Below are 70,245 nucleotides of genomic sequence, written 5' to 3'. Positions count from 1 at the left end.
TCTTTCTACTCCGCCATCTTGAACCAGTCTCCTAGTAATCTTGTTTCGCCATTTCTAGACATTTCAGTTTTAAACACTATCTCTTGACTTTCTACTATGGAAGATAAAGTTTTGTCTTTCCCCATCACCTGCGCCACCATACACATAATCCCCACATCCTCAAATTGCCAACATAATTTTGGTTCGTTCAGTAGTCTTTGTTTACATTATATGTAAGCTATGATTACTTTTCCTTTCCTGTACAACTTTTTGTTTTTCCCAGAGTCAACAATTGTCCTGTTGTGTCACTTGCTTAGTTTCTGTGTATTCCACCCTCCACCAGTTATCTAAATCTCTTCTCAAGAGGTTCCTACATATCAGGTGTCTCAGATTGGTGTCTCTGGAAGCGGAGGTGGAGATAAGACAGGTTTACTAGGGATCAACACCTGTGAGAGGAAGTGGGCGGAAGCAGGATTGGGCGGAGGCAGAGGAACTGCACTGAGGCCTGGAAAGCCTCCGCCCACCTGGCAGGAAGCCTTGGAGCAAGTATGGCCCATCCTATGAGTGTCCTGAGCCCTGCTGAAATGGCCAGGGCTTTATACCCTGCCTGGCTCAGTCCTGCCTATGGGCTGCCCCAGGAAGGATCTGATCTTCGGTGAGGTAGCTCTCTGCATCGGAGAGCGAACCTGAAGGAGCTGACAGCTGGAGGTGGTCTGCTGCTCGAACTCCCCACAGCTGGGCCACAAGCCCTTCCTTGAAGGGGACTCTGGGAGGCAGACTCCATGACTACCACATCATGTGTTCTGTCAATTCCATCTTTTTTTTTTTTTTTAGTGTGGACCTTTTTTTTTTTTTTTTAATTTATTTATTTATGGCTGTGTTGGGCCTTCCCTGCTGCATGCGGGCTTTCTCTAGCTGTGGCGAGCAGAAGCTACTGTTCGTTGCCAGGGCATGTGGGATCTTCCCAGGCCAGGGCTTAGAACCTGTGTCCCCTGCATTGGCAGGAAGATTCTTAACCACCATGCCACCAGGGAAGTCCCTAGTGTGGACCATTTTTAAAGTTTTTATTGAATTTACAATATTGCTTCTGTTTTATGTTTTGGTTTTTTGGCCGTGAGGCATGTGGGATCTTAGCTCCCTCTGCACTGGAAGGCGAAGTCCCAACCACTGGACCACCAGGGAAATCCCTGTCAATTCCATCTTCTTGAAGAAACTTTTCTTCTGCTCCAGTCTGGAGCGTTTGACCTTTATATCTGGTGAACGGCTATTATTCTGGGCAGGGAAACATCCAGACTTTGTAGGGTTTAAAGTTTATACAATCTGGGGGCCCTTTAAAAAAAGGAATACAAAGTTAGCTGTAATTTATTTGGATTGATAAATCAATAAATTCCTGGAGCTTGAGATCCCTTAGAGACTCAGGACCTTTTCTTCTGAGCTCTCGTTGAGCAATCTAGCAACAGTGCTCTCTGATTGGTTTCTCCCATCTGCCTAGAGAACCCTCTACAACTCCCAGCACTCGCAGCGGCCCACGGAATGTGCAGGAAGCAGAAGCTTAGGCTTCTAGGTGAGCCCGCCTCTGATCCTGCGGTCTTCATGAGCATGTCACCTCGCTTCTGTGTTGGATTTCCCTGGGACTGCTGCTTTCTTTACTCTCTCCTTTTGGTGGAGCACCTATTCCAACATTTTCTTGGGAAAGAGGGTGTGTGAGGTGACATTTTTGAAACCTTGCAAGTCTGCAAATACCTTCATTCTACCTTCCCCTTAATAATGTGCTTCGGTACAGGATATATGAAGACTCTTAGAACGGTGCCTGGCACATAAGAAGTTCTATAGGTGTTTTGCCATCATTATTATAAAAAACTCTCATTGGAGGGACTTCCCTGGTGGTCCAGTGGGTAAGACTCCGTGCTCCCAATGCAGGTGGCCTGGGTTTGATCCCTGGTCAGGGAACTAGATCCTGCACGCATGTCACAATGAAGGATCCCACGTGCCGCAACTAAGAGCCGGCACAGCCTAAATTAAAAAAAAGAAAAAAAACAACTATCTTTGGGGATTATTTTCTTTTAGTGTTACTATTGAGAAGTCCAAAGCATCCTGATTCCTGGTGCTTTGTGTGTAGTTCCTTTTCTACTTTGGAAGCTACAGGGTCTTCTCTTTGTGTCCCACTCCACACCTCCCTGACCACCATGGTTCTGATGTCTCACGATGGTACCTCTGGGACAGGTCTGTTGCTACCCATGGCACTGAGCACTTGGAGGTGCCTTTCAACATGGAACCGTATGTCCTTCAGTTCTGGGAATTTTCTTCCATTTTTAATTGATGACTCCTCTCTGTTCTGCTTTCTCTTTCTGTAATATCTATTATTCAGATGTTGAGTATCCCAGACCAGTACTCTAATTTTCTTTTTTTCTCTCTGCTTTTCTCTCTCTTTTTCTCTTTGTTTTACTTTCTGGAAGATTTCCTCAAATTTATCTTCAATCCCTTCCATTGAATTTTTAATTGCAAGGTCTTTTTGTTGTTGATGTTTGTTTTTTTTTTCTTCTTTCTTTTTTTATTTTTTTAGCTGTGCTGGGTCTTAGTTGCGGCACGCGGGATCTTCCTTGCGGCGTGTGGGATTTTTAGCTGTGGCATGCAGCCTCTTAGTTGTGGCATGCAGGATCCAGTTCCCTGACCAGGGATTGAACCCAGGCCCCCTGCATTTGGAGCGTGGAGTCTTAACCTCTGGACCACCAGGGAAGTCCCTTGTTAGTTTCTTTTTAAAATAACATCCTGTTCTTGCATCCTGGATGCACTATGTTTTCTTATCTCTCTGAAGATGTGACCTTATGTCCTTCCTCTCAGCCTGGTCAGATTAGCTTTGAGAGAAATTTTTCTGATCCTCTTGCCCAGAGAGCAAAGCCATGGGTGCCAGCTTTCTGGGAGGAAACAGGTTGGGGGGTGTCTCAGCCATCACAGTGTATATGGTCACTTCATTGCCTGATTTGGGAGATACCTCCGACCTCCACTGTGCCTGCAGTTTCCCATCCCAGTGATTCTGTTTAATTCTCTTTAGAGAATAAACCTCCAGTTTCCTGCCAGGATTGGGGAAGGGACGTAGGGACCTAACAATTCTGATCCCGGAACATCTTCCAACCTCTTCTATTTAATACTCCCACCCCCATTTAAACAGGTACCTGAGCCTTTTGGGGGAGTCTGTCATCTAAATTGGGTTGGCTCTCCTTCCCCACGTCCAGGTTAGGCAGTAGTTTCCTTGGGTTTGCTGTGTAGTTACCACCCAACCATCTGTTTTCCAGCTTCCCTCATTCTCCTCGTCTCAGTGGGTTTGTGCTTTTTTAAAATTTTTTATTTTTATTTATTTACTTTTGGCTGCGTTGGGTCTTCATTGCTGCCTGCAGGCTTTCTCTAATTGCGGCGAGTGGGGGCTACTCTTCATTGTGGTGCACAGGCTTCTCATTGTGCTGGCTTCTCTTGTTGCGGAGCACAAGCTCTAGGCACGTGGGCTTCAGTAGTTGTGGCACATGGGCTCAGTAGTTGTGGCTCGCGGGCTCTAGAGCGCCAGCTCAGTAGTTGTGGCGCACGGGCTTAGTTGCTCCGCGACATGAGCGTCTTCCCGGACCGGGGCTCGAACACGTGTCCCCTGCATTGGGAGGCGGATTCTTAACCACTGTGCCACAAGGAAAGCCCTCTTTCTGTAGTTTTAGTGGAGTTTGGGGAGGGACTGAAATTAGACACATATGTTCAATTTGCCGTAATTTTCAGAGCTTCCATTTTTACCTAAACCAGTAAACAGATTAATAATTACAGACTGTGAGAGCTACAGAGGAAACAAACATGAGGCCAAGACAAGAACAATGGCAAGATGACTCAGACTTAAGAAATGCAGAGTTGTATCTTTAAAATATGCACCTTGCCTCAGTGTAGAGGGACTTCCCTGGCAGTCCAGTGGGTAAGACTCCGTGCTCCCACTGCAGGGGGCCCAGGTTCAAACACTGGTCAGGGGACTAGATCCCACATGCATGCCGCAACTAAGACCCATCGCAGCCAAAATAAATAATAAAATAAATAAATAAATATTAAAAAGAAAACTAAGACATATCTTGCATCTACTTTAAAAAAAATAATAAAATATGCACGTTGCTTCAGTGTAGAGAAGACACGTGAGGAACATTCGTGGAGTCGGAGACAGTGAGGAAGCCACTGGAGATCAAGGTGAATGCTGGCTGGATTGGAAAGGTGATGGCTGTAGAGCTGGAAGCAACCATGTAGAACGTAGACAGACTGTAACCTGCAAAGGGTAGGCACCATGTCCATTTTGTTGCCTGCTGTATATAAACCCAGATATGCGTATTGTGTATATATGCCCAGCTGTCTGGTTACCAGAGACATTTGATAAATGTTTGTGAGTGGACATGGGTGGGTGAAGAGGGGAGAGGAAACGAGAATGACCTTTCTCCCTCTAGTGTAGACCTCGGAGGCCAACTAAGGGCCGTGGAGTGTGCGGCCAAAGGGAGCCACAGAAGGTCTGGGAGTAAGGGAATGACCAGCAGGTGAGAGCGGGTCTTCACCTGCACACAGGACCTGTATCACGTGACCCCTCACCCTCCAGCCTGTCTTCCATCCATCACACTCCACTCTGGCCCCTCCAGCAGTTTCCTGTGCCTGACATGTCTTCTCCCCAGCCTCAGCCCCTCACCTGGCCCCTCCACACTCCCATACTGGCCTCAGGAGGCCGCAGTCTGATTCTTTTTTTTTTTTTGTATTAATCATGTTTTTTAATTCTATTTTTTAAATAATTTTTATTGGAGTATAGTTAATTTACAATGTTGTGTTAATTTCAGGTGTACAGCAAAGTGAGTCAGTTATACATATCTTCACTCTTTTTTAGATTCTTTTCCCATATAGGTCATTACAGAGTACTGAGTAGAGTTCCCTGTGCCATCCAGTAGGTCCTTATTAGTTATCTATCTTATATAGAGTAGTGTGTATATGTCCAACCCAATCTTTCAGTTTATCCCTCCCCCACCCACAGTCTGAGTCTTAAACCATAGTCTTTTTCTGCAGGCCTCTTACCACAGTTTGCAGTTGTGTGGCCATTGAGGGGCTTCTGGATTTAACGTCAGAATCCCCCATAGAATATGAGCGTTGTGAGGGATGGAACCTGGCTGTTTTATTTGCCATTGTATCCCTAGCACCTGGGACCAAGCCTAGCCTGCAGAAGGGGGCTTGATAAATTTTAAAAAATGATTTATTTTTATTGAGATATAATCAACATATAACCTTGTATTAGTTTTATTTGATTCAATATTTGTATATATTGGCAAATCATTACCACAATAAGTTTAGTTAACATCCATCAGCACAGTTACAACGATTTTTTTTTCCCTGTGATGGACTTTTACCATCTACCCTCTTGGCAACTTTCAAATATATAATACAGTATTGTTACCTATAGTCATTTACTGTACCAATAATTGTTGAAGGAACCAAATGAAAGTAGGTGTCATCTCGCCGAGATGGTGGGATGGAGAAGAGTTTGAAGGGGAGACCACGGAGGAGGTATGGCAGTGACTTGGGAGGGAGAGGGCACAGCCAGAGCACAGGCAAGGGGCAGAAGTCCTGAGAGAGGAAGTGACAGGTCTCAGTACCTGCTGGGCTCCAGTTGAGTGAAACCAGCCCTGAGCCTTTGTTTGGTGCTGGGCCTGGGCCTGCCCCTGGGCTCTGCAGACTCAGGTGCATGTGAATGTCTGTAACTCCAGGTTTGGTGAGATAGGCTATGAACTATGCTGGTGAGGGCATCAGGGAAGGCTTCCTGGAGGAGGATGCCCTGGAGATGGACTTTGAAAGCTGAGGGAGACATGGCCAGGAGGAGGGAAGTGATTCAAAGGTCTCTAAGGTTCTGAGCCTGGCTGAATGTCTGCAGAGTGGGGCCACAGCCAGAGGCAGGGGACTTGGGCTTTAGATACACTGATCAGTGACCAGGATCTTGCAGGATGGCTAGGGACCTGTGAGGGGGCCCAGGGTGAGGGGCGGAGTATGGCATGCATCTCAGGCTCACTCCTGCCTCTGCAGAGCCCTCACCCAGCCCTGCCATCCCACCACTGCACACCCTAGCCTGGGTTCCAGGCCACTGAGACCAGGCTGTGCTGGCCCCATGCCTCATCTCATCTCACTCCTTGCCTTCATGCAGCCTCTCCCCAGCCGAGCCTGCCCTCCTTTTCCACTCAGGAACCTCTTTTCCTCCCTTCAGCTCCCCCAGGAAGTCCTCTAGGATTTTTTGTGCTGGGTACTTTTACAGACCTCTCCTTTACCACCTTATGTTTGGTCGTGTACCCCATATTTTAAAGATGGGAAACTGAGGCTCACAGAGGCAAAGTGCCCACAGTCATGATCAGGGAATTAAATCTGGGTCTGCCGACTCAAGCCCACTTTCCTCACTGCACCCCAAAGGCCGAGCAGGCAGGCAGAGAGCCTGGGGGATCAAGGCTGCTTCTCTTAGCCAAAGCTCTCTTCTGGGTGCCCTGGGGTTGATCATATTGTACTAACAGGAGAGGTGCAATAGAGCACAGTGGTTAGAAGCATAGATCTAAAAGTGCTTGGGTTCAAGTCAGCTCTGCTGCCTCCTCCTATACCTCAATTTTCACTTCTGCAAAATGGGATGATAATAGTACTTACCTTATAGGGTTATTGTGCGATTAAATGATGCACATAGAAAACATTGCTACTGTTATTATATATATCTCTCACATCTTTATCCATTCATCTGTTGATGGACACTTAGGTTGTTTCCATGGTTTCCATGGTTGAAACCAGCCATGGTTTCTTGGCTGTTGTGAATAGTGCTGCTATGAACATAGGGGTGCATGTATCTTTTTGAATTATAGTTTTGTCTGGATATATGTCCAGGAGTGGGATTGCTGGATCAATCCAGCAACTCTGGCAACTCTATTTTCATTTTTTTGAGGAACCTCCATACTGTTTTCCAAAGTGGCAGCACCAACTTACATTCCCACCAACAGTGTACGAGGGTTCCCTTTTCTTCGCACCCTCTCCAGGATTTGTTATTTGTAGATTTTTAATGATGGCCATTCTGACCAGTGGGAGGTGATAGCTCATTGTAGTTTTGATTTGCATTTCTCTGATAATTAGTGATGTTGAGCATTTTTCTGAACATGTCCCTCATCTCATCTCTGGCCTTGCTTATAATCTCAGACCTGAAGCTTGTCTCTTTTCAACATCTTATATTTGCCCTCACCCACAGTTTACTTGTTCGCATAACATTTATTGTTTCGGTCCTTTATACAGGACAGTAGAGGCCTGGTTGGATAAATTATAATACATTAATACTGTATAATACTGGATATCCATGATTGCACAGCAGTTTCAAAATTAACCTCAATGGACTCAGAATGCTTGGATTCAAATCCCAGCTCAACCATTCATTAGCTTTGTGACTTTGGGGAAATTATTTAACTTTTCTGTGCCTCAGTTTCCTCATCTATAAAATGGGCTAACAATAGTATCTACCTGGTATAGTTATTGTAAATAATTTGCAATCTAGAATGGAAGCTCTGTAAGGGCAGGATTTTGGTCTGTTTTATTCATTGCTGTATCCTCAGTGCCTAGCCTAGTGCTGGCACAAAGAAGCTATTCAATAAGTATCATTGAACAAATCTGTGGAATAATGAGGTACTGTATATAAAGGAGCACTGTCCAACTGAAATATAATACAACCCACATATATAATTTTAAGCTTTCTAGTAGCCATGTTAAAAAAGTAAAAAGAAACAGGTAGAATTAATTTTAATAATATATATTTGAACATAATACTGTATATCCAAAGTATCATTGTAACATGAAATCAATATAAAAATTATTAATGAGATATCTTCCATTCTTTTTCTCCTACTAAGTCTTCGAAATCTGGTATTTTACACCTATAGCACATTTGAGCTATACAAGAATATCTCAAGCAATGTAATAAAGTAAAACATAGTTCTACCAAAAAATAAAGTGGTATTTAGCAAACAAATATTTTTAAATTTAATTAAAATTAAATAAAAATTTAAACTTAGTTCCTCAGTAACACCAGCCACATTTCAAGAGCTGAGTAGCCACATGTGGCTAGTGGCTATCAGGTTGGGACAGCAAAGATATAAGGTGCCCAGCACAAGCTAAGTTCTTAAGAAGTTCAGCCATTATTACTGGTGATCTGGAAGATGTCTGTGCTTTAGGTTGAGTGAAACCAGCCAGTCACCGACCACTGGGTACAACATGATTTCACTCGTGCAAACAAAAAAAAAACCCCACCTCCCAACTATATATGTTAAATATGTAACCCAGATGTATGCAGAAGCCTCCTTATGAGAGCTCCAATCCCAGTCCATGAGAGCAGCAGGAAAAAATGAAACGTACCACCACAGATGCCTGCTGAGGAGGGTGGGCCCAGGACAATGGAAGGCCTTTGTGTTGGCTCCACGAGGAGCTGGGGAGCTGAACTGCTTGGGTAAGGGAAGGAGGAGAATTTGAATTTCCCGAGTCAGGGAAGAATGGGCGAGGGGCAAGATGGTGGGATGTATGGGGCAAAGGACCAGGCAGGGGGTATTTCTTATCGGCAGGGGTGGCTGAAAGGACTTTGAACCCGAGATGATGCTTAAAATTGGTTGCTGCATGGGGTACAATGTGAACCCTTCAAGGAACCCCCGAACCCTTTGTGAATTCTAGTTGGCTGACCGACCAATGTCCTGGGTGCATGAGTTTCAGGGTAGAATCCAGAAAGGGGTTGAGCTTCTCACCTGGGTCAGAGAAAAGAGACGGCAAGGGTAGAACCAAGGCTGGAGACGGAGGAGACAGGAGACTGGACACATTCGGGCCCACCTCTTTCCTCCATGCCTTTCTTGGGGCTCAAGGGGTCCGCACCAACATGGTCGTGGCTGCCTCTGGGAGGACAGTGGGTTTGGGGAGGTGACGGGGATTTTCACGGTTCCTCTATGTTTCTAATCTTTGAATTGTTTCAAAGAATATTTTTATAGTGAGCAGGCAATACATTTATGTTTAGAAGGCAAAGAAAACACTCCCCTCACACCTCCCTCCCAGCCCATTCAAGGAATACACGGGCTGTGTGGAAAATTTAGAACATATGGGCAAGCAGGTAAGAATAAGAAACAAAAGTCATTGTTGACTCCGCTGCCCAGCAGTGACCACTGTGTCCTCAACTGCTAAAACTCTCTGGGGAAGCATCCAGCCTCTGGCTGGTCCCCTGCCACGCAGGCCCTGTCAGGGCCCCACCATTTCCCCCAGCTCCAGAGCAGCCAAAGGTCAGAGTAGCCAAGAAGGTTCCTTTTGGGCCCAGGGACTGAGAGGGATCTGGGCCCCTGTGCTGGGAGTGGAAATGGGGTCCTTGCTTGGGCATGGTGCCTGCTGGGCTCAACTGGGGCTATGCCAGGAGCATGGGAGCAGTGCCCACCTGTGGCACCACGGACACTGCCTTCTCCCAGCACAGAGGTCAGGAGTTTGGACAACTTACTAACTGCTCTGGGCTTCAGTGTTCTTTTTTGTAAAATACTGTTGTGTGGGTTTGAGATAATGTACGTCGTACATTTAGCACAAAGTGATCTTAGTAAGAATAAAAACATCCCAGAAACTAGTCTTTGCTCAGCTAAACCTCCAGCCCTGGTAAAGGAAGTGAGAGGGGGTAAAGTTTTTTTCTGTTAAACATAGTGGGTAAGAGATGGGGTCCCAAGGGCCAGTTTTGTCTGATAGCAGCAGCAGGAGACAGAGTTACTGGCGACCCCGTGTGGGGTGGTAGCACCAGCAGGGAAGCTGGATACATTCAGAGGTTCAGTGGTAGAAAAATGGTGGGTGGTGGGGTGGGAGTTGGCAGCTTTAAGGGCTGGGGCATATCATGCAGACTAGACCAGTGAAGGCAGGTGTACATTCTGGTCTTCACTCTGCCATCAGTGTGGCCCAGGGAGAGCTCCCGGGGACTCAGAATAGTGTGGAGATTTCTAATGCAGCCTTCTGGCTCAGACCACCCAAGTTCAAGTCAGATTTAGTCACTTGCCAATTATGCAATTTTGGGCAAGTTACTTTAACTCTCCTGTGCCTCAATTCTCCCATCCATAAAATGGGAACAATGATGTTACTAGGTTGTAAGAATTAAATAATTCAGATAAAGAGTTTAGGAGAGTATCAGGCTTATAGAGACCTCAGTAAGGATGCAGAGTTGTTGCTATTTCCTTTATGCATCATTAAGAGTGGAAGGTGATCCTTGGGGTTCTTTCTGATTCTTTCAAGTGTTTGACCCAGACTTCTTAGAAGGTGATTTAAGATCCGTCTCTCCTGTTCAGTTCTACCTGTGGCCCTGAAGAAGATAAAGTTTTTGAATAACTGAGAAAAACGTTCTCTACTCCCTGCATTTTTGTGGGAAAACGAAGAGCACGTTTCTGCTGTGGTCAGTCAATAATGCTTCAGCCTTCCCGTCTAGAGCTCAGTCCAGGCTGACAGTTTACATTCACATTTCCAAGCTCAACTCGTTCATTCACACTGCAGATTAAATGTTGTCTGAGCCAGTTTGCAGGACAGAGCCATGGTTTGGGATACAGGGGCTCTGGAGCCAGATGGGCCTTGCTGGGCTCCTGGCTGTGCCACTATAGCACGTGTGACCTCGTAAGGCCACAACTTCTCTGAGACCCAGTTTCTTCACCTATAAAGTCGAGAAATTAATTCCCACCTCTCATTAATGTGAGGATAAAATGAAACAATATATGGAATCAGGGCTGTTTTCAGCTACAAGTAACAGATTACCTGACAAATCTGACAAATTACCGTCTCATTATCTCACAGAAGTATCTGGAGTTGAGTAGCTCTAAAATGAGCTCACCAGCTCAGTGCTGTCCCAGGCTGTCTGCTCTGTCATCCCCTGTGTATTGGCAACATTTGGCTTTATGGTCACAAACTAGTTGCTGCAACTCCAAGATTCACATTGCCATAGGCCACCACCCAAGCAGGGAGTAAGCAGGGGGTAGACAGCAACAAGTTTTTCTCCTTTAGAAACCTTCTTCCTCAAACTTTAGTGGACACGAGAATCACCTGAAGAGATTTTAAAATCACAGAGTCCTGAGCCCCTTCTCCAGCAATCTGAGTCTGTGGGTCTGGGGTAGGACTCCAGACCTGCACTGCTCACAAGTTCACAGGTATTCTGAGGCACTGCCCCAGAGAGTGTTAATAGTGGCTTGGACTGGGGTTGTGTCTTACCCTGGCATTAACCTTCTTCCTTGAGAAAGAAAAGGCTGAGGAAAGGATTAAAGTGCTGATCCTTTACTTGGGAGATGCAAGCCCAGGGTGACGAGGGTGAGGAAAAGGAAAGATGCAGAGCCATGAAATGGGATGCATTACACACTGGCTACTGCTTCCCAACAAGCTGCAGAGACACAGCAGGACATTCAGAGGGTGTATCTGCTTGGCACAAGAGCCTTTCCTGGAAGAGCTTAAAGGAGGAAACTTGGAGGCAGACAGAGGTGTTTACCAGCCCAGTTCCCTCCCCTTTCATCGCCTGTTTGCTATCTTTCAACTTCTGCCTCTGGGGAGCTAATGACTCCACAGTTCTGGACCAAATCAACCAGCCACTTGGCTGCCTTTTAGGAAGCCAGATCTCATGGCCCAGGAGTGGTCTTTCATCCAAGTCTGCAAGTGGAGGGCTGGCTTGGTGCAGGTGGGATCCAAATGAGAGCTGAAGAGGCAGCTGAGGAACCTCATAGAGTCTGCGTCCACTGTAGGTAGGATGATGTACACTGGTTGGGTCCAAAACAGATTTTAAAAATTGAGCCAATAGAATTTTATCAATGGATTGATCATGAATGGACTGATGGACTGGGAGAGAGAAATTAAGGTTTTGGTGGACGATGGTGCCACTTACTTAGATGGGGAAAGCCTGAGGGAAAGATTCTTTGTTAGGAAAATTAATAAATTTTTGTTAGATTGGTGAAGTCTATTAAGTGGTCTAAGTCTGGATCTGAGGGGAGAGGTTCTGTCTGGAGATAAGAATTTGAGTCACTGTCACGTAGATGGTACTTAAAATCAGAACACTGGTTGTGGACACCTAAGAGGTTCGTTGAGAGGAAAAAGGAGATAGGGGAGAATTTTTGACTCTGGCAATATGTACACCACTGTGGCCTGTTTAACAGGTGGGGGAGAGGCAAAATCCTCCTTACTGGAGTGGGTTGAGGAGAGACTGCGGGGAGAGAAAGTGGTGATGGAGAAAACAGACAACTTCCTTGAGTAGTTTTGCTGTGAAGCGGAGCAGAAAAATGGGGTGGTGGCTCAAGAGGGCCAAGGGAAGATGCTTTTGAGGTTTGGTGTGTTTGCCCACAGGAATGATCCAGTAGAGGAGAAATGGATAAGGCAAGAGAAAAAGGGGACACCTGCAAGGGTTTAGTCTTAGAGGAGCTGAGAGGGATGGATCTGGATGACAAGTTGAAGTCTTGGACTTAGAGAAGAGAGGTCTACCCCCATAAGAGGAGGGGATGCAGGTGGTAGGGGAGGAGGTGGGAAGATGAGGGGGCTCCTCTCGACTGCATCTTCCATGACTATGAAACTTGAGGGGAAGTCACCGATGAGGATGGAGATGGGGTGTTGCAGAGGGGAGATGAGGTAAAGGTGTGGAACAGGTTATCTGAGAGAGGAAAGGTGAATCTTTCAGGGAAATGTAACAGGGGGGTTGGCAGTGTTTGGGGCCCATTTGAAATGTGGTCTTAACTGTGAAGTGAGTCCAGCTGCACAGCAGTGGGTGTTTTCTGCAGCGTTCAGCTGTCTGCATGCACATACTGGCTAAGTGCTGGGTGAGATGACGGAGGTGGGAGAAGGGAGCTGAGTGTGGCTTCAATGCTGGGCAATGCAACCTAACTTGGGTGAGAAATGAAGACATTAAGAGAGGAGGTGACTGGCGGAGAAAAAGTGAAAAAAGTCAGTGAATTGGGAGGCTGGGCTGGAAGAGACTAAGGTTATTATATAAAGGCACCAATATAAAGTTAACCACTGAGCAAAAACACACACCTTTCTCAACAACAAAACCAAACAGCTAAAAAAAAAAAAACTAAAAGAGAAAAAATATATACTACATAAGAAGAACTATATACAAAAAACTTGAAATACATGTAAATATAACACAAAACAATATGATGAATGCTGCTGTAAAAGGAGTGAGGGATCTGTCACACATCTCCAGATTATACTGTTAAGTGAATAAGCAAGGTGGGGAAATGTATGCTATCTTTATATAAGAAAGGGGGAATATAACATTATTTATCTATTAGAGGGCATAAGGCAGAGAATGATAAAGGAACAGAAGCTAGACTTCTCTGACTACATCTTGTTTTGTAGATTAGACCTGGAACTATATAATTACTTCACATAAGCAAAATTAAACTAGGTAATTCCCTGGCAGTCCAGTGGTTAGGACTCCGTGCTTCCACTGCAGGGGGCATGGGTTCAATCCCTGGTCAAGAAACTAAGATCCTGTAAGCCTCATGGTGCAGGAAAAAAAAAAAATTAAACTAAAAAATTCTTAAAGAATGTAAAAATAAAACAGGTTAATAATATAAATGTGTATCCAGTTAGGGGCAAGCCACACAGGGAGGAAGTATACTAAGTAAGTTTAAAACCAATTGCAATATGAGACCCTGTTTGGATTCTCAAACAAAAAAATTACTTAAAAAAAAAAAAAGGGCTTCCCTGGTGGCGCAGTGGTTGAGAATCCGCCTGCCAATGCAGGGGACACAGGTTCGATCCCTGGTCCGGGAAGATCCCACATGCCGCGGAGCAACTAAGCCCGTGCGCCACAACTACTGAGGAGCCTGTGCTCTAGAGCCCGTGAGCCACAACTACTGAGCCCACATGCCACAACTACTGAAGCCCACGCACCTAGAGTCCATGCTCCACAATGAGAGAAGCGACTGCAATGAGAAGTCTGCCCACTGCAACAAAGAGTAGCCCCTACTTGACGCAACAAAGACCCAACACAGCCAAAAATAAATAAGTAAATTTATTTAAATAAAAAGACACTTAGAAATTTGAGAACTTGAGTATTTCATATTAAGGAATTAATGTTTTTGATATGCTACTGGTATAGTGAGTATTTTAAAAAGTCCATACCTTTAAAGATATATACTGAAGTATTTATGGATGAAATATGATGTCAGGTTATAGTAAGAGAAGTAAGCAGACAGTGGTACTAAATAAAACAAGACTGGCCACGAGTTGATAATTACAGAAGCTATGTGACAGGTACATGGGGGTTTGTTACATTATTCTAGTTTTGCACATATTTAAAATTTTCCATGACAAAAAAAATGAAAAAAATTTTTCCCAAAGTTCACCATGATTTAGGCACTCACTGGAAATGAGTGATAATGGGGAGGGAGGTGGGCATCTGGGCTAACTTTCAGGATGATTGCTTGAGGGATGGAATGCTTTTACCAGATGTGGGACCAGCAGGGGACATCAGTTTGTGAAGAACAAGATGAGTTCCATTTTGGTCACGCTGAATTTGGGGTCCTGTGGTATGTCTAGGTGGGATTGCACAGGAAGTTGGTGGAAACACTAAACTCAAGAGAGATGTGGGGGCTTCCCTGGTGGCACAGTGGCTAAGAATCCGCCTGCCAATGCAGGGGACACAGGTTCAAGCCCTAGTCGGGGAAGATCCCACATGCTGCAGAGCAACTAAGCCCATGTGCCCCAACTACTGAGCCTGCGCTCTAGAGCTTGTGTGTCACAACTACCGAGCCCATGTGCCACAACTACTGAAGCCCGCGCGCCTAGAGAGCCCATGCTCTGCAACGAGAAGCCACCGCAATGAGAAGCCCGCACAAGACCCAACGCAACCAAAAATAAAAATTAAAAAAATATATATATATAAATTTGGGCTTCCCTGGTGGCGCAGTGGTTGAGAGTCCACCTGCTGATGCAGGGGACACGGGTTTGTGCCCCGGTCTGGGAATATCCCGCATGCCGCGGAGCGGCTGGGCCCGTTACCCATGGCCGCTGAGCCTGCGCGTCCGGAGCCTGTGCTCCGCGAAGGGAGAGTGAGAGGCCCGCGTACCGCAAAAGAAAATTTAAAAAAAAAAAAAAAAAAAGAGGGAATGCTTGGACCTCACACCATATACAAAAATTAACTCAAAATGGTTCAAAAACCTAAATTTAAGAGCTAAAATTACTTAAAACTCTTAGAAGACATAAGTGTAAATCTTTATGACCTTGGACTAGGCAATGGTGGATTTAGATATGACACCAAAGGACAAGCAACCAAAAATAAAATAGGCTAAGACTCCATGCTCCCAATGCAGGGGGCCCAGGTTCAATCCCTGGTCAGGGAACTAGATCCAACATGCTGCAACTAAAGATCCTGCATGTTGCAACTAAGACCCGCTGCAACCAAATAAATAAATATTTTTAAATGGGCAAAGGATTTCAATAAACATTTCTCAAAAAAAAAAAAGGAATTCCCTGGTGGTCTGGTGGTTAGGACTCCATGCTTCCACTGCAGGTTCAATCCTTGGTCAGGGAACTAGGATCCCACATGCCATGCAGCAAAAAAACCCCCACAAATAGCCAATAAGCACCTGAAAAGATGCTCAACATCCTAGTCATTAGGGAAATGCAAATCAATACCACAATGAAATATCACTGCATACCCACCAGGATGCCTATAATAAAACAGAAAAGTATGTGTTGACAAGGATGTGGGGAAACTGGAACCCTCATACATCACTGGTAGGAATGTAAAATGGCACGGCTGCTTTGGAAAACTGTTGGTTCCTCAAAAAGTTAAGAGATGGCATATGGCCCAGCAATTCCACTCCTATGTATATACCCCAAAGAACTGGAAACATGTTCACACAGAAATTTGTACACAATACTCATAGCAGTATTCGTAATAGCCAAAAGGTGGAAACAACCTGAACGTCCAACTCATCAATGGATAAAATATGGTATATCATCCATACAATGGACATTTAGCAATAAAATGAAGTACATACTTCCCTCGTGGCGCAGTGGTTAAGAATCCGCCTGCCAAGGCAAGGGACACGGGTTCAAGCCCTGGTCTGGGAAGATCCCACATGCCGCAACTAAGTCCGTGTGCCACAACTGCTGAGCCTGCACTCTAGAGTCTGTGCTCCGCAACGAGAAGCCACCGAAATGAGAAGCCCGCGCACCGCAGTGAAGAGTAGCCCCCGCTCACCGCAACTAGAGAAAGCCCGTGCGCAGCAACGAAGACCCAACATAGCCAAAAAAAAAAAAAAAGTAAAAAGTAAAGACAATGTGGATTAGTGGTTGCCTAGGGCTGGGGGGAGAGGGAATGGGGAACAACTGCTAATAGGTATGAGGTTTCTTTCTGGAGTGCTAAGAATATTCTGGAATTACTGGTAATTGTTGCACAACTTGTGAGTATTCTAAAAACCACTGAACTACAGGCTTTAACATGGTGAATTTCATGGTGTCTGAATTATTTCTCAACTTAAAATAAAGGTGGGAGGCTTGTGCTCAGCAGTGTCAAATACTGCACTCAAGCCACGCAAGGTGAGGCTTGGAGACATCACAGGAACCGAGTGCAGCAGTGATTGTCCACTCAACCCTTCTTCTGTCATCATCTATCCCTTCCCGATTCAATTTCAATAATTCTGGCTGAATCCGAAACAGATTCTGTGGTTTCATCCCTCTTGCCACGATTGGTTTAAGACTGGGCAGGTGACCTACTTCTGCCCAATTAGACACAAGCTACTAAGGCACTTCTGGGAAATAACTCATTGTTCTTTTTTTTACCACACCAAGCAGCATGCGGGATCTCAGTTCCCCGGCCAGGAATCACCAGGGAAGTCCTGCATAATTCACTCTTCTTAAGGAGAAAAAAAGAAACAATCTTCTGCCTCTGGACACTGGTGTCAAGTTGAGGTCTGGAGCAGCTGACTGCTGAGGTGGGTGGACAACATTCTGAGAGCGGCAGAGCAGCAAAGTTGGAAATAACCACCCAGGTCCTTAGAACCACTCTACCTCAGTACTTCTCTTAGGGAATAAATCCTGTTTTAGCCGTTTGATTTTTTTTTTAATTTAAAGAGCCAAAGCAGAGTCGCCAGTAACTCTTCCCAAATGCGCTTGGAGACAGGACTAAGGGGAAGGGAATCCATTTTTATATTCTCTGATTATTTTTAGTTCAGGTCAGGACTGCCACTGATCAAACTATTATGGCTGTTGTAAATGTCCTCACCAGGTTTTCACATTTGGTTTCTTGATTTTTAAGCCCAGGCACTCTCATGGTCCACAGCCAGTCAAATCGGCAAATATTTTCTGGGAAGGAAAAAAAAGTTCAAGTTCACTCTTCTCATCCTAATTTCTAGGTAACACAAAAAAATGGTTACTACTGAGTATAACCCAAGCCAGTCACTTCATATCTGAATGTGTTTCTTAGCTATCAAATGGGGGTAATACCTACACAGGATTGACCCTAAGATTAAAGGAGAGCATCTGGCCGAACTTCTAGCATGGTCCATGGCTCAACACGTCTCGACAACCTGAACTCTTAACAAATACTAATGAGATAACCCCAACTGTGGCTTTCCTCAAATCCTGCAACTTCTGTGCAAGTAACAAGTTGCCATACCCCCACTCCTAACAGCTGTATCAGGCTCCACTCCGGAAGATGACACCATCCCCGAATAAAAATTAACAACCTACATCCTAGAACTATTTCAGCAATAATGGAAGCAAATGCCTGGAAATTGCCCAAGTGGGCAAACGTTACTTTATCCAAAAGGTGCCCCTTAAAAGTCGAACTCAGAAACTATTTTTGACTAAAGTTGGCGGTTTGAACCAGGACTCTGCTACTCATTAGATGTACTCATAACCGCTTCTCTTTAGATGTACACGTAACCTTGAACAAGTCTCTTCATGTGAGCCGTTTCCTCATCGGTAAAAAGGGTGTTAAACACTTGCAGTACACAACTATCTCAAAACTGAAGATTGAAGATAATACACAGAAAACTTATCAATGAAGAGCTTAACTGATATGAAAGCTCTACCATTTTGACTAAAGGGATAAAGCAATGTAAGATTTTTTTTTAAAATAGCCTCCAATTTACTTTATTCCTCTCAAACAACAGGTGACCCATGAAAGCAAATTCAAATTGCAAGCATCAATTTATTACAAGTTCTATTTCCTAACATAACTTCTTGCTATTTCCCTAGAGGAAAGGGGTTCTCTGAAGGGTCTCCAGAATAAGGCAATCAGCAAAGTCCCCATTAATGTCTTTGCTTTTGGAGCTAGAGCAGTTTACCAACAAGGACAAGAATTTAACCAATTCACAGAAGATTTGCAGGTCTGCTCAACAGCAGGGCGCCATCTGCCTTACACATCTTATGGTCAACCGTGTAGACACACAGGCATTTTCTTCTCGCACAAGGACTATACAGCCGTTATCTATTAACTTGCTAATTTTACAGAGATCTTAAATGTGAATGAAGTGGAAAGGCTCTTGTACCATCAGCTGCCAGGCCCAAACCTCAGATCTACCAAATACCTGCATTTAAAAATACACTTCAGGTAGTTCTACATAACCAAGTACAGAAACCACTTCTCTGCTCCCAGCCTCTCACCACCTGTCTACTCCTGGGATCTTTCCCAAGTCCACGTAGCACTGTGTTCTACAGATGGACCATAAAGACTGACTGTACATGGAACCTCTACACCTCACACCAGAATGCATCCTGTCCCAAGAGACTTGGAGAAACCAGGCTCCCCCACTCCTGGGAAAAGATTAGAGGCAGCATTCCAAGTCAAACTGTATCCAGCTTTATTAAAGATACTTTTCATAAACAATCATGGTATTTCAGGCAGGACATGGGCAGACAATCGTTAACAGTATACAACTTTCAAACTCCCTTTTGCAATGGACTACCAAAATCAGAAAGCCACTATAAAACCCCATGAAGTCTTCATGTGATGCTCTGAACAGGGAAAGTTTAGAGTGAGGGTTGACATTTCACATTTAGTATGTTGTTTAACAACTTTTCACAAGCCGACCCTGACTTTCAGGAAATGAAAATGGCAAAAGTATCAATCTGAAGATCCACAATCTAAAAAAGGAACCGCTGCTCTTTTGAGGGACGCCATCTCAATGGTGACAATGCAAAGTCCAGATTGCCTGACATACTGGTAACCAATTTTTGGGGGTCAGGTTCCAACAGGTCTCTGGGTTTAAGGGAGTCAAGTCTATGCTGAAGGTGGAGAGGGAGAAGAGAACATAAAAACTAACTTTAGTTTCCACACCACAAGGCATTTGTGCCAAGGTGGCTACTGTGTGTCAGTATCAAGGAACCCCCTCCTTCCTGGGAACCAAGAGGAAGTCTCTCAAAACCAGACGGGAAAGGTGTTTTTCTCCCATGTCAATCCAGCTTCAGAGACAATCTATTAGTGACATGTGCTCTTCCCCCAAAAAACAACAATGAAGTGTTCTGTATGCTAACAACATAGCTTAAAAAAAAAAAAGTAAAACAAAATTCTGCATTTTTATAAAACTTGATAAAAAATAGTATTTCAAACTGTACAGTCACCAGAAGTACACAGTTATCAAAAATGCACACTTCACTTGGCATCTCCAGCACCTTCAGCTTTCTGTGCCTAAAAGAAAAACAGACAGATGAATACAATATATAGATGTGGAAACTATCTTCATTTATATTTCATTTATAGCATTACTTTGCTCCCAGGCCAAAGTTCAGGTTTTAGGTACTTTGACACTGAGACTCAGTACTTCTTTTGAAAATGACTTGGCAGGTAACTTTGCTAAGTCACTTCCCCTCTGGACCTTACTGTAAAATTGGGGAAGGGGGCACACCAGTATTACAAGATCTGAGGTTATTCCCAACTTGAAAACCATGGTGTAGCATGAGCACGACACCTAACGACAGGACAAGGCTCATACCACAGCTCTCTTTATTGGACGGCAGAGCCTTCAAGAATCCAGATTAAACTCACAGAAAAAAACCACAAGCAAATTCCAGACTAAAAGGTGCACTTGGAGTGACACAGATGTAATAAAAAGGCCATAAAAGCTTTTGGGATCATTAACTGATTGAATGGGCAGACTTAACGTAAAGTGAAAATAGTTGTACCTGGTCTGTTTTGGCATCTCCATTTTCTGCAGGATTATTCCCATCCTTGCCAGCATCAGCTTTCCCCTTTTTCCCTTTGGGTACCTTCTCTCCCTTCTAAAATGGGGGGATGGGGGGAAAAAAGCTGTTTCTCCTCATTTCATATCACCGGGATACAAGTCTACAAAGCTCTGCACAAAGTAGGGTTGTTGATCAAATATAAGATACACAAATAAACTACATACCCTCCCCCATTCATAAAAACAAGGCCAAACTGTGGTCTTCAATACACGGAATTCTTTATCTGAATGTAAATAATAGACTAAGACAGCTTAAACACTTGCACTTGTTTAATACCCAAGTGTACAGTTTCCTGTAAATTGAAGACAGAGTTCTTGGTTAAGGACCAGTCCTATTAACTCTGTCAAATCTCAACTCTGTGTCAACAGATGAAGTTGTTATATAGCAGGTCTCCCTGTCAGCAACATGGGAAACTGTTCAGGCTTTTATGTAAATCCTAGATGCATGTTTGTCTCACCGTCCTACTCACCTTTGCAGGGGCCTTTTTAGGCTTGGGCTCTGGCTTTGGAGGAATAGGTTTCTTTTATTTGGGGGAGAAAAGGAAAGCAGAGAACATTAGTACAATGGACCAAAGAAAACAACCCACAACCAAACCACAGCACCACTGGCATAGAAGTTTCTCCTACTTTGTAAAGTTTGTGGCGGGCTTTCCATTAGAACTTCATATCTTCAGAAACCCACTCAAGTAACACTCGGAAGTGTCCCACTTTGGCTACAGCCATCACAATTTCAGAACGAGCAAATTCCAAATGGGCAAGAGTCCATAGCAGAGTAAGTCATTCAATACCAGCCACTGACCGTAATTCATGGGAAGCAAAGGGAACCGTTTTTCAATGCTTTTTAGTTTCAGGGAATAATATGAAAATTTAAAAGCAGACACACTTACAGCAGATAACCTTGCAGATCTTCTCTGTGGCTATTTAAAAAAAATAAAGAAAATTACAAATAGGACAGTTGAACCACTTAAATACAAAAAAGTTTTGCACCTGAATTGTTCTAGACTATAGGAAGTAAAGAGAGCTTACTGAGGCAAATTCAGGACTATGAATATGGTTAATTACCACTAAAGGAGCCCAAGGCTTTGTGAGACTCCAAAAGCAGTGAGAGTAAGACTTACTTCATCCTTCACCTTGGTTTTATCTCCTTTAGCATCCCCTTCAGCCTATAAAAAACAAGCAAAAGCTAAGAAAGCTGCAGTTTCTGAAGCAGTTCTTAATGATTCAGTAAACTTAACGAACTCCTAAAGGGGGGAGAAAAAAAATCGAAGGGAATCTCGCACACAACTTTCCTAAGACATACAAATCCTCAGTTTGTAGCATCCCCAGCTCCTATGCAAATCCCCGAAGTGCTCAGAAAGCGCTAGGAACGCTGTTATGTGTCAGCCTCACACCCGGTCTGGCTCATAACGCGCAGGGACGGCGGGGCCCCGCGAAGCGCGCGCAAAGCTGGAGCGAGGCGCGCGAAGCGCAGCCCGCGCCGCCGCGCCAGGCAGAAGCAACAGCTGTACTAAGAGCAAACAAACCCCTCCGGAGGCGGGGCCCGAGCGCCGTTGCCATGGCAGCCGTCGAGGGCGGGAGACGGGAGGAGCACGCAGCCGGGGGAACTCGTGGGCGGCAGCGGCGCGCACCGGGGCGAGTCTCGTGCGCGGGGGCCGTGGGCGGCGCGCGGTGGAGGTGGGGCCACACTGCGAAGTCCCGCCCCCAGGGAAGAAGGCCCCGCCCCCTCACGGCGGCGGTTTTTTGGCGGCAGCGCGTTCCCCCGCCCGCCAACCCCGAATGCCGCCTTCCCGCCCTTTCGGGTTTGAATTGCCCGCCCGCGGGGAAGGGGGGGGGGGGGCTAGCGATGGGGGGAGGGGGCGCGGGGCGGGCACGTCGAGCCCAAGGGGAGCGGGATAAACAGCCGCCAACATGGCTCCTCCCGCCGCGGCCGCCGCTCCTCCAATATGGCCTCTGGCGCCCGCGGGCAGCCAAGCCGCGCAGGGTTAGCCCGGGGCCGCCTGACACCGCCTCGAGCTACCGCGCCGGGGGGCTGAGTCTGCTCCAGCTCGCCGCTGATTCGCGCTTCCCAAAGCCGGGGAAGCGGCGGCGGCTGCTGCATTGGTGGTGGTGGTGGCGGTGGTGGCGGCGGCGGCGGCCCAGCGCCTGGGGCCCTCGCGCCACGTACCTTTCTCTTGGGCATGGTGGCGACGGCGGCGGGACGTATGCGCTGGACACGGGGATGCAGTGGCGCGTGGCTTTGGCCAGTCCAAGGGTCGCTCTCGCCTCTTCTTCACACTGCTCGGGCTCCGGGGGGTTTATAAAGTTTTTATAGCGCTGGGAGCCCCGGACCGGTTAGAACCGGATTTCACCTCCCGCCGCCGTTCATTGGCCCAGCTGGGGTCACGTGGGCGGGGTTTAAACTCACCTCCTCTGGAGGGAGTGAGGAGGGGGGTATGGGGGGGAGGGCGCGCGAGACGGCGGCGCGCCTAGGGGGTGGGGGCGCAGTGGGGGAGGCGCGCGTCGAGGGCAATAAATGAGGGAGGGTGGTGCGACTCGGCGGGCTCTGGGTTTCGGCTCCCGCCAAGAGCTGGCTTTTCCAAACTACCAAGTTCCTTCCACCTTATGCAACCGAGCTACCCACTTCTCCAAGCCATGCGACACTTAGGGCGCATCTCAGCCGCTTTCCTTCCTGTTCCCGCTGGGGGCCCCAGAAGAAGGGTTTGCTAGGCCTGGCCGCACTGCCCTTCTCCGCCGGAGGCGGGAGGAAGCGCGCGGCTTGGAGGCACAAGCTGCAGTTCCCAGGGCCAAGGCTGACGCTGAAGTGGGGAAAGAGCGGGGAAGCCAGCTCGGCGCAGCCGGACGTGCATCCTTCCAGGCTGCCACTCGGAGGACGCCTCTCGGGCACCTCACCTGGAAGGCGGTCCACTCGAGGTGGGGTGGGGGTTCCAGGGGGAGACTTTACACGCAGAGGTGCCTTTCGGGTGCAGTGGGGCAGGTAGGAGCTGTCCTTTCAGCACCCGTTGCTCAGCCGCCTCCCCAAACACCAACGAAGCCCCCCCAAAGCCTGTCGGGTGGATGGCTCTCCTAGGTCCTTGTATTCCTGGACCTCAGAACCCCGCCACTGAATGACGGAGAGTGGCCGCCAAGAAGGCCTACTAGCACTCCCCTCCCTCTAATCTTTACCCGCTACGGAGACATGAAGCTCAGCTGCCCCCACCCGATGCAGCCACTAACCCTGGGCGCTGCAGACGCAGCTGGCGAAATCCCTCCTTCCACACTGGCAGGCTGGCTGGCTTCCTTTCACTTGCACGAGGGAAAAGGAGGGTGGAGGAAAGCGTCCGGGCATTAGGAAACAAGTAGAGGTACAGGGGTTGCGATGGAAAAAGGGCTCTTCCAGTGGCTCCCCCACCCCGTCCCCAAAGCTAGGGATCCTGGAGGTAGCCAAGTGCACCTGAGGAAGGTAGACAATTGCTGCAGCAAAACATGATCTTCTGTTGCACTGTTCGCAAACAAGTTTTACATCTAAGAATTTTAAAAATTCTATTTGACACCCGAGAGAACGCAACACGATAAATATCCTCAATGGGGGGGGGGGTTGGCTCACAGGTGGGAAGACATTTAAATAGGTCTCACCTAATTTCTTGAGGCAAGGGTTGAGCTGGTTTGTACAAATCACACCGGTAGAAAGCAATCACTGTGAGTTCATATCAACTATTTGCAGCCCCTGTTCCTGAGCAGCAGCGATCCCTCCACCTCTTCTCCTTTCCACCCCTTAGAGGCAGCCACTCCTCACCCCTCCCCACTGTGTACCTTTCCCAGAATACAGGATCTCAGGCCAAAGATACCAGCCCCATTAATCACCTCTGCTGTACCCCAATCATAGTAGGGAAAGTCAGACCCAGAAAGGAGACAGGGCTCAACAACCATGCTCACAGGGCAGATTCCATTTGCTGCCTCCAGCCCCTCATTCCCGCCTTAATTGTAGGGCTCTGCATTATAGCCGCATAATTCATGCCTCCCTAATTAAGGCTGTCAACAGTCCCCTTGTAAAGCTGGAAAATGTACAGCACCTGCTCTCTGGGAACCCCATGCCAGGGATTGGTAGTGGGGAGTGCCAGGTGTGTGAGGGGGACTTGCCAAAGGGTGCATTGATTGGCTTCTCAATCGCAGTGCCGGGCATTTATGTTTGATTCTGGGCGCAGGGAAGATGCCCAAAGGGTCTCTTGTGCCAGGTATCCAGGCACAGAAAGGGGAGGAGACTGGAGTATAGGGAAGTTACAGGTTTTAAAGAATATGCTCTTAGCACTGCTTGCAAGATCCTACCTCTCCCCTAGAGGGAGGTGCTGGGAAACAGTTTGCAGAAAGTAAAACGGAAAGACTAAACAGAGTAGCCTTTGGTTGGTATTACCCGCTGGTGCTTGCTGCTCTGGGGCACCTGAAGCACAGAGCTGCTCAGACAGCTCTTCAAAGGCACTAATCCTCTCAGCAGCTCTGCAGCGAGGCCTGGCAGGGAGAGGTAAGGAAAAGGACACGGCCCTTGACTCGGCCCTCTTCTCCCTGCTGGGCAACCTTGGCCCTCACAAGCTGAGACTCTGCCATGCTGGGAATAAATCATCTCACGGTCTACTTAGGGGGACAGGTCAAAAGCTGAGAAAAGCCTCAAAGGCTGTTGAGGTGGGAAGCAGAGTCCAAGATGCTGAGGGCAGGAGGCAGTCAGTTGGGAGAAGTGCTTGTTTCTGTGCTCTTGGTCCTGATGTGATCCAGGGAAGGTGGCCTGTGCTGGATTAGATTCACCAGGGCCTATAGGTCTTCTGTTACTCTGTAGCCATGGAGGGGACCGGTCTCACTGGGGAGTGGAGCCTGGCCCCATGCCCTGCAAGAGGAGAAAAGCTTGTGTGGGCTGAGTCGACAATAGGTAATTGGATTGTAATCACCCGCCTGGCTTCCGCGCACCATTGGGGGCGCTGCTTTCAGTGAGCAGTCAGCACTGTGTGGTGGGAGCGGGTAGAGATTCAATAGCAAATCCCAGGTGGACAGCCAAGGGGGAGGAGCAGCAGATGGGCAACTTTTCTTTCTGTCTCTCCCTCCCCTTCCTTGCCTAAATAACGCTGGCTGCCTATTAGCTATTTACCAGCAGATCCAAGGTGGCTCCACATCTTTTGTGAAGACTAAGATGGATGGGTAAAGGGCTAAGGTTTTGGGGAGAACTCTTCCCCGAAATTCTTTGTGTTGAAGGATGTGCTGGTGGAAAAAGAAAGTGCACCTAGGAGTACAGGTAGAGGTGGCAAAGATGGAAGAGCTGGGGCCCTCTGCTCTCTGAACATATTTGTGATCAGAGTTTGACCTGGATCAGAGTTTGGGTTTAGTGTACTTGTGAGAGACTCTCACCCTCAACCCTCTCCAGGGGCACTGTCCCAGGCAGCCCAAAGATGTCTATGGCCAGCAAACCTGGCCTCTGGGGCTCCCTTGCCAAGCAAAGGAAACACAATTCATCATCAGGAGGGAGGTACCTTTCACCAAGAAAAGAAAGGGGAGTGGGGCCCTGGAGGCAGAGGGCAGGGCAAAGTGGCAGGAGGCCAGCCTCACTCAGGCTGATGCAGTGCCCAGACGTGCCAGCCAGTCAGCCCGCTTGAGTTCTAAGGCCTGCAGGAAGCCTTGGACCCGCTCTTCTCGTCTGGCTGAGAGTTTGTGCAAGCGTGTCCGTCGGAGCTGGGCATCCCCACTGGCCTGGAGCCCCTCTTGCAGCAGCTGTTCTGTCACTGCAGCCTGGTCCCTCTCCAGCTGCTGCCTCTTCCGATCCTCTGCATACATGTCTCGGGCCTTCTGCTAGAGAAAAGTGGGGATTGGGGTGGGGAGATCATTTTTAGGCGTGGGTGGAATTGGGATGGAGGAGGTAAGGGTGGGGCACAGGACGGGCCAAGTTAAGTGGAACAGTGGGAAGTCTGTAGCAGATCTGGAAAGGTTTGGTAGTAGGTGTGCAATGGGTGGTGCCCATGTTGTATAGGCAGGGCAGTGGCAGTTCTGGATCCATCTTGGTTTGTTTTGGGTGGGAGTTTCTATATTTCTTGAAATTCTTCTCAGGTTTGCACTTGGAAGGGAACAAGGCAAATGTGGGTGTGACTTCTGGTTCCCCCACCACCTAGCTTTGTGGCTTTGGGCAAATCCTCTCCTAACCTCACTTCTTCATCTGTGAAGCGGGGTTGTGCCTACCTTGAAGAGTGGTTTTAAGGATTAGAGATAATGTATGCAAAATCCCTCCAGCATATTAGCAGGCTCTCAAACAGAAACAGCAATTTTACAAGTTATCACTCTGATGCAAGGAAGGTTCTATTCCTGCCTGGGGCATATGCAGTGGGTCATTTCTTTGGTTTCCCAGGTCACTCTAAGGGTGCCATCCTCCCAAGTGCCTAAAGTTATCTTTCAGAGTCTGGATCCAGAACTGCCTCTCATATGGAGACCAGGCTGACTTGTGCAGCAAATGGCCCTCCTGTGAACATTATGAGAAGCAGGTTCAGCTTTCTTAAGCCACTTACTTCATCCTGCCTCTAGAATAGGCATTAGTGTCCACAGTCCACATTTTCTGTTAGAAAAATGAACCCTTGAAGGCTCAGTGGAGCCCTCAGGCTCCTGGAACCAGTTCTGACACCAGGTAAGTGATTATACTCCTTGGCAGCACTTCTCATACCCTGTGTGTGTCTTCAGACAGACCATAAACTCCTAGAGGACAGAGACTGTGGCTTTTCCTTTCTGGCACTTGGGGCACCCTGTACATGTGAAATGCTCAGTACACTGACTGTATGATCCCAGGAGGACAAGGAGGATGCTCCTGGCACAGAAGGGGAAAACCCTTTTGGAGCAGAACCAAGGCCTTGCTGTGCCTCACTGATGCTCTCTGCTCCTGCCACTCTAACACGCTGCAGAACCTTAGCACCAGAGTCCCTCCTGCCAAACCTATTCCATGTGTGAGAAACTCCCATTTTGCTGCCGATTTGGTATCCTATACCCTTTGTGACCCTTACCACATTCTACCTGGTACTGTGGTATCTGGGTACCTGTCTGTGTCCTACTCAGCCTGTGAACACCTGGATTGCTTTGTTTTAATCCTTTAAGGAATATCTTACATGTACACAAGCACTTCATCTGTTGTCTCACTTGACCCTCCCAAAAGAGCTACGGAGGTGCTGGAGACAGACATGGAGTTTCAGAGTAGGGAAGTGATTTGCTAGGGTCTCTCAGCAATAAAGACTTACTGCATGAATAAAGATGACAAATGAAAAATCTGGAAAATCCCCCCTCCAGGCTGTTGAATGATCCAAGGCATTCCAGGATACTCTTCTGCTATGATAACGAACTCCCATGTGGAGCTATGAAGACTAAAACAAGCTTAAAAAGTTGCTGTAAGGGTCTTCATCTTGTTAGAAGGGCTTCTTCCTGGCCTTAGTCAGGAGGAACCCTGGGTCCTACATACAAGATTTTATTGGGGGTACGGAAATGCACAGGACGTAGTCACCGCGATCCATGTGCCTACAGGCTGAGTAGGACACAGAGATGTACCCAAATACCATAATACAAGGTGGAATGTGGTAAGGATCATCTTGGAGGTAAGAGAAAGGGCCATGCAGTTCAGAGGAAAGAAACTGTGGTTGATGAAGGTGAAGGGGGCAGTGAAATCTCATGGTCAGGCAGAATCTGAGCTGAGCTTTAACCAATGGGGAAGATTCAGATAAAGGTAAAGTGTATGGGGGGAGGAGAATATCAGCGGGGGAATAATGGGCTACTATAGATCACTCAGGAAATCAAAGAGCGTGATCAGGCCAGTGTGAGTCTGCCTGGAATACTGGGGTTTGAGAAGTTTCTGTCCAGAGGACTCCCTCACCTCTCCAAGCCTCTTTCTTCATCTGCAAAATGGAGACGATAGTGTCCACATCACTGGGTGGTTTGAGGAAAAATGAGATAATGAATGCCCAATCTGGTGCCTGGCTATTAACAGTTAGCCCTTCTTCTGTCACCACTGCTTGTGGCTAGGGCTAAGTAGGCTAAGTCCTGGCTGAACAGGAAGGAGGAGGGCACCGAGCCACAGAAGGAGGAAATGCGGAGCTGGTTAAAATTGCTCCATGAGGCTCAGGCTTTTTCCAAATGGCAGCCCTAGACTGAGTGCTGAGCAGGGAGGCTGCAGCCAAGCAGACCCTGGCCCCTAATTTGCCAGGAATCAGCGATTCACTGTTAGGATGACAGAGTCAGGGGAGCTCGTAAAGACCATGAGCTCTAGCCTTCTCATTGTACAGACAAGGACACCAGGGCTGAGGTGGGGAGGGGCCTGGCCTAGGTCACACAGTGGTTTAAAGTTCCCTTGGTTTCTCCACTAAGATAACTTTTTTTTTTTTTTTGCGGTACGCAGGCCTCTCACTGCTGTGGCCTCTCCCGTTGCGGAGCACAGGCTCCGGACGCACAGGCTCAGCGGCCATGGCTCACGCGCCCAGCCACTCCGCGGCATGTGGGATCTTCCCGGACCGGGGCACGAACCCGCGTCCCCTGCATCGGCAGGAGGACTCTCAACCACTGTGCCACCAGGGAAGCCCTAAGATAACTTCTTGAAAGATCTTTGGGAAATGTGTTCCGTGCCTCTGGATAAGCTGTACTTTCTAGGGGTGGAGTGGGGAACCAGTGGCCTGCATCTGGGCACCTCTGTGCAACCTCCACATGGTCTAGATCTACCTCCCTATCTCAAAGGTGTTGTAAGTTCTTCTCAGGTACTCAGCCTCTGAAAATCTAGGCTAATGGAAGTCCTAATAGTCAATTTCTCTCTCCCTGACCATACTGTCTACTCTCCCTGTATAATGACCTATCAGGGGAGAGGGCGTTAATAATTACCTTAGACACTTCTTATGCAGACCTTATATGGTCTTGGTGTAAGGGCTCCAAGGAGCTCCTTTTGAGAAATGGGGCCCTAACCTATTAATATAAATCTCTCCTGGGCATTAAGCCTCTCTGCTCTTGTTCTCTCCTCAGCAGAATTAGAGAACAAGATGTAATAGCCCCTCCAGTATATAAACCCTCAAGTCCTCTGACCTCACTGGGGCATGGAGAGGATGCAGGTCTTGGGTTTCAAAACATTCATTAGCTAATGACAAGTCTTCCCCAAAGTCCCCATTTGCCACAATCAATATGCCCAGGTCAGCAGCATGGGGGGGTGCATTTCTGACGGTTGTTAGAGACAGTACCTCTTGCTGGAAACATGATGTTTTGACGAGCACCCAGAGTCTCCCTGCTAAGGGAACTGTACTGGTGATGGGATGAGCGGGATGCTAAGTGTCTGTGGTTTTTCTGGAGACAGATGAAGTCTGAAGAGCCCAGAGACATACATTGTGAACGACATTGGCCACCAGTCTCTGAAAATGAACTCTGTTCCAGCGCTTTTAGTGTATTAGCTTACTGAAGACTTATCACAAACCTGTGAGGCAGGTATTATTATTATCATTACTCCCCTCATTTTACAGAGGAGAAAAGTGACTCTCTGAAGGGTTAAGTAATTGCCCAGTCAGTCACACAGCTAGAAGGCTGTGCCATGACTCAAAGTCAGGAATGTCTGAGACAATAGCTGAAGTTTTTAACTTCTCTTGAGAAGAAGATAGTGACTACCTGAAGAGCACTAGAAATAAAATGGTTGATTGTTCCACCCTGGCGTTTAACCTCTGACAAATGCATCAAAGGAAGTTTAGTGGGAATATGTATATTCTCCCTCTATATCATTACAGATTAAGTGGACCGAACACTTATTCCTCATCTCTGTCAAAGATCTCCCCCATGGACCTACCATCCATGCAGCCTGTAACTGAGGATCAGTGGCTCTGTACTGCTGCCCACCCCTTCCTTGCCCTAATTTTCTATCTGTCCTACTGTGTCATAGTCGAGATTTCTTCCATTTGCCAGCCCCCATTCTCTAAGACTGATGGGTGACCACCTGGAAACTGCCATGGTCCCTTCAGATACCAAGGTCTAGCCTCCAACAATTTGTAGCTGAGTCCCTGGTTCCATTAGCATCCATCAGCTGCCCTCATCCCAGTGAGCTACTATAGATCAAGAACCCAACTCCCTGCCCTGGCTTCCTGCAGGGAATGGGGACATACTGGGCTGGGCTTAGAGACAGAGCAGCTCAGAATTTAACAATGGGAATTTGGGAGATGGGTCAAGAACACAGATGTGGAGGCAGAATACCAAAGGGTTTGGGAACAAGGAACTGTGAAGAGTCCAGTTTGGTGATGATACAGGATACATACAAGGGAGATATTAGAAAGATCAGCTCTCTGGTCTGAGGCCAAACTGGCCAGGATGTTGTCAGTCTGGATTGTACGCTTAGTGCTTCTGCTGAGGTGCTAAGATTTCTAGAAACAGAGTTTGAGGGCTCCTGGGTAGAGGAAATCTGGCCAAAACCTCTATGAGGTCTGCTGAAAAAAGGTTCAGGGCAGTCAGCATCTCTGTTATTACTTTGGTTTCCTCACTCTAAAAATGGGGGCAATTAATAATAGTATCTACCTTACAGAACTACATAGAATATAAGTAAAAGGATGCCTGATACGTAAGAACTCAATAAATGTTTGAAATTATGATTCTTAGGTACCAAATGAAACTCTTAATGGCTGTCCTCAAACACGTTCCACCCCATCCTAGGAAACGGCAGAGCCATCTACCCAGCTGCCCAGGCCAAAACCTAAATGTTTTGGTTCCTAATAACATTAACATTTTACTCATTTGTTTTATCCTACAAGATGAATAAAAGAGTTTCAGAGTTACATCATCAACATTACCATTAATAAACCTAAGTAATGTTTAAGTTAGCTTTCCAGTTTGTATTATCCTTAGAATATATCCCACTAAAAATGTATAGTCAGAGAACTATGTTCAGGTAACTGGAATTAATCCCTTTCACTGGGGGTTATATTATCAACTTAGTTTCATTTGTTCCTGTTTTAACTTTTGTTTTTCCTCCATCTCAGTCCACTCAGCCCTCCCCTTCTCTACAGCTGCAACCCCACCTTGAGGTACATTCTCCCACCTGGACTACTGTAGGAGTTTGGTCTCTGACTCCTGCCCTCTGAAAATCCTGAGTGATTTTTACAAAATATAAATCAGATCCTGTCACTCCCCTGATCAAAAGTCTTCAGATGTGTCATCATGGCCTACAAGGCCCTCAGTGATCAGAGGCCTGACTCCTACCCAGCCTCATCCCACATCCTTCTCCCTCATGTGTGCTGACCTCTTTCTTTGTTCTTCCAAGACCTAAACTTTATAACTTTAGTATCCTTGCCCTTGCTGCTCCCTCTGCAGAGAATAATTCTTTCCCCCCGGATTTTTACCCATCTGGCTATCTCTCATCTCTAATATAATGGCTTAAAAAGACCTCCTTAGAGAGGCCTTCCTTGACTGCTTTATTCAGCACCTCCTGCTCTCTTCATTACTTTCTAGCATATCACCCTATTTTCTTCATTGCCTTATTACAATCTGAAATTATTGTATATACTTGTTTACTTATTATCTGTCTCCTCAAGTAAAAATACAAGCTCCATGAAGGTAGGGATCTTGTCTGGCCAACTAACTGCTTGACTCTCTTGTGCCTAATACTAACCTAGTGCCTGACGTAGACCAGGTACTCAGTAATAGACATTTATGAAATGAGTGAAACTTGAGCTAATTCCTCCAATAGCCATGTGGGAAAGTATCTGAGAAACCTGAAATTACTAAAAGACTTCTCAGCAGCCGACTCAGAGACAAGAACATCCATACACAAAAGCTCGTGCACCAAGATCCTCTGGGCTTCATGCAAGGCCAGTTTACTCTCACTTTACAGACATAACTCTAACAAGCTTGGTTGCCTGGTTTCCTTGCCTGTAGCTGATTTAAAACTGGAAATAGGAAAGAAGGGATGCTGTCAAAATTAGCCATTGACCATATACAAGAAATCCCAAAGCCAAGTATTTTGGGACAATCTAGCTTAGAGAAAGAGTCCCACCCTTCAAGGCCATCCTGCACAGTGAAGTACTTTAAGAGGGCAGTTACTAACAATATTATCGTTATCAGCATCATTAGAATGTGATTATTCTAATCATCATCATTATTAGCAAGTGCCTGGTATACAGAAGGTGTTAATGAATTATGCACAAGACCTGTTTCAGAACAGGTTTTCTATCAAAATAGGATTAAAAAAAGTTTTAGTTCTTAAAGGGAGACTTGGTCATGTGGAAAAATCTGATATTCATTCCTCTTTGACAGTGGATAAGTGAGACTTTGCTGTTTTTCCTTTTACTTGAACTTAACTTCCTTTTTCAAATTCTGAGACTAAGTGATCAAGCACATGACCAAACCTTCATGATTTGATTGACTTATTCCAGGAGTTCTGGACTTGGGATTCATGGAAAGATTTCAGGAGTTATGTGAACCCCCAGAAGTAGTTTATGTGTTAAAGGGATTAATGTAATTCTATGCAAAATGCCATGTGTTAGAGTGATCTTTGCAATTTTTCTAGGGAGATGGTCTACGGCTTTCGTTAGCTTCTCCAAGGAGTCTGCGATGCCAAGGGGACCGAAAAGCCCTGGCTTAGATCATTATTTCCTCCTGGCCATTATCTCTCCAGACTCAAGAAGCATCACCAGGTTTGGGTTTAAAATTCTGTGACCTTGGGACAGTTTCCCTGCCCCTCTGTTGCCATATCTGAAAAACAAGGACACCAAACCTGCTGGATTGCTGGAAGGGTTAAATAAGAAAACTTACATGAAAACACCAAAGTGCCTTAATAGACCCTCAATACGTTAGCTGCCACCACCACACACACTGCCATTATTATTAAGAGTCCTAATCAGACGTAGGTGACTCTGCCTCCTAATGAAACCTGTTTCAAGATCTGGTGATCAAAACTGAAAGCAGAACTTCAAGTCTTGGTAGAACACAGTTTCATACAAAGACAGTGCTATTTCATTTTTAATCCCTCTGGAAGCGTCTTGGATTTTGTATACTTCCACTTCTACAATCTTTTATTAGGCCAATTCCTTCAGGGAATAATGGCCAATCTCTCTGAAAAGCCTTTCCTGGGTTTCCATAGTAAAGAGATTAAAGATTTATAACTTGAATCCCAGTTCCATCTTTTATTGGTTATGTGTCCTTAGCTAAATAATTTTGATTTACTCATTTGCACAAATGGGGCTAATAATACCTAGCTCATTGGGTTCTTGGGAACATTGAATGAGATAGTGCATATAAACTGTTCACAGTGCCTGACACATAGTAAATACTCAGTAAGTGGTAGCTACTCATCATTAACATGATTATTAGCAAGTGCCTGACATATATAGCCGTGGGTGGTCATCAATGCTAACCCCTTCTTCCATTCCATCCAGTCAGGCCAGCCCTGAACTCTTACCTGAAGCATGCTATGGTTCATCTGGAACTGCAGGATGGCCTCACAGAGGTTCCAAAACGTGTATTCTGGCCACAGAACAGGCTGGAACACCAAGCAGGAGTGGGAGGTCTGGGAAAGGTGGGGAAGGAAGAGAGTATGGTTTAATAACATGTTACTGGAACACATCCCTGGTCAGGCTCCAAAGAAAGAGCAGGCTGATCACACCCAGAGATGAGGTTGGACAGGCATCCTGAGCTGCAGCTGCTGCTGCCAGCCCGGATTCACTCACTAATAGGGGGACGGGTCATCTGAGGCAGTAAAATCACCTGCCTGTAGCAAGGCAGAACCAAAGCGAGACTAGATCAACATTTCCACCAGGATTTTTCTAAGCCAATTTTAGGACTATGAAATAACATCTAGATTATGTTACTGGCTCTTGGCCCTTAGAGGTCATCTGGGAGACACAGTGTCTGATAAAAGTTAGCAATGAACAAATGGTAGCTGTCATTGTTATTTTTAAGTAGCAGAGTATGGGACAATGGTTAAGAGCATGGGCTCCGGGGCCCCGACTGCCTGGCTTTGAATTCTGGCTCCACCGTTTACCGTCTACTTGACCTCAGGCAAGTTACTTAACTTCTCTGGGCCTCAGTGTCCTCAACTGTAAAACTGGGTAATAAGAATAACTAGTTTTTAAGGTACTGTGAAAATTTAACAAGATAACATACATAAAGCAGAGCAAAGAGCTGGGTGAACTTTTAACAATAATCACTGATATAAGACTCCCTTTTGGAACATTCTTGACAGCCACTGCTTGACACCTTTAGTGGTGAGGAATTCAGTGCCTCAAGGGGGATAACTTTAGCTGTCAGATAGCTCATTAAGTTAAACCAATGTCACCTACCAAGGTCTCAGGTCGTTTCTCTGGAACAACTTTATTTCTTCTTCAAAGTGACATTCTTTCAAATATTTGAAGGCTAGCTTAGAACTGCCTGTTATCTGTTCCCAAGGTTGTAATGACTTGTTCACTTGTCTTTTCCAACAAACTGTAAGTTTTAAGATAGTAGGGATTGGGCTTCCCTGGTGGCACAGTGGTTAAGAATCCGCCTGCCAATGCAGGAGACACGGGTTCGGGCCCTGGTCCGGGAAGATCCCACATGCTTCGGAGCAACTAAGCCCGTGCGCCACAACTACCAAGCCTGCGCTCTAGAGTTTTCGAGCCACAGCTACTGAAGCCCACGCGCCTAGAGCCCGTGCTCCGCAACAAGAGAAGCCACCACAATGAGAAGCCCACGCACTGCAACAAAGAGTATCCCCCGCTCACGGCAACTAGAGAAAGCCCACGCACAGCAACGAAGACCCAACGCAGCCATAAATAAGTAAGTAAGTAAATAAATAAATAAATGATAATAGGGATTATTTCTAACTTGGTTACTGCCATATTTCCAGCACAAAGGAGGAACTTAATATTTTTTCCCAAGAGAATAAACTATCACCATTCTTCTCTCCCAGACCATTATTCTTCACTCATTCCTTATAGCAGTGGTCCCCAACCTTTCTGGTGCCAGGGACCGGTTTCATGGAAGACAATTTTTCCATGGACAGGGTGGGGTGGGGGGATGGATGGATGGTTCAGGCAGGAATGCGAGCGATGGGGAGTGGCAGATGAAGCTTCGCTTGCTCCCCCGCTGCTCACCTCCTGCTGTGCGGCCCGGTTCCTAACAGGCCGCAGGCTGGTAGTGGTCCGCAGCCCAGGGGTTGGGGACCCCTGCCTTATAGGACATGAGCTTCAGACTCCTTGCCATCCAGGCTGGCCTCTTCTGCTAAGTCCTCTAGTTTACCAGTGCAATCTCTTAAAACCCAGTGCCCAGAAGTAAACTCTCTAGACATAATCTGACCAGCAGAATGGGCCATAAAACCACAAGCTGCACATTATACTGCTTTCAATATAGCCAAAGACTAAAAGTATCTTCAGTAGCTAAATCTTGTTAGTTCACTCTTAAGACTATGGTCCATTAAAATTTCCAGAACTTTACCACGTGAATTGCTTCCAAGCTGAGTTTCTCCCTTCAGCCTCTCCTTGAACAAGATTTCCCCCAGCCAAGTGCTACTCAGGGGCCAACTTAACAGATGATGGAGATTTTCAAGCAAAGACAAACTTATTTTGATATGGGCTTTTAGAGAACTACATACACTGGGATAACTGAGCTGATAGGCAATGGCAGGCCCTGAAGAAAGAGTCTGCATACAGTTTATACCTCCTGTGGCCTGTGCTTGTGTAGATGCCGCCCTTTATTCTATAGGCGAGAAATTAGTAAATGCAAGGCGAGGTTCTAGCCCAGAGGTGCTGGGTGACATGGAAGGTTACCAGGGCAGAAGCTTATGCTCAGGGACCTAAGGCAGAAGTCCAGTTCCTTGAAGAGAGGTTCAAGTAAAGCTTTCACCACAGCTGGATAGCCTTGATTCTTCCCCTGGGCACTTTAGACAGTAAGAACTACACAGGCTCACAAAGCCAGGGACAGATGAGGAAGGGATAGCAAAAGTTACCAGGCACAGCCTGGAGACATTTATCTGGATTTTAGCTGACCCTCCAATCTGTTTTGTGGGTGCAGTCACAGTTTTCAGTTTCGACACAAACAGAACAATGGTTGGAAACGACCTACCTGCCAGAGGAGGAAGTCACTGAGCCTCACTTCCCCAGAAGTCCGTATCAAGATGTCAGGATGAGGAGAGTGGTTGGTATAAAGGCACTTATCCAGCAGAGACTCAGAGACATCGCTAAAGTGAGTGGGGAAGAGACAAAGATAAGTCCACATCTCTTTTTGGATTATTCTCATGGTGAACTTCCTTACATAAAGCTTCCCAGTTTATAGAATACCATCAAATACATTAGCCAATACTACCTGGTATGTAGAAGGCCCTCAGCAAATGCTTGATAAATTATTGAATGGTTTCAATCCTCACAACTACATTAGGTACTTCTATCCTCACTTTATAGATAAGGAAACTGAGGCTCAGAGAAGATGAAATGTTTGCCCAAAGCCATTTAGTTGCAGCCTAAAACCAGATGCACCCACCAGAATATGTGTTGTCCTTCACTTAAAACACTTGTTTTTAAAATGGATACACCCTATGACTCTGCAATTTGATGAAATACTATGCAACTGTTTTTTTTTTTTTAAATAAATTTATTTATTTTTGGCTGCATTGGGTCTTCGTTGCTGAGCATGGGCTTTTCTCTAGTTGCGCTGCACAGGCCTCTCATTGCGGTGGCTTCTCTTGTTGCGGAGCACAGGCTGTAGGCGCGCGGGCTTCAGTAGTTGTGGCACATGGGCTCAGTAGTTGTGGCTCGCGGGCTCTAGAGTGCAGGCTCAGTAGTTGTGGCACACGGGCTTAGTTGCTCCACGGCATGTGGGATCTTCCTGGCCCAGGGCTCGAACCCGTGTCCCCTGTGTTGGCAGGCGGATTCCTAACCACTGCGCCACCAGGGAAGCTCCCTATGCAACTGTTTTTAATAGAGGTAAATCTAATGCATGGACTTGAAAAGATGTCTAAGATGTAATATTAAATGAAAAAAAGCACATTTCAGAAAAAATACAGTGTGGAAAATACACACACACACTTACTCACACATGTGAATACATGTATATATAAACAAAGAACAAAATCTAGAAAGGCATACACCATTCTATTAATGGTGATTACCTCTGGAAGGTTGGATAAGAAGGAAATACTATCTCTTTTTACTTTATATACTTCTGTTATTGTTTGAATTTATGATAGAGAACATTTTTAAAACCTTACATTTGGGCTTCCCTGGTGGTGCAGTGGTTGGGAGTCTGCCTGCCGATGCAGGGGACACCGGTTCGCGCCCCGGTCCAGGAAGATTCCACATGCCGCGGAGTGGCTGGGCCCATGGGCCATGGCCGCTGAGGCTGCGCGACCGGAGCCTGTGCTCCGCAACGGGAGAGGCCACAGCAGTGAGAGGCCCGCGTACCGCAAAACAAACAAACAAAAAAACTTAAATTTAAGTCATATGGACCGTGAAACACTGCAAAACATCCACGTTACTTAGGATTTGAAAAAACAGCAAAATGATGAGCCCTCTTGTGTTTGATCAGAGGTACTTTCCCAAGCAGACAGACACTCAGAAAGGAGATGGAATGAAGGAAGAATGGGGACTGGCAGCACTCATCTTAAGTTAAACTCTCCAGTCCATGGAAAGAGGGTATTTGCAAGACTGGTGTGTGGTGGTTCCAAGAATACTGTTTACCTATCCTGCCAAGTATCCAGAGGCAGGATTCAGAATCTCCAGGTGGTAACAGCTGCATCTTAGGAAGGGTCTAGAAGACAAAATTTCTGTGTGGGAACATTTTTCTGGGTGCATAGTCAAAAAAAAGCAGAGATCCGGGCTGAGTGTTCAGAACAAGGATCTACACTTACTAGCTGTGTGCCTTTGGGTAAATTACTCCATCTCTCAGTCATCTTTTTGCAAACCACAGAGGGAGCTTTATTTTCTGTACCGTCATATGGTAAATAATATTCACTTATGACTGGGCAATAGGAAGGGCTCTGGTTCAGATTACCCTGATAATTTCCCTGAGTTTTGTCTTGACAGCATGATCTTAATTCTTTAATTAAGAATGTGAAACCTGGGAGTTCCCTGGTGGTCTAGTGTTAGGATTTGGCACTTTCACTGCCATGGCCTGGGTTCAATCCCTGGTTGGGGAATTGAGATCCTATAGGCCACATGGAGCAGCCCAAAAAAAAAAAAAAAAAGTGAAACCCTGTGCAATCAACAATTTCTCAGCTCTCTTATTTTTGAAATGGCACATTTGTCCTATCTACTTATAGGTTATTGTGAGAGTCAAATCAAATGAAATAACAGATTTGAGTGTACCTTGGGAACTATAAAGCACTACATAAATAAGAGGAATAAAGGTTATTTCCAGACCCACTACCTTGCTGTGGGACTTTGGATCCCCACATAACCCCTCTGAATTTCAAATGTGTCTGCATTTTTTTTTTGGCCGCGCCGCACAGCATCGGAATGACATGCAGATTTCAATTCCCCAACCAGAGATCGAACCCGCAGCCCCTGTAGTGGAAGTGCGGAGTCTTAACCACTGCAGCACCAGGGAAGCCCGTCAATGAAACTTTTTAAACCTTCGTTAACTGGTCTTATAAAATAAGACAAATAATAGTCACTACCTTATATGAAAATTAGATGAGAATATGCATGATAAACTCCTACTAGTCTCATGCCTGCCTTATATACACACACACACACACACACACACATTTTTTTTTTTTTTTTTTGCGGTACGCGGGCCTCTCACTGTTGTGGCCTCTCCCGTTGCGGAGCACAGGCTCTGGACGTGCAGGCTCAGCAGCCATGGCTCATGGGCCTAGACGCTGCACGGCATGTGGGATCTTCCCGGACCGGGGCACGAACCCGTGTCCCCTGCATCAGCAGGCAGACTCTCAACCACTGCACCACCAGGGAAGCCTCTTTAGTATATTTTTTTGATGTGGACCATTTTTTTTTTTAAAGTCTTTATTGAATTTGTTATAATATTGCTTCTGTTTTATGTTTTGGTTTTTTGGCCATGGGGCATGTGGGATCTTAGCTCGTGACTAGGGATCAAACCCACATCCTGTGCATTGGAAGGCGAAATCTTACCCACTGGACAGTCACGGAAGTCCCTGATAACTATTAGTTATTAATTTTTATTTTTATACTGTGTTTTTGTTCATTTCAACCTTCCTATAAGGCAGTCAGTATGCCATAATGAAAGAGAACACAGGCTCTGGAGCCAGGTTGGAAATCCTGGTCAACTGTGTGAACTTGGACAAGTTATTTAACCTCACAGCAAGGTTCAATTTATAAAAACAGTATCTACTTCAAAGGGCCTAAGGATTAAATGACATAATGTACGTGGAATACTTAGCAAGTGCTGGGCACAGAGTAAATGCTTAGTAAACATTAGCAATTCTTATTATTTATTTATTTATTTTTTTTTTTTGCGGTACTTGGGCTTCTCACTGCTGTGGCCTCTCCTGTTGCGGAGCACAGGCTCCGGATGCGCAGGCTTAGCGGCCATGGCTCACGGGCCCAGCCGCTCCGCGGCATGTGAATCCTCCCAGACCGGGGCACGAACCCGCGTCCCCTGCATCGGCAGGCAGACTCTCAACCACTGCACCACCAGGGAAGCCCGGCAATTATTATTAACACTATTGTTTTCAGAGGAAGACAGAGGCCTACAGATGGTCAAGACCTGCTCAAGAAAGTTTATTAACTATCATTTATGCTAAATCTAATTCCTTCTTTTATAATTTGAGATTCAAAAAACAATCTGTTAAAATGACTGGTAGAAAAAAATATATTACCCTGGAAGAAAGGAAACTGAGGAGTTGGATGGTGGTGATGAGAGAATAGAAAAATTCCAGTTATGGGAAGGGTAGAGCCTGACTGTAATTAACTCATTGACTCTCTGTTATAAATATGGATTTGTCTAAAGCTGAATAATGTAAAAAGCACTGCCTCAGGCCCTGATCAGCCCAGTCTGAGTTGAACACCAAGCTTCCTGAGCTGATGGGTTGAGACATCAGCCTCCTTACCCTAGCAACCCGCCCAGCCCACGCCATGTCTGCATGACTAACCCACACAGGCAAGTTACTAAACCATGCAGGGCAGAGAAAACGGATATGAGAAAACTAGCTGGGCAAGAAGCAGGGGGTCAGTGGCTACTGCAATGTGGTATCAGTATAAATCACACTGTACTAGGAGGCAAGATCAGAGTTCTAGTTCCAGGCATGAATGCATATTAAATCTGCTTGCTAAATAGCTTTTTTTCTTTTTAGCATAAACGTTTGTCCCTTATTTTTTTAAATATGTTATTTAATTTATACAAAAAATTATATAAAACATTAATTGTAAAGCACTAAGATAAAATGAACTAAGAAATCATTCCCCAAGCCAAGAATCAGAAAATTATCAATAACTTTCATCTACTTATATATCCCTCATCTACTTATATCTCATCTTCCTGCCCAGTCCCCATACTGCCAACTTAACCAGTATCTTAATGTTTCTCCCCCAATGGCTAATTTTCAATCCACATATTAATTGACCTTTCTACAGCATTTGACACTGTTGCTCCCACCAATGCACACCCGCCACCCCACCTGCGCTAACAAACACCCTCTTTTCTTGGCTTCTGTAATACTGGCAGCCCTTTTGTTTCTACCTTTCTGGTTGTTGATTCTCTTTTTTCCTTAAGGCTCATTTTCCTCTGCCCAGCCAGTAAAACTTATGAGTTTCTCAAAACTCCATCCTAGGCCCTCTCTTCTCACTCTAGACTCTCCCTTAGATTCCTCATGCTCTCTCTTTGCTTCAGTTACCAGACTGCTATCTCCAGTCCCCACTTCTCTCTACTGTCAACCTGATATGTGTTTAACATCTATAATATATCCCAAACCAAACTCCTGACTTTCTTCCTCAAACTGCAGCCTCTCAGGGTTCTCAGCACAGCGAAGGGCACCACTGTCCACTGTTTTATAAGTCAAAAACCCTGGAGTCACCCATAACACATCCTTGTCCCAGAGTCAATCCATCAAGTCCTCTCGATTTTTTTTCTCTCTCAGTAATATTTTTTCTTTTTATTTATTTTTTTGAATTTTATTTTTTTAATACAGCAGGTTTTTCTTAGTTATCTATTTTATACATATTAGTGTATATATGTCAATCCCAATCTCCCAATTCATCCCACCACCACCCTGCAAGTCCTCTCTATTTGATCTGCTTCATAGCTCTTAATGCAGTCTGTTTGGTCTATTCCACCATCACCACCATAATCCAAGCTCCCTTCCAAGTACTCTCTACTTGAATTATTCCAACAGTATTTGTGCAACCAACAAGCTCCTCATAATACTGCCTCTTTCCCCAGTTACTGCTTATCCTCTCACCCCCTTCTTATGTCATTTATCATTTCCTTTGGGGAGCCTTCCCTACCAGGTCCATTCCTCTTATTATAAATTCTTGTTGAACCATGCATCAATGCCTTTATCATGCTTAGCATCATTATAAATTTATGCTAATTTGTATAATGTTGATAATGTTAATTTCATTCTCACTGAGAAACTTCTTCATTTTTAATTTAGTTTCCCAGGAAAATCGAATTATACCCAAGAAGGGAGTCAGAAAACCTCCTGGGTCCCACAATCCCATATATAATAAAGGTAAGGACAAAAGCTCTGGAATCAGACAGTTTTTGATAGAAGTCCCAGCTCTGGCACTTACTAGCTGAATGACCTTGGGACAGTCATTTCAATGTGACCTCAGTTTTCTCATCTATAAAATGGAGAAAAGACTCAAATCTCTTAAACATGAGAATATTAACTTAATCAAATAAACACAGCATAACACATTGCCTGGCTTGTTTTTTGCTACTATTATTTTACTACTGCTGTTGTTAGTTTACTAATATTATTACCAAAGGTTACACTAATAATAACAGGAGAGGGACTGAGCAGACAGATGGCTTCTAAAGTCTCTCCCAGCTCTAGTAATTCTACCGTGTTGCTAACGATGAACAACTTTCTTTTTGAAAAATACCTGGATCTTGCATGAAACTGTAGCATGAAAGGCCTAAAGGCCAATACCCCCAACAAGCTGCATTCCTGAAAAATCATTCTTAGAAAAACTCTGCCAAAGGGCCAGCAGGGCATCATGTTTTATTGAATGCCACAGTGTTGCTACAAGCCATGCCATTTTTTCTGGAGCTTCTTGGTTTGTGGTGAACACAGAAATTCTGAAGCAGGCTACAATAAGTCATTCCAAAGCTCTAAGTGCAGGGGACCACCCCTCTCAAACCTTTCCACATACATTCCCGATTTGACTTCTGGCTCAAGTACATGACTTAGGAGGGATTTTATGGTTCGGTGTATGCCTGTTTTCCCTATCATGCTGAACAACTGCGATACCTGGGATCCAGCAGGCCTTGCTCCACTCCCCAGGCCATCTCTCTCACAGCATTGCTGATCTCATGACGGGATGTGTAAGCAAAACAGACGTTCAGGAAACACCTGAGAAGGGAAGAACAGAATAATTTACCAAAGGGGGACAGGGACTAAGGAGTGGAGTCACTTATTACAGAGCACCCCTTCTGTGGTAGAACAAACACACACCAAATGTTAACCATGGATACCTCTGAAAAGCGAGAGTATTAATTTTTTGAGTTTTCCAAGTTTTCTTGGGGAAAAAACATATTAGTTTTGTAGTAAGAAAAATACTAACTGACCCTTATTATTCTCCTAATCTTCTTCCCTTCTGCTAACCCCCAGCTTTCAGAGGATGTGAATTCACTGTGATATTAGAACAAGCAAAGAAGAATAGGAAGTCTGATGTGAAACAAATCCACTGCCAAATATGCATTATATCCCAAAGCCACACATAATGAAGTCTGGATTATTAAACTGTTCCCCTCTGCATCTGCATGCCCTTCCAAGGTCATCCCCTCTATTGGTTAAAGCAGTGGGACAGAAAGAGAATTTCTTGAAGGATCTGTCTTCAGAGACAGGGATAAGACCTGCTACATTCCCACCCCATTCCCTGTCAATTAAACACACACACACACACACACACACACACACATATAAATACATATGTACATGGGGGGCAAGGCACATGAAGGAGGAAGATAAGAAACTGTATGTGTGAGTAAACACACATAAAACAAGGTGCTGCAGAACCACCTCTGGTCTGCCCTGCAGATGGAGGAAGAAGTCTCAAGCATCCAAAACCAACTCCTCATTACCTCTTGTACCAAATGCAGACCAAGGAAGGGCCAGGACGTCTCCCTAAAGTTAGCAGGGAGTCATAGATTAATACAGGTCCCTAAGGGGAAATCTGAAAACTTACTTGTTGTAGTTCTTGGTGGCCTGCACAGCCTGTGCAATCAGCTCCTGGAGATCCAAGGGCAACAAATGCAGATCACCCAGGACCCGGATACATACCCCATGCTTCTGCAGTTTCTCCCTGATCAGGGGGGAAAGGAGGCAGGTTTGGGAGGTGGGACAGAGCACCTGCTGAGCTGGAGAAAGCAAAGTGCTTAGCTGATACTCAATTACCAGTTTTTGAGTGCCTTCCTGTGTGTCAGGCACTGATCTACAAGTACTATTTCACTGAATGCCCTCAACAACTCTGAAGGGAGTTTACTACATTCCCTGTTCTACAGCGGGAAACTGAGGCTCAGATAGAATAGTTAGATAGGGATTGCCCAAGGTCATACAGCCATCAAGTGCTGTGTCGGGACTGAATCCCAGGTTTGCCTGATTTGAGAACCCAAACCTCTTTACCACACATTACACCGCCTTGTGTGTCCTTGTCGACAAGTTGCATTTCACGTGTTCTGTGCTGTTTGTCCCATTTTGATGGGTGAATAAACTCCTCAACAGCAGGAGTTGTATTATTGGTTACTTTCGTAACATCTAACATTAATTATATGTTTACTAAGTGCCAGACATTGGTCTAAGTGTTCTACATGCATTCCATCCTTACATCAACCTTTGAGGCAGACACCATTATCATTCCCCTTTTACAGACGAAGAAACTGAGGCACAGGGAGGTTAAGTAATTTGTTCAAGATCAGACATATATATATGGAGGCAGTGTAATGTTGTGATTAAAAAGACAGGCTCTGGAACCAAACTCCCTAAGTTCGATTTCTGGCTTTCTACTCACCAGCTGTCTGATCTTGATCAAATTACTTTGTTCAAATGTTGCTCTGAATAAGAATACCTAGATTCAGGAATTCCACGGTTCCTCCATGGTTCTACTGCAGGGGACACGGGTTTCATCCCTGGTCGGGGAACTAAGACCCTGCATGCTGTGTGGTGTAGCCAAAAAAAAAAAGAATACCTAGATTCAAGCCCTAGTGCCTAGTGCCACCAATTACTATCTGACCTTGCATAACCACCCGTCATATTGTGAAAGTGCTTATTCTCAGACATCAGGCACATGACCTGAGTAAGGAGGTGTAAAAGCCCTGGCAAGGAGCCAGGAGATCTGGGCTCCCAGCCTGGCTCTGCCACTAGCTAGCTGCGTGACCATGGGCAAACCTTTCTCTTCTCTTCACCAGGATTAGTTTCCCAACTGATGAAACTGAACTAGGCCAGTGGTTTTCCAAACTTTTTAGCCAAACAAGTCTTTCTTCAAATCAAATCTTAAACAGAAGCCCAACATATAAAATAGATAAATGCAAACAAGCACTGTATACCCCATTCCCTCTGGGTCCTTGCATGCCCACTCCTCACAACTACGGGGTTCTGTGGCACATTGCTGGAAAACCACCACTAAGGTTTCTTCTTGCTCTGCCTAGGACTTAGTAACCTAAGACCATCTTCTCTACTCGTGACTGATTAGAACAATCTCAGGAGCACCTCTACTGCCATGGATTTTGATCTTTCAAGAAGTGTTAAGACTGCTTCTTGTCTCTACAGCAGACAACAGCTCAGCTCTAGAGTCAGAAAGACCTTGTGTGTTTTGGCTCTGCCTGTCTGATAGCTGTGTGACCCAGGATACACCCCTAAACTTCTCTGGTTTTTACTTTCTTCCTCTCTACAAATGGGATCATAATATCTTTCTCACAGGATAATGTGAATTTTAAATGAGAGTACATGTTAGGCTCAGGGTCTGACACATAGTATAAGCACTTAAAAAAGGTAAGATTAGTGTGAAGTACAGAAGAATTTGAAGAATTTGAACACCTGGAATGTGGCCCCATTACCTCTGTCCCCAGCCCCTTGGGTGTGAATTCTGAGCCACAAGGGAAGGAGTAATGTCTGTGGCCCAGAGACTAATATGGATAGAGAGAAGCCTGGCTATGCTCCCCGCACCCTGACCCACACAGGGATGGAAATGACAGACCTGTCCCAGGTCCAGCTCCACTAGAGCTCTAAGCTCTCTGTTCTCTCATCTTCCTGGTCCTGGTGTGGGGAGGAGCTGGGCAGAGAATGGTTGTAATGAACACTTTGGGGCAGTCCTGGCTGAAGAGGGTTCCACGCTGTGAAACAAATAATCTCCACCAAACTTCCACTTTGCCCCATTCTGGCTTTGCTCCCTAAGTTAAGCTTAAACTTAGTGATAGCAAGAACAGTACTGACTCATCCCCATAAAGGGCTTTTATGCATCATCCTGTCCCGTCCAAGGGTATATGCAGGGAAGTACAGTAACTTTTTAGGGATGACTGCACAGCAGAAAATGGCTTTTTCAAAGTCTCTCTCACTCTACTTCCCTGGTCACAGTTCACTGGTCCTGGGGTAGAAATTTGAACTAAGGTGGACCAATTAAGGGTTTTAATTCATTCTGAGCAGCTCTCTTGAAGAAGACAAAGTTAGCCTGTGGAGCAAAGGAAATAAATGTCTGAGGAGGCTCTACCTAATCGATTTCAATTCCTGGCTTCAGTTTTGCCTGAGGTTGGCTATCTGTATCCTTGAATTCTGTGAAATACCTCTATATCCTCAAATAAATAAATAAGGAAGGAAGGAAGGAAGGAAAGGGAAGGGAAGGGAAGGGAAGGGAGGAAGGGAGGGAGGGAGGGAGGAAGGAAGGAAGGAAGGAAGGAAGGAAGGAAGGAAGGAAGGAAGGAAGGAAAACTAGCTTGCCATATTTGCCACTGAAGAGGCCTAACTAACAGTAGAAGGGTTTAGAGTTCCTTAACTAGCCTCAGAAAAGACAGTTGAGGGTTAGGTAAGGCTGGAGGTGGTATAAGAACACAGGCTCCCCCTCTGACAGCATCTTACTTTTCTTCCATCAAGCGGCTGAACTTCTGCCGGGCCAGATCCATTAGCCCATCTACCTCACTCTTGGAGCGTTTGAAGTTCTCAATGCTGAATGCGTAGACCGTCACCTCTAGGACGCCCAGGTTCAAACACCAACGCAGAGTCTGAGAGGGGAGAAGGCAAGGAGCTAGGGTACAAGGAAAGAGCAGGAAGGGAAACAGGAGATGCCTCAGCCCCGACTCAGTGAGAGACAGACTTTTCTCCTCCCCAAACTGGGTAAAGCTAGGATAATACCAATGCCTCTCTCAGAATAATGAACCAAATAAGCAGAAAGCCACCACCTGAGAGACTGAAAAATGTGAACCTAATGAGTACTATTATGCTGATGCTATTGTGGTTTACTGGAAAGAGCTCTTCACTGAGAGAATAAATATCTAGGTTCCAGTCTCTCACTCCATCAAGCACTTGCTATGCGACTGCAGGCATATCATTTAACCTCTCAGGGCCTAAGTCTCCTTATCTGTAAAATAGGATCACAATCCATCCCTCACAAGGTGGCTAAAGATACATAAACACACAAGGTATTATTACTCACAGCATAACATCATTATTCCAATAGACTGAGAGGCTGATGAGTTATAAGAATAAAAGCAACAATTGCACAGCTGTGTATCATTTAAGTCTGCAAAGGGTTTTCACATACATTATTTCATTTGATTCTTCAAGCTACCCCTTGAGAAAGGAATTATTGTTTTCATGCCTACTTTAGAGATGATAAAACTGAGGCTCAGAAAGTTGAAGACGAGTCAAAAGTCCACAGCTCTACCATATGAATCCATTATATGAGGTTCTAGAACAGCAAAAACTCATCTAGAGTGATAGAAATCAGAAGGTGAGGGGGAAGGGGAGGAGAAGAGGAGGGAGGACAGGGTTTGACTGGGAAGGGGCACAAAGGAACTTGCTAGAGAGATGGAAATGTTCTATATCTTGACAGGGCTGTGAATTAGACAGATGAATGCAACTGTCAAAACCCCAAATCTGTGCATTTCCCTGTATGAAATTATACCTCAACGAAAAAAGAAGTGAAACTCAAATTTAAACTCAGTCCTTTGGTACGGTACTGCTCTAACCCAGTGCCACTAAAGGTGGAGAACAAACTGAAGATGAGAATAACAGTGTTGAGATGGGGAGCCTGGAGGTTAAAGGTAAGGGACAGAAGACATTCAAACAGAACTGAAGAAATAAAGCTGAAGAGCTACCTTTCTAATCCCTTATCAGACATACAAACCCATTCACTGCCACCTCAGGAAAATTACCAGCGCAAACCTGACACTTGAATAGGCTTGGGACCTGAAGATCTTACCAGGCAGCAAACTTGGTGGGTACACCTGGGTCGGAGCCCACCACTGACCTCAGTTAACATAGGCTAATAACAACAGCTTCAATTTTTTGAGCACATCCTTTATGCCAGGTCTTGTGCCACATGCTTTTCATTGTGCCATCTTGTTTAATCCTCATGTAATCTCCCCATTTTACAGATGAAGGAACTGAGGCAAAGGGAAGCTACGTAACTTGTAGCAGGTCACAGAGCCAGGAAGTGGCAGAGTAGGGGTGCCAATGAGTTCTGAGTGACTACAGAGCTTAAGCTCCTAAGCACTAGGCAAAACCTGCCTCTTAGTCACAAAAGAGAAACTGAGATCAACAAACCTGAAGACCTCAGTGTTGGAGAGAACCCCACAACCACTCATTCAAGACAAAAAATATCACTGCCCTGGCTTCAGGACGTGTTCTTGTGCCAAGAAGCTGGGATCCGTGGACTACAGAGTTTCACAAAGATCGACATATTCCATTCTTATTGATAAATTTACTGTTTCCCAATTTGCAGTGGGCATTAAAACCATAAAACCTTGATGACGTTTGGTTGGAGTGACGTCCTGGTTTGTCTGGCACTCTTCCTAGTTTAAGCACTTAAAGGCCTGTGTCCTGAGAAACACCTCAACCTCAGGATGGGTAGTCACCCTCTACCTTTGCTCTGGAAATGTCACTTCTAAGAATTTATTCTAAACTAGTACCATTTATGATGTCCAATAATAGTGGAGCAGCTAAACAAACTATGTCAGATCCTCAGGAAAAATGTTCCACAGCCATTAAAACATATAGGTAGAAAGCCATAGATCAACCTAGAAAAATACTTGCCAAAATGTCAAGAAAAAAATAAGGTTATCAAAGCTATAGATGTAATTTTATAAATGTTAAGTCATGTTGAACATATTACAAGGATTGGGACGAGGCACAGAAAAACATAAATTGTTGATTAAAGTGGTAAGAGGAGACAATTTTGTTCTTATTTCTAATATTTTGTGATGATTCACTGGATGACTTAATTTTCTGTTAATGTTGATATGAGATCTATGGCTAGCAAGCAAGCAATAAAACAGACAAACAGCTATAAAAAAGCACTCTCAAACCACAGCAAACTCAGGGCCTGGTTTTCTAGCTATAATCCAATTCTCCACAGACCATTCACCTTGGGTTCTGCAACGTGTACCCACCTCAGCCAGTTTGTTGAAGCCCTGTGAGTGACCCTCTTGCCTCTCCACTTGGCACTTCTTGGCATAGCGACGGTTCCCATCCATTATAAACGCAATGTGTTTGGGCATTGGGCCTGCCTGTGAAGTAAGAAGAGAAATGAACACATCACATACTCCTCAGAGATAAAGGGAGACAATATTCCAAGCTGACAGGCTTGAGCTATATGATAAAAGCCCTGAGGAAGGGAACTGGGTATTCTGTACTTTTAGCTCAATACATAAGCATTAAGCACTTTTATTCATTTTTATTTATATGTTTATTGAGCCCTTACTACATGCCAAGTACTATGCTGAGCTTTTCACATTTCATCTTAATTTTTTATCATACAAACATATGAAGTAAATAGTGTTATCTTCATTTTATAGGTGAAACAACTGAGGCTCAGAGAGGTCAAGTGACTTGCATAAGTCACACAGCCAAGAAGAGACAAAGTGGGGATTCAAATTTAGGTCTATGTGCTTTCAGAGTTCATCTCCTAACCATATGCCTTTAACCACCACCTTGGTTTCGTTAGCCTTCAACTGGAAGGCACAGGAAGGATATTGATGGGTATGGCCAAATGTAAAGGGCATCCTCCACACAAGAGGCATACACTTCTCAGTTGTATCCGAGTCCTGTCACACAGGAATGGGGGCCTCATATTGTTGGATCTTCTTATTTTACAAGAGAAGCTAATCAAGATTTTTATAAAAATTTAAATGTCAGGAGCCATTTGAAAACAAACAAAAAAGACATTTTGGGGGCAAACAAAACTTCTTACCTGGCCTAGAGCAGACTTTTGTTGTCTATCATAGCAAAAATTCACTCCTTGGGCTATTTTCCCTCACTGGAGGGGCTCTTCATAGACCACTTCCCCTGCATCTCCCAACATTTTCTACTTTTGTCCCCCATATATAGCCATAAAAAAAAAAAATTCCAGTAAAGTCATGCAGCTTGTTCTTCCCAACACGTGACCGCAGTGTTTCCTTGAGGAGATGCTTTTCTATTTCCTGGACTGCCTGAGATCACCTGGCATTTGTGTGTGAGTGTATGTGTGGGTACAAGGCTTACTTACTCATAAATTCACTGCTACTTGCTGCTTGGCAGCCTGTGGCTGAAAAATAAAACCAAGCTGACTGGCTCCAATATCAAACCTTTCATGTGAGGAGGATATAACATTGCTGTGATTCCTAGAGAAAAAGCTGAGGGAAGATCTAGGGAGTGGAGTGTAGGAAACAGAGTGATTGTAGTCTTGAAATGATTGAAAGACAGCCCCAATAATAGTAATTAAAAACTGCTAGACACAGTGCTGAGTGTTTTCTATGTAGTTTCATTTAATCCTCAAAATCACCATATAAAGTCACATGGTTAATAAACGATAGAATAGAACTTCCATTCATGTTTGCCTCCAGAATCCTCTTAACCATTATGCTCTACTGTCACATCAAAGAAAGATTAGTTATTTTATCTAAACCCAGAGGTCAGGGACTTCCCTGGTGGCGCAGTGGTTAAGAATCTGCCTGCCAATGCAAGGGACAGGGTTCGATCCCTGGTCTGGGAAGATCCCACATGCCGCGGAGCGACTAAGCCCGTGGGCCACAACTACTGAGCCTGAGCTCTAGAGCCCGCAAGCCACAACTACTGAGCCCGCATGCCACAGCTACTGAAGCCAGGACGCCTAGAGCCCGTGTTCCACAACAAAGAGAAGCCAGCACAGTGAGAAGCCCATGCACTGCAACAAAGAGTAGCCCCCGCTCACCGCAACTAGAGAAAGCCCGCACACAACAATGAAGACCCAATGCAGCCAAAAATAAATTAAAAAAACAAAACAAAACAAAATAAAGCCCAGAGGACAATACTAGGAATAATAGATCAAAGTTCTAGGGAAACAAATTTCAGGAAGATCTAACAGTCTATGCTGCCCAATGATATTGGGAGGTCTCAGGCTTCCTGAAAATGTGAGAGTTAGGACAATAATCTGCCAGAAATGTAGACCTGAAAGTTACCTACAATTCTAAGGCTCTTTGATACCATTGCTAAATTCTACTACAAATCCATAAATATCATGGGTTACCCAGTTTTTATAACAGGTTTTAATATAAGATTACCCAACGAACCAAAAGGCCAACTGGTGCATTGGGCCACTGCTCACCTTTATGATGTTGGCACAGAACCGCTCCCAAAACGACAGCTCTCCTTCCTTGATCCATGACATAGTTCTTGCCTCAGCAGAAGAAGCACAGAACAATTAGTCACCAACCAGGTAACCTTGTATAAACAAGACAGAGAATTAGAAGTCACCACACCTGCAAACAACTATGGCTGACTTGCAGGGATTCACCAAAACGGTAGAGATCAGCCAGCATTAGAATCCAAAAACACTGGCCCTGGACTTCCCTGGTGGTCCAGTGTCTAAGACTCTGCGCTCCCAATGCATGGGGCCCGGCTTTGATCTCTGGTTAGGGAACTAGATCCCACATGCCACAACTAAGAGTTCGCATGCTGCAACTTAAGATCCCGTGTGCCACAACTAAGACCCGGCAGAGCCAAAAAAAAAGAAAAAGACACTGTTCTAAGCCTCTAGTCTTTCACTACTCAAAATTTATAAGCCAATAGGACCTTTGGGCGCAGAGGCCTTTCCTTGGTTCTATGGGCTTGGTGGACCTTGCTCCCATCCCCTTTTTTCTCAGAGTCTGCACAGCCTTTTTCTGAACATGTAAGTCTGCTTCCTGTCACATCGTAGTGCCTACATCCTGATCCTTCCCCCTTCTTCCTTCTCCATCTTCCACCAGGCTGTTTCCCACTCTCGGGGCTCCGGGTCACTAACCCCTTCAGTTGTTGCACCCGTTACCTCCTACCCCAGAGATTTCCCAATTATTTACTCCTTCACTTGTATCTTCCACTATCCTCTTTGTCTCTCCCACAGCTGCCTCCCGCTCAGTCATCTCTCTCCTCTTCTCCTCTAATCCACCCCCTGAATCCAGCACCTTGACAGGCTCCGCCGGCACCTTTCAACAGCTCGAGGGCACCGACACTTCCTCACGACGTGGCGCTGGAAGAACACGTCATCTTTGGGCGCTGGGACACGCTTCTGCCGTCACCGAATGGGCGGGGCCCTCACCTGCGCCTGCGCGCTCGGAGGAGGAGCGGAGCTGAGCTAAGCTAGAGTTCTCGGCTGTGCGCACTCCAGGGGCGGGGCACGTTGGGGTGAAGGGGATAAGCGCGCGGGCTACCCGGCTCCGGGCCACGTGCGAGGGACCCGGCTGGGGAAGGCGGGGTTCAGACCACCTGGGAGAGCCGAGAAGTCTGTAGACAGGCGGGCTAGGTTACGGGGCAAGAATTAGGGGAACCCCACCTCAGAAATGCTGGGACTTCTTAGCCACTGGTGGCAGTTTGGACTTTTGAGAAAAGGGGTAAGGCGGCGTCCTGCTAGCTGGAAGGCCGCTACACTGGCTTTAGAGCTCTGGTACAAGTGTTTTTTGTTTGTTTTTTTTTTTTGGTAGAAGTCTTAAATATCCTGTTTTTATACTGTTTTGTCTTATTTAGTGAATTTAATCGTTTGCGAAGTTCCTAGCCGTAGTTAGCCTCACAGGGAGGGCACTTAATTTGTGCTGATTTAAGGCACTCAAGATTTTGGGATTTGCATTCTCAGGACCTACCCAAAGAACTCAAAAAAGGGTTAAGGCCAGAAAGAACTCTAAGAATGACTTCTAAAGTTTAAGAAAGGCCATCAACTAACCCTGACAGAAAAATCAAGGGCATTCATTCTGTACCAAACCTTTAAAGAAAAGGGTTGCAGGAATTTGAGGCACTAACTCACAAAAGATATTGGGAGTTTAGTTTTCTTAAAATGAGAGAAGGGGAAAAAAAAAAAACTTTACCATTTTCAGAGAACCTTCTTGTAGTTTCTTACTTTGGGTTGCAGTGTCAAGGAAACAAGGCAAGAGATGCTGTAGTCATGACTCCCGATTCATTACTTTTGTCTTCCACTCTTTCTGATGAAAGGGTTATTTTTAACAGAGTGAAATGATCAAAGAATGCCCTCCAGAGATGAGTAACCCACCCATGAATGGTCTCTTAAGCTTTTCCATCTTTCCTGCTTTGCATGTAGGTTAGTAAGTTTCTGCCTAGCTGATTTCTTCAATTTTGCAGGAAAACCATTTAGTGAAGTCCAGTAGTAGCTTGCTACTTTTAACATCTTCCAAGGTCAGCTTTGACTTTTGGTAGGAAGTCCCTAGAGGGATATATGAAACTTCTTACCCTTGTTCTGTTAACGTTTCGGTGCACTTTGGGTGATAGTTGGTATGCCTCCAATCAAGTCTTTCTTTTCTAAACCCTCCTTCCCTTAGGGGGAGCTAGATGTTTAAAAATACAGTGTTCATCAGGCTAGTGAACTTGTTAACATGTGTTTATAGCTGGTCAGTGTATCTCCTCTGGCCTCAATTTCAACAGTTTCCCCTGTATTTCCATCCCTGGGTTGCTGCAGGGGGTTAATTAATTAAGATTTGTAAAGGGCTTTGAGGAGCAAGGGACAAAGTATTATTAGGGTCTCATGCCCCAAGCCATGGCCCCATCCTTTCATCCCAGTCAGTGGCACAGGCAACCCCATTCTTATGCATGCCAAGCCCTTAATCCCCTCTTGAATGTGGCAGCTTCCAAGGAAAGGACAAGAGGCCTTAACTAGAAACAAAAATCCACTGTAATGAGGTGCTAAAAAGACTGAACTTTCAAGATTCACTCCTAACAAAATGGCTGAACAGAAAACTTAATGGTTCTTGTGACTTGAGTCCCAATCCAAGAAAGTGGAAATAATGGTAGGAAGAAAGCACCTTAAATATCAACCAAGGAGATGACAGTTTCGGTACCAATAAGTCTTTATTCGTTGTATTTTCCCAAGGAAAAGAAGGGGAAGGGAAAGGGGTCAGCATGTGTTACAAAATGATAGCAAATGGGAAAGGAAGTACCTGGCACAGCAAAATCAACCAACAAATAAACACTGCCCAGATGGGGTCGCCAAAGCCCAAGGGGGCTCAGTCTCCTGCAGTTCAGTAATGAGGGGAAGGGATGAAGAACAGGTACATGCTTTTCTACCCTCCCTCCCTCCCCATAAATTCAAGATTTCACACAAAGCTTTGGTTTCTAGCAGTAAACATGGAGTTACATTCGTCCGTCTCCTATTAAACAATTTTGTGGCCACTTTGACATAAGTTTCTTGCACCTGCATAAAAGTTCCTGAGTGACTTGACTATACATTCATCTTTCCTTTCGTGGTCTCTCAACCCCACTTTCTACATGGAAGGCCCCCTCGTTGCTCCTCTAACCCTAGGATTAGAGATTAAAGTAGGTTTTAATCCATGCAAAGACAGCAGTCTCTTTGGAATGAATCAAATCAAGGAATGGTCATGACTCAGGAGATTGAGAACAAGGGATGGTGAGTTCTTAGCTTCTTCAGGATTTTTGCACAAATCATTTAATCACAGACACCCCACAAATTAAACGTATAGGTGTATGGACTATTTTTGGGGAGGGCACGAAGGGGGAAAGAAGAGGGGGTAGGAATACAGTGTTTAGGACAGAAAATCTTGTTCGAAATAGGAAACAGGGGAAGGGGAACACAAAAGAAAGTGTAGTTCAAGACCTCCCACTTCAAGAAGAGGGGCCCCCAAGTTTATGTTTCAGATCTTTTTGGCTGGTGCAGACCTTTTGTCAAAGATGCTTTGGCTATTTTTCTCAATATAAAAAGAAGTTTGTAAACAATAAAACCCCAAAAGAACATGGAGAAGACCAACACATTATATTTACACAAACTAGGCCACCTAGCAATCACCAAATCAGCTACTTGTGAAGTCCTACGAAGTCCAGACAAATACAATAACTAGAGGGGGGCAGCAATTGGGGGAGACAAGAACCCAGGATCAGACACACATCACCCAATGCGTTCTATTGCATTTGCCCCGTTACAACACAGTGAGGTAGGTTTGCAGTGATCTCACAGCATGTAAACGAAACCCCCTTTTCTCCTTTAGCTACCATGACACTAATTACTGCTGCAGCAGGGCAGGACACTGGCTCTGGGAACCACAAAGAAGCCATCACTGATGGTCTCTCTGGAAACCAAGGAGGAAAAGTCCAGAATTGTTAAAGATTAAGGATCTTGTCCTTGCTTCATATATCCATCCCTGGGCAGCTCGAGATGGGTACAGAGGCATCGTTCTTAAAACCTGTCCTTACCAACTCACAGTTTTTACAAAAACACATACAATACACCCTGTTGTGTATGTTAGGCCTAGCCCAATCCACTGAAGGATGGACCTGGTATGTAAAGCGAGTCCTATGCCCTGGGATTACAGGTCTGGAACAGGAATCCTTTATCACACATACAGATGACCTCTGCCTAATCTTGGCTTCCCCTCTCTGCACCTTTTACCTGGCCCAGCCTCTCCTAACCTCTCTGTACCACCTTTTCCTGTTCAGACCAATTTCCAATCTTTCAGTAGAAGGAGACCAAGCCATGGGGCAACCCAGTTAAAACCTAGTCTCCCATGAAACATTGAAGATGGAGGGGTTTCAAGAGGACACTGTGGCAGAAAAGCCAGCTCTAATTGGCAAAAATGAGGTAGTTCAATAGGCTATACGCTCCAAATAGTTGTGCTCTCTGGTGATAGAGCAACAAAAAGTATTCCTGCTGTGCAGACCCGGAGCTGTCGCCGACTTATCCCTGAGATTGCTCACGTACCTGAGAACACAGTGCAGGAATGAGGGCCTTAGATTAAAATACACAAAAATACAAAACCAGAATATTTATATTATGAAAAAAAAAGTTAAAATGCACAAGATACGTCATTCGCACACAGCTAGTGCAGTTGGCATCCTGAAGAAAGTGGGACCCAAGGTACAGTCATCCAAGGGAGCAAATAAATAAAATTGTATTGGCCCAGAATGGGGTGGGAGTGAGCTTAGAAGCAGCAGGTCTGCAGCTGTTCCCTCAACCCCCCTTTTGCCTGTCATCACAACCCACTGCTTGGGACAGTTCTCTCAGCACTCTCTCCCAGGAGGAGGTTGTGAGCAGACAAGATGTGGAAAACCCTGCCTTACCCCTGAGATATTTCCTCCCACAGAATGTAGTGGCTTGTGGGTTGGGTCCATCAATCTGGTCTCATGCTTAATCTTTTCACTCTGGCACGGGAAATATTATTCCATATCCTTCTTGAAGAGTAAAACAACTTCCCTATCCAGGCCACTTTCAGAAGCTGGAGATTCTGGGGGTGGAGACTCAGATAAAGCATGCAGGAAGGGTTACCCCCCAAAGCCCTCACGTGCATTTGGATAGAGCATGATTGGAGTTTCTTTGCCTCACCCCTTCCCCCCCACCAAGAGGAAAGAGGGGGTGACGCTTTGGCCCCCGGCCTGAGATATATGGCAGTGCCAGCTGCCCCCTACCCACCCTGTCCCCACTTTCTCCACTCTGCCGATGGATGCCTGTTCCTCAAAACTTCCTGATCACACACGGATAGCCCCCACCCACTGTGGCTCAATTCTGGGCCTCGGGGAGCATGGCAGGGCTATGGATCTCTTCTTCCTCCTCCCGAAAGCAGGCTGGCTTTCCCTGGGAGCTGGGAGCTTGCTGGGCCTTCAGTGGACACGAGGCCACCATGTGGTTGATGCTCTGGCAGAAGTGGCACTTCTTGGGCTGGGGTGGCAGTTTGCATTCCTTGGCATGATGGTCTAGACCTCCACAGTTGTAGCACCTAGCACCAAGCAACATGGTAAAGTTGAGAGAAAGGAGTGAGAAGAGACTACAAGCCTTCCTCTGAAAGAGGACACCTGGGCTCTGGTTCAAGTTGTTACTATACCCACTTCCCTTCCCAGAGACCAATTTCCCCACTTACAAAAGGAGGAATATGACTAGATGACTCTGAGTCCTTTCCAGATACGTAATTGTCTAGATGATACCTTCCGATTCATGTCAACTTGAAAATACCAAGAACAGAAATTCTGGACCCCAATTGGGAACTACCATACCTTTAAAAAGAGTACCTGTCATTCAATAAAAATATAGAAATTAAAGGAGCCAGACTATGTGATCTGTTTGAGCACAGAACTAAGATGGAAGAAACCAGCCATTTGGAGACGTGGTGAAGAAGCAACAGGTACAGATACACCATCTTGTCCTGACCACATACACTTTCACATCCATGGTCTCTTTTAGTTCTAAAATAATCATGTGAGGTTAGTATCATGAAATCCGTTTAGCAATCGAGGCTAGTGCTAACAGAACGTAATTACTTGTCAAGTAGAAGAGCTAGGTCATGAAGTACCCTCCTCACATACTGCCCTCTCTTCACCTCCCACATCCAGGGGCCGCAGGCTTCCTTTTACCTTTGGCAATCTGGTCCAAGAAAGGGGCAAAATGAGGAGAGTTTTCCTCATCCTCAGCATGTCCCTCCCAACCCACACACAAGCTGCCTTGCAATCCATACCTGTCTCCCTTTGATCTGCGTTTCTGCATGTTCTTCCCTTTGGGCCGCCTCTCACTCCCAATACAGAACACCCCACCAGGGCCGGTGACTCGGATAGATTCCAGGCCCTTGGCAGACTTCTTAAAGGTGAACTCTACGGCCTCACCCTCCTTCAGGCTCCGGAAGCCCTCCATGTGCAGCTTACTCTGGGGGAGGGAAGCATGGTAGATTTTAATGTTAGTCTCCATTATTACACCAAAACCAAAAAAACCTGCATGCACATGTTCCTCTAAGGTTGGAAGAACACTTCCATTTTATCGGTAAAGAAACTGTGACTCAAAGAGTCATCACAATTAAGAACAAAATATCTACATCACATTAGGGACAATCATTAGATAAACAGATGCCATAGCATTTTTTGCAGCTAGTCTCAAAGTTCTAAGAAAAATAAAACAGAAGAAAAATTCTTAAACATAGCATTTATAAGAAATCAACCAATGTAAAATTGTAAAATATAAAGTAACAGACCTGGGGCTTCCCTGGTGGCGAAGTGGTTAAGAACCCGCCTGCCAATGCAGGGGACACGGGTTCAAGCCCTGGTCCGGGAAGATCTCACATGCCGCAGAGCAACTAAGCCCGTGCGCCACAACTACTGAGCCAGTGCTCTAGAGCCGGTGAGTCACAACTACTGAGCCCGCATGCATAGAATCCGTACTCCACAACATGAGAAGCCCGAGAAACACAAGGAAGAGTAGCCCTGGCTCGCTGCAACTAGAGAAAGCCCGCGTGCAGCAGTGAAGACCCAAATGCAGCCAAAATTAAATATAAATAAACATAAATAAAAATAAAAAACAAATAAAGTAACAGGCCTATACACTTAAAAAATGTCAGTCATGAAAGACAAACCCCAGAGAAGTAAAGAAACTGAATGCAACACATGACTCTGGATTGGATCTTAGAACAAGAAAAAATATTAGAACAACTGACAAAATTTGCATATGGTAGATAAATGTTTCAATGTTAAGTTCCCTAATTTTGATCATTGTACTGAGATTAGGTAAGAGAATGGCCCTATTTTAGAAAAAACACTGAAATATTTAAAGATGCTTGATATCTGTCTATCTGTACAAAGAAAAAGAATAAAAAAGCAAATGGGACAAAATATTAAGGACCGATAAATCTGGGTAAAGGTTATATGGGAGTTTTTAGTATTATTCTTGCAACCTTTTCCCAAGTTTGAAATTATATCAAAACAATGTTTCTGAAAGTTGAAGGGAAAAGGCAGTATGACCCAAGCAGACAGATCAGTGGATTAGAAGGGAAAGTCTACTGGGAGATCCAAGATTAAGTGGAGAAATCAACAGGTGAGGAAAACAATTCCATAAATACTATTGAGAAAACAGTTATCCATTTGAAAATGAAGCCAGAACTCTACACTTTGCATCATACGTATGCAAAACATATTTCGGAAGAATTAAATATCTCAGTGTTAAGAGGAAAAAACTTTGAGACAGTTTTTTTAAAAATCAAGTCAGATAACTAAACTGATAAAACTACAAAAAGCTACTGTAAGTCAGTAAGAAAAAAGAATCACAGGGCTTCCCTGGTGGCGCAGTGGTTGAGAGTCCGCTTGCCGATGCAGGGGACACGGGTTCCTGCCCCGGTCCAGGAAGATCCCACATGCCGCAGAGCGGCTGGGCCCGTGAGCCATGGCCGCTGAGGCTGCGCGTCTGGAGCCTGTGCTCCGGAACGGGAGAGGTCCCAACAGCGAGAGGCCCGCGTACCGCAAAAAAAAAAGAATAAAAAAAGAATAAAAAGAATCACAGAACAGAATATAAGCAGGTAATTTGCGGGAGGATTTAGCATGACACATATGTTCAGTATCTCACTCGTTCAAAAAAAACCAACAGAAAACAAAAATACCATGAAGCCATTAAAAAGAATGTAAACTTGTAAATAAAGTCCCTGTTTTGTTCACTGCTGCATTTTGACACCTAAATAATGCCTAGCACATTTTGGATGAATGAACAAGGAGGTAGGTTTTAATTATTTTACTTGGGAAGATGAGCAAATTGTTAAAGGAAAGGACTTCGAATGTGTGGAACGATCTCACCAAAACACTGCATGTTTGAACCAAAAAAAAAGGAGTTATTCACACAGCTAGTTGAATGGCAAAACCAGGGTCAGAAGAACCCAGGGTTTCCGATTTGAAGCTCACAGTCCATTTCACCTTGCCACTTACTGCGTCAACAACACATCAGTGGAGTGACAGCCTCTCCCAGACCCTGCCCAGAATAGGCTTCATTATAGATAGCTTCCAAAACATCCAAAGAGCACGTCAAATACGTCAACAAGGTGCAGTCCTCATTGAAAATGCGGTTCAGAAGCAAAAGGGATCATCGTGCACCCAGTCCTGGCTTGAGGCATGTCATGCTGCTGGTGGTAGTGATGGGGCAGGGTGGATATTTCAAACTGGGACTTAGGTGAAACATGCTCTTTTGCCAGATGCGATCCCCAATTCTTCAGTCATTTACATTTTTGTTTTAATTTAGATGGTACTGCTTAAGACAAAACTTCCGTTGAGGTAATTGGTTAAGAGCATAGGCTCAGGTGCCAGACACAACCTGGTTCATGAAATGCTGTTTCTACCAATTTCCAGCATCATGTGTGACCTTGGTCAGTCACTCACCTCTGGGCCTCAGAGAACAGGATAAAAACCTACCTTAGGGTTTTTTTTTTGTTTTTTTTGGTTGCACTGGGTCCTAGTTGTGGCAGGCGGGCTCCTCAGTTGTGGCCCGCCGGCTTCCCAGTTGCAGCACCGCGTGGGCTCTCCAGTCGCAGCAGGTGGGCCCCCTTAGCTACGGCTCCAGGGTTCCTTAGCTGTGGCATGCGAATCTCAGTTGCAGCATGCATGTGGGATCTAGTTCTGAGACCAGGGATCGTAGCTGGTCCCACTGCACTGGGAGCGCAGAGTCCCATCCACTGCGCCACCAGGGAAATCCCTACCTAAGATTTTTGTTTTTTGTTTGTTTTTCTTTTGCGGTACGCGGGCCTCTCACTGTTGTGGCCTCTCCCGTTGCGGAGCCTGGACGCGCAGTCTCAGCGGCCACGGCTCACGGGCCCAGCCGCTCCGTGGCATGTGGGATCTTCCCGGACCGGGGCACGAACCCGTGTCCCCTGCATCGGCAGGCGGACTCTCAACCACTGCGCCACCAGGGAAGCCCCCTAAGATTTTAATGAAGATTACGCGGGCAGGGAAACATGAAGAATATATGCTCAATAAATATCAATGAAATATTCCAAAGGTTGGGGATCCTTTCTTCTTTTTCCCACAGTAACAGCCAGAATTGTGATGACTCCCCCCACCAATCTTGATGTGGAGCATTAAAGCAGAAAATAAAAACATTTCAGAAAGGTGAAATCTCTTTCCCCCTCCCCGTTGTGTAACAACCACACTGAATTTGATGTTAAATCTGACTTGTCTCTTATTGAGCTGGGACAAGCCAGTGAGTCAGGAGGTGCTGGAGGAGCCAGACCAAGAGCATTCTTGACCCAGGCAAACCCAGCTTTTCCCATTTGCCTAGTGGGCTCTTAGGCTGGAACACTCCCAGTCCTTGCTGTGATTCAGCAGATAGATAAGTGACTAAGAGCCAGGGTTTAGAATCTGACAGCCTGTCCCCACTTTCTGTGCTACCCTACAAAATGGAGTAAATAATAATTTTATGGTGGTGCTGTGAGGGTTTATGCATGAAAAGTAGTTAACACATAGCCTGCCACACATAAATCCTGAGTGGCAATTATTATCATCAACCTCTTCAGACTGGATGAGGGCAGGGTAACCGTGAGAAAGAAGTGTCAAGAGACTGGGAATTTTAACTCTAGTTTTTATCACTAACTGGCAGTGGAAACTCAGAAAAACATCCCCTCTCTGAGCTCCAGTTTACTGAGGACAACACTCTCCTCCATCCACACCTCCTAGGCTTACTATGAGAACAAGAGGATAATATAAATGGGGACATATGAAATTGACCAGCCCTCTCAGCTCATCCACTCCATCACTGGAGGATTTGAGGTCTGCTTAAGACTTTAAAAGGGTGAAAAAAAACAAAACCAAAAAACCCCCAACCCTGCAGGCACCTCACCATAACAGGTCAAGATTTAGACTGGTGGTCTCCAAGGGTGGCTCCCAGGGGTGGGGGTGGGGGGCCTACCCCGCCCCTTTCTAAAACACATAGTTTGAATTCCTCTCTTATCAGGTAGGTAATCGGCGTGCAGCCCCACGGAGCCTGCCTCACAGGGCCTGATCGGAAAGGAGCCTGAAATTCTTGCTATCACCCCACCCCACCCCCAGCCACACACAAAGCAGGGCCTGGGCCCCGCCCCTCTCTCCATCCCCTCCAAAAAGAAAAGACCTGGGGGGGGAGGGGCAAGGCTTGAGCTCCCCCAATAGAGCCCAGCTCCGGGGAAACAAAGAGTTGACACTGGCTGGTTCTGGTGGTCAGATTCCTGGAGTTCCAGAGGCTGCAGATTCCCCCCTGACTCCCCCCCACCCCACATTCACCGCATTCATCAGTTCCTTCCTTCCTCTCCACATAAGGGTTATGGTCACGGTGAGAGAAACGGATACAGAGACACCTTTCTTCCCCAGTCAAGCTTGCTGGTCTGCCAAAGTCACCATTGCCAACAGCCATCTTTCCTTCTGACCTGCCCTCCCACCCTTCCAGGGCTTTCAGTCAAACCTTTTACTCAGGGACCTAATTAGGGTTATTTATTCAGATAAATTATATTAAAGGTGGGAGGGAGGCAGGCCTCCCATCTTCCTTTCCCAATTTGTTTGAGGTAGGAGGGTGGGCAGCCTATAGTGGGGAGAGGGGAAGATGGCATTTAATCGGACAGAAAAGTTACAGGAGGCATTTCTTTTTTTGGATGGCAAGGAAGGACTTGGGCCAATTACAGTACTTAGTCTTTCCGCCCCCCTAATACCTCACCACTGCCTACTCTAAGCTTCCCCCACATCAAGTATGCCTTTATAAGTTAGAGATAGAAGGGACCTAAGGGGTCACTCAGGACACATGGAGTAAAAAGCTCACAGGAACCCGAGTTTCCCTCAACTTGCTCTATGAAATTTGGATAAATAAGTTCTGGTTCCTATAATCATCTGTAAAAGCAGGGGATCAGACGTGATCAAAGCTTGGGTTTCTGGCTTTTCTGCAAAACCCGGGGCCCTTCCAGCTCAAGACTACCTAGTGCATGTTTATACCCTCAGTTCTAGGTGCCTAGCAGTGCACAAACATTTGTAGAAGAAACTAAGTTCTCTACTATCTAAAATGACCAAGATTTAATTTTATTACTAATATTTACTATAGGCTAAGCAGTGTTTTAAGCACTTTACATGTCGTAACACATGTGACCCTCACACCAAGCCTGTGAGGTAGACCTTATCATGCCCCCTGTGTTACAGGTGAGGTCACAGAGGCAGAGGGGTGAAGCACCTTGACCAAATTTATAGTGTGAGAGCCCCGAGCTGATTGCAACTAGCCGGACTCTATATCCAGCACTATGCAATATAATGCAAGACGCACAGCCGTTTAAAAACTTTCTAACAGCCACAATGAAAAAGTAAAAAGCCGCAGGTGAAAGTAATTTTAATGACTTGGTTCCGAGGTGTCCTCGCAGTTCAACCCAAGCGTCATTCCTGAAGGTAGGGTTTGGTAGGCGCTAGGAAACCAATGGGTTCTATTAGAAGCAGTTTATTTTGATGTGTGTGTCAGGGAGGGTGGGGGAAAGAGATCCGTCCAGAACCAAAGGCTGTGAGCATACAACCCTACACACATCGCCTCTGCTCAGACACACAGCCAGGACCACGAGCTCCAGCCTGGAGTTCTCCACCAGATGGTGCTGCTCATCAGCAAGGCGGCACAAAGGCAGCCAGAGGGAGACTGGAGCAGAAGAGAGGAAGGAGACCGCGGTTCTCAACTCTGCACGCGAGTGTTCACCTAGATTGATCTTCCCAGCTCCTTAGGGTGGGCGTCTTCTCCTTGGTGCTTAGGAAAATGGAGTCGCAAGGAGACTGAACTCTGATGAGGACCCAACCCAGGGTGGTTCCCCCCCCCCACCTACCCATGGAGTGAAGAAAGTGTCCGGGAGTTTTAAACCAGTAACCCAGTTGTTGTTCTGCTCTGTTGACAAAAGCCATTTACTCTCCTTTCCAGTCTGAATTAAGTAACTCCAAGCTGCCTCTGTACTAAGTGCGGTACTATTCTTGAAAGTTTTCTCCTCCCCCCCCCAACCTCCTTTGACCTCCCAGATTTAACACTGATAGTAATTGCTATTCTTGCCTGCAGGAAGAAAGGAGGGGTGATTTGCCTAGGGCTGTTTCTCAAAAAAAAAAAAAAAAACCACCAGCAAATTCCAATAGGTAGTTTGATTAGGAATGTTCCAGAAACAACCTTGCCCTGGAGAAAATCACTGACAACCACTTGTATGGCAAGCTTGTGGTGTCACCAACCACAAGCTTTGCTCATGATGGTGGCACAGCCTTTACTTGGGACACTGTCTAGAAAGCAGGTCTCTTCAGAAAGAGAAGGACCCAAGAAGATCCCATAATGCTCAAACCAACTCATGTGCTTCTCTGCCAACTTCCTGAAAAAATCCACTCATTTAAAAAATAGTTTCCTATTAAGATGGAAATGAAATAACTAATGAATGACCCATCAAACCCGTGCCTCCAATATCCTATCGGGAGCTCAACTGCAATCCACTGACACTCACTCTACAAGCTTTCATGGTGTTTCTACCGAGTGCCAGGCCCTATTCAGGCCCTAGTCCAGAAAGAGACAGCAACTATCAGTTAACATTCCCTCCCTACCTCCAGCCTTTTGTGTCTGGAGGAAGACTTCTGCTGACAAGGATCCCCAACTGTTAGTGTACTCCTGATTCCTCAGGGGACCCATATTCATTTCTTCAGCCCACCAGGTGCATACTAGAAAACTAACCAGACTGCTAGTCTCTCTCTTCAAAGAGTTTACAGGTTAGAAGAGGGGTTAAGACAAGTACATCAAAAAATGAAACATAAGGTGGGTAATCAGAGGCACTAGTGAGGTTATAAACCAGGTGGGAAAGATCCCTTTACATTCTCCCTGCCCCCAAACCCAAGAGCCCTACTCTAGATGGGTCTGAGTTGCTCTCACTACCCCCCACTCATCCTTTTCAGAAATAGCAGGCCACGTGGCTTCAGCAGTTTCTCGGTATTGGAAATTTCTTCTCCTAACCCAAACTTGGTCCCTCGGTCAAATTTGGGCTCTTCTTTGGCCTCCAAGCCTTGTAATACAGCATTTTAGCCAGAAAGCCATTTTAAACAGACTTGGGTTCCAAAGAGCTGTGGGAGAAAGCAGGGGACCTTTTCCTCATTTTCAAATTTCTACAAATCTAAGGGGTTTGGGAGTTGAGCCACAGGAAAACATGAGGTAAGCCAAAACTCTTAAAATGGCCATAGAGAATTGAGAATCCTTGGTGAACCTCAGGAAACCAGGAGACAGTAGTTAGCTCTTTCTTGTTCCACCTTGCGATGTATAACTGTTTTTCAACTGGGGGCGAGTTTGCCTCCCAGGGGGCATTTGGCAATGTCTGGAGACATTTTTGGTTGTCGCAACTGAGGGATGCCCAGCATGAGAAATTATCCTGCTCAAAACACGTCAATAGTGCTGAGATTGAGAAACCTTGATTTAAGGGCTGGCCACCTGCCATTATTATGATTCTTAAATTCCCCCAAATTCAGGGACAGGAAGAGAGTTCTAGCATAAGACCTGTGGCTGAGTAAAAGGGTTGTTACAGAAGTCTCTTTGCTTTATGGGTTTTATTTACTCATTTTTTTAAAAAGCTAAAGGTAGGTTTTCTTTCCCACTCATCCACCTCTGTGGGGCACTGCGTGTTTGACAGGGAGTGCAAAAATAGTGAACAGCGTGTTGGGAACCAAATAGGCCCAACCTTGGAAGGGAAAAGAAAATGTTTAATTGCTCCCCACTCCTCTTTCCTTAGGAAAGGGGCTCCCTGACCCCCTCCCTTAGCAGATGTTATCTTAGGACAGTTATCTTGCTCACCACCCACCCTGCAATTCTAAGGTACCCACCACCAGCAGCCAAAGGAGAGGTTTTCAAATGTCTCACTCTCTCTCCACTTTGGGAACACTCCCCTCCCGCAGGAGGATTTTTAAGGATTGTCCTGCATCTACCTAACTCCTCTATATTAGATCCCCAGGGAGAGATTTCAAATCTCTCAAGTGCAGGACTGGAATCACTAGTCTAACTGCTATGGTAGGGTTTGAGGATCAACGTAAGCCCCAGCAGTGCACAATCGAAAGACAGAGCTACCAGGTGAGGCTCAGGGAATGTCCACCATTGTCCTCTGTGACTGTCAGTAGGGGGTGTTAGGGAGACAAATTCTTGATTCCTTATCCCAGCTCAACTCCTCCTGATAACTTATTCAACTGTGGAATGTCCCTGGACATTCCAAGACCCCAAAGTCCAGTTATCTCCCAGCAAACCCATCTGAAATAATGTGGTACGGGCTCCACTCCCCAAACCAGAAGGTCCCTGCTTTCCTTTATGCCCTCCAATATTTCCCAACTGCTTTCGATCCTAAGGGTAAGTGGGCTGAGGCACAGATGCATTTGCTCAGGAAAACCTTCCTTGCGAGTTGGGTTATCACCAAAGAACCTCAGAGGGGCTACATTCCCCTCAGTCCTTCCCTATTCAACAGCCTTTGGAAGGGAGGCAAGAAAATGTTGGGTTTGACTCTTTTATTCCAAGCCTTCCAAAATTGGGGAAGCTGTCCAGTCATCTCCAGACCAGGAGAGATTTTAATCTCTTTGTGATCAGATAAATGGGAGAGTGGGGGAGCTGGCCACCCCGCTGAGGAGGGCCATTCAAAGCTGGTTCCTGTAATAAAGTGATTTAATAGATCTAAAGAGGCCAATTCCCTTCTTTTTCCCACAATTACTTCCTGTGGGTTATCATTCACATATGTAAATGAGACGGGGAAGGGGGCAAAGCCACCAGCCAGAATTAGTTGTCTGATGGGGAGGGGGTAAAGTTGGGGGTGGAGGAACTGGGTGAAGCAAGGGGATAGCCAAGCATTCTGCTGCCGACCCTTCTGGAAAGATGTTCTAGTAGCCCAGTGACCCCAACATTAACTGGTGGGCCCCCGTCTCCCCATATCCTCTATCTCCCCTGTTCCCCCCATTCTGTGTCCTCGCTGAGGGGCATGCTCAGAGACTTCCCCGCTGCCTCCAACTACTCCACCCAGCATCTCCACCCCTCCCCCTCCAGAATACCATCCCTCAGGCTCCAACCCTTAATCCCCACATCCTCCTTTCCCCTCCCCCACTGCTCCTAAAGCCAACCTCTCCGAAGTAACCCCTCCATGCCCGGCCTGGGTGTCAACCTACTGTGCCTGGGATTAGCAATTTCTTCTCAGGTCCAGCCCCAAACCTCCAAAGGTGGAGGGAACACAAGCAGCAACTTCCTTTACGTGGTGGTTATGTGTGGCTTGTGCCCAGGACCACAGAAATGCTTCTAAGATATTCAGGAAGGGGTGGCCAGGGAGGAGGGAAACCTGAAGTCTCTGGTTCCTTGTTTGAGGCTGGGAATGTTAGGACAGCAATCAATGGCTGTCTGGGGCCATAAATGCCAAGCTGAGGAGAATAGGTCCAGAGGCTAGCCTCCCTCCACCCTCTGCCCTGCGACACTGAATTTCACCCCCACTGTGCTGCCTTGCTTTAACTGAGAACTTGGGGTTGCAACCTAACTCCCTCCGAGCCTGGCCCAGGAATCTAAGGCCTGGGCTCCTTGGGTTTTCTCTCCTGATAGGAAATGAACAGTAAAAGCCCAGCGAGTGAACCGTGTGCCTGAGACTGTGTTCTCGAGGAACTTTCAAGCCCCCAGAGAGATCCTTCAAGGATCTGCCAAACCGACCCAGGCCCCAGAGCTTGAGTTTTGGGTGATCACCTGGGTGAGGAGACCCCACTGACTTCTCAGCTTTACCCCGTTGGGTCCCGAAGTGGTTTCCCTCCCTCTTTCCAGGCCGGGAGCTCCATTCACACCATAGTGAAAGGCGCGGGCGCTCAGGGCTCTGCTCTGACCGGGCATGTGCTTCCCTGGCCGGCCTGCTCGCCCTCCCCCCACTGGCAAGCACAATACAACCTTAGTTCTGCCACATGGGGTCATCTCCCTGCCCCCTGCCCCCTGCCCCCTGCCCAGGGGAAAGAGGTAACAGACACGTGGTAAACCAGAGGGGTTCCCGGAGGGGGGTAGGGGTGCTGATACTCGGCTCTGCCCCCAGCTCTCGTCCCGCTGGAGTTAAAGGGGACTCAGAACTGGGGTGCCACGGCAAAGATGGGAGCGCACAATGAGGGCCCTTGATCTCCCTCAACCCAACAGCCGAGGCCGTCTGCCCACCCTTGGATCCGCGCGCCAACATCCCCTTCCCGCGGCAAAGTTACAGGGGTCGGTCTCACCTGGTGCACAAAGACATCCACCGGGGGGTCGAGTGCGACCCCGGCGCGGGCAGTCATGGACAGGAAGCCGAATCCCATGCGCACGTTGAACCACTTACAGATGCCGGCTCCGTGCAGCAGCTGCGGCTCCTCGGCCGCCCGGGCCGCGTCCTCCTGCGCCTCCTCCGGCGCCTTGGCGCCGCCACCTGGAGATTGGGAGGGCGCTCAGCTGGGGGGCCACGGAATTGGAGGACCCCACCAGAGACCCCGGCAAGGAGACCTGAGAGTGCAGCCCGCGGGTGGACACCCAAGGCGCTGCAGCTACCAAGATGCCGACGAGAAAATACCTGTCCCGGCTGCCTCCCGCGCTCCCCAAGCTTAAACTGAGGCCAGTGGTGCCCCGAAAGTTTTGCTCATCTTCCCACTACACGTTGCCCGGGGACAGACGGCCAGACAGGCCCCTCCTCTTCTCTCCCCCCGCCCCCGTAGCTTCAGCTTGCACGGCACTGGGACACCAGGGTTCCTTGCTCCAGAGATCGCCCCCTGAAACAGGAGGCCGCAGACTTGGGGTCCTTCGGCTAGCCTGGGGGACACTTCCCCCACCTCCCTTTGATGTGGCTTCTGGGCGCCCCTGCAGCCTAAGTTGTCCCCAGTAAGTCCCGAGGTCGAACCTGCAAACTGCTGGTTTGACACAGAGCCCATGGTAGTCGGCTGAGCCCGCGGCCCCGGGCCCCAGGTCGGCCGGCTGCTGGCCCCAGAGAAGTCCGGAGGCAAAGGGGTGGCTCGGAGAAGAGGCTGCTACATCTTCCCCAGCACAATAGCGGTGGGAGGGCCCACGGCTTTTCAAAGGCTCCCAAATTCTAAAAGACAATGACCCAACCCCCCGCGGGCAGCCCCCTCCCCTCCCCTCCCTCTCCTCTCCCCTCCCTTTCCCTCCGGCTCCAGCTCCGGCCCCCACCCCCCACCCCCGCCCCATCGGTCTCTGACACCTCTGGGGTGTCCCTTCTCAGAACCTTGAGGTTTGACACCCCCCGGCCCCCCCCACATCTGGAGATTGGGGCCGTCAGCCCTAGAAGTCTTGAGTACCCGGGAATTGGGGATCCTGCACTTTAAGGACTCAGTAGGGGTCCCCAAAGCAGCATACAGGTGGGGGGCCTGTGGGGGGGGTAGTTTTAAAACCACGTGACTGCTCCCACACACACTCACACACCACCCCCACCCCCCTTGCAGATAATTATACATTCCAGAGAGTTGGGGGAGGGAGGTGTGAGCCTGGCAGCGCTGGCCAATCAGAGACACAAACCACCTGTCAAGGGAGAAATGGATGAGCCCTCCCCCTCCCCCAGCCCTTGAGCGCCCCTCCCCCTCCCTTCCCCTTCAGGTCTCAGAGCTGACCCGGCAGCTCAGCGCTGACCCGCTCTCACCCCCACCCCCGTGTGCTTAGATAGACCTGGAGTTCAGGACACTAGGAAGCCTAGGATGGGGAAGCAGGGGGGAGGTTGGAGACCCAACAGGGCTGATCTCCACTCCTGACCTAGGTGCAGCCTCTCAAAGTCTGTCTCTGACTAACTGAATGTCTCTGCCTCCCTGCGTTTCCGACTGAGTTTTTCTGGATCTCTCAAAGCGCTCCTAAATTGATTCTTCGTAAAGAATCCTTCCTTGTTGCCTGTGTCTAAAACTGACCCCACGTGGAGTTCCCTGAGAGAACAGGAGGAACCCAAAGAGGCTTGAAGGGTGTTCCTCTCTCCACCAACTGCCCTCATCCTGCCCCCATTCCCATCCTATCCCTATCCGTTGCTGGGATCCCGACACTCTCAGGTTCCCAGACCCTCCTCGTTTGAGCCCCATCCTGAAGTGCGCTCTCTTCCCTATCGTGAGGTTGGTGGGGGAACTGGAGTAGCGGCTCTCCTCATTTGAAGAGTTAGCCTCCCCTTCTAGAAGATAAAGAGGGTTGGCCAGGGGGTGGCTAGTGCCCTGGTCGGAGATGGACAATGGCCCGGGGCTCAGTGCACGGCCCTGGCCCTGCCCCTTCACTTCCGGTGCTCAGTTCAAACTGGACAATGCCAGCTCCGGCCAGTTCCCCTCCCCCACTGCTACAACGCATTTAAAGAGACAGAGCCTGCTTTCGGGGGCATCCGCTCGCTCGGAATTCAGTCGCCTCCACTAAGTGTGCAGGAAGCTCTCGTGTTTCTCACCCTGCACCCGCGCGCGTGCACGTGTGTGTGGGTGTGTGCGCACGCGCGCGCACGAGTATACTTGAGAAACAGAGAACGGGGATGAGTGGGGGTAGGGAACGGGAAGATGGGGAGGAGGGCAAGGGGCTGCGAAGAGATTATTTCTCTGTCTTTCCTGCCAGGAGTGCTCTCCAAGAGACTA

The 70,245-nt window shown here is 46.4% G+C and overlaps 3 protein-coding genes across 7 annotated transcripts; all 3 read right to left on the bottom strand.

Moving 5' to 3' along the window:
* Positions 1 to 18,794: 18,794 nt before the first annotated feature.
* HMGN2 (high mobility group nucleosomal binding domain 2) lies at positions 18,795 to 22,555 on the bottom strand. 2 transcript variants are annotated; one of them, XM_060016996.1, is made up of 6 exons: positions 22,363 to 22,555; positions 21,317 to 21,361; positions 21,086 to 21,115; positions 20,669 to 20,719; positions 20,140 to 20,235; positions 18,795 to 19,645 (listed from the first exon to the last, which is right to left on the bottom strand). In XM_060016996.1, exons 1-6 carry the CDS (start codon positions 22,375 to 22,377, stop codon positions 19,610 to 19,612), a joined length of 273 nt encoding a protein of 90 aa, XP_059872979.1. In that variant the 5' UTR covers positions 22,378 to 22,555; the 3' UTR covers positions 18,795 to 19,609. The 2 variants fall into 2 exon arrangements, with proteins under 2 accessions (XP_059872979.1, XP_059872989.1); XM_060017006.1 differs by having other exon boundaries at positions 21,329 to 21,361.
* A 375-nt stretch (positions 22,556 to 22,930) lies between these two features.
* DHDDS (dehydrodolichyl diphosphate synthase subunit) lies at positions 22,931 to 51,982 on the bottom strand. 4 transcript variants are annotated; one of them, XM_060016954.1, is made up of 9 exons: positions 51,906 to 51,982; positions 51,071 to 51,186; positions 48,900 to 49,016; positions 46,369 to 46,511; positions 43,487 to 43,603; positions 42,550 to 42,651; positions 36,228 to 36,342; positions 33,589 to 33,696; positions 22,931 to 26,003 (listed from the first exon to the last, which is right to left on the bottom strand). In XM_060016954.1, exons 2-9 carry the CDS (start codon positions 51,131 to 51,133, stop codon positions 25,764 to 25,766), a joined length of 1,005 nt encoding a protein of 334 aa, XP_059872937.1. In that variant the 5' UTR covers positions 51,134 to 51,186; positions 51,906 to 51,982; the 3' UTR covers positions 22,931 to 25,763. The 4 variants fall into 4 exon arrangements, with proteins under 4 accessions (XP_059872937.1, XP_059872956.1, XP_059872947.1 ...); XM_060016973.1 differs by having other exon boundaries at positions 51,071 to 51,142; positions 51,906 to 51,922; XM_060016964.1 differs by lacking the exon at positions 51,906 to 51,982 and adding an exon at positions 51,225 to 51,254 and having other exon boundaries at positions 51,071 to 51,137.
* Positions 51,983 to 56,449: 4,467 nt separating this feature from the next.
* On the bottom strand, positions 56,450 to 68,571 carry LIN28A (lin-28 homolog A). Its single transcript, XM_060000459.1, has 4 exons — positions 68,541 to 68,571; positions 67,891 to 68,075; positions 57,399 to 57,583; positions 56,450 to 56,666 (listed from the first exon to the last, which is right to left on the bottom strand). The coding sequence occupies exons 1-4, from the start codon at positions 68,569 to 68,571 to the stop codon at positions 56,450 to 56,452; spliced, it is 618 nt and encodes a 205-aa protein (XP_059856442.1).
* Positions 68,572 to 70,245: the final 1,674 nt, after the last annotated feature.

This window comes from Delphinus delphis, chromosome 1, assembly GCF_949987515.2.
Source record: "Delphinus delphis chromosome 1, mDelDel1.2, whole genome shotgun sequence".
Lineage (NCBI taxonomy): Eukaryota > Metazoa > Chordata > Mammalia > Artiodactyla > Delphinidae > Delphinus > Delphinus delphis.
Note: the sequence above shows the minus strand (reverse complement) of the source record. Positions and strands in the feature narration are given on the sequence as shown.

What these genes read in the sequence shown, in the direction of transcription:
- HMGN2 (XM_060016996.1), bottom strand. An exon ending in AAACCAAGGTGAAGGATGAA is followed by an intron (nt 21,116 to 21,316) that starts GTAAGTCTTACT and finishes TTTTTTAAATAG; the next exon opens with CCACAGAGAAGATCTGCAAG. An exon ending in GATCTGCAAGGTTATCTGCT is followed by an intron (nt 20,720 to 21,085) that starts GTAAGTGTGTCT and finishes CCCAAATAAAAG; the next exon opens with AAACCTATTCCTCCAAAGCC.
- DHDDS (XM_060016954.1), bottom strand. Translation starts at nt 51,133, where the DNA reads ATGTCATGGATCAAGGAAGGAGAGCTGTCGTTTTGGGAGCGGTTCTGT. An exon ending in GCTTCAACAAACTGGCTGAG is followed by an intron (nt 46,512 to 48,899) that starts GTGGGTACACGT and finishes CTCCCCTCTCAG; the next exon opens with ACTCTGCGTTGGTGTTTGAA. An exon ending in TGAACCATAGCATGCTTCAG is followed by an intron (nt 26,004 to 33,588) that starts GTAAGAGTTCAG and finishes ACTTTTCTCTAG; the next exon opens with CAGAAGGCCCGAGACATGTA.
- LIN28A (XM_060000459.1), bottom strand. Translation starts at nt 68,571, where the DNA reads ATGGGCTCTGTGTCAAACCAGCAGTTTGCAG. An exon ending in GTCAAACCAGCAGTTTGCAG is followed by an intron (nt 68,076 to 68,540) that starts GTTCGACCTCGG and finishes CCCAATCTCCAG; the next exon opens with GTGGCGGCGCCAAGGCGCCG. An exon ending in TGGATGTCTTTGTGCACCAG is followed by an intron (nt 57,584 to 67,890) that starts GTGAGACCGACC and finishes TCCCTCCCCCAG; the next exon opens with AGTAAGCTGCACATGGAGGG.